The sequence below is a fragment of the Pelophylax lessonae genome (genome assembly GCF_965119305.1).
Source record: "Pelophylax lessonae genome assembly, chromosome: 7".
Classification (NCBI taxonomy): domain Eukaryota; kingdom Metazoa; phylum Chordata; class Amphibia; order Anura; family Ranidae; genus Pelophylax; species Pelophylax lessonae.
Genome location: NC_138774.1, coordinates 96,938,864 through 97,010,952, shown reverse-complemented (window position 1 = coordinate 97,010,952; position 72,089 = coordinate 96,938,864). Strand labels below are relative to the sequence as shown.

The 72,089-nt window shown below is 43.9% G+C and overlaps 1 protein-coding gene across 1 annotated transcript; it reads left to right on the top strand.

Annotated features, from left to right (window-relative positions):
• Positions 1-41,426: 41,426 nt before the first annotated feature.
• Positions 41,427-68,658, top strand: LOC309559596 (N-acetyllactosaminide beta-1,3-N-acetylglucosaminyltransferase 3-like). Its single transcript, XM_082262920.1, has 2 exons — positions 41,427-41,440; positions 67,275-68,658. The coding sequence occupies exon 2, from the start codon at positions 67,282-67,284 to the stop codon at positions 68,449-68,451; it is 1,170 nt and encodes a 389-aa protein (XP_082119046.1). The 5' UTR covers positions 41,427-41,440; positions 67,275-67,281; the 3' UTR covers positions 68,452-68,658.
• The last annotated feature ends 3,431 nt before the right edge of the window (positions 68,659-72,089 follow it).

Below are 72,089 nucleotides of genomic sequence, written 5' to 3'. Positions count from 1 at the left end.
CTGTACTATTATATAGGTGCAGGAAAATGTCAGAAGTGGCATGTGTCACGTTAACACAGCGACTAGATATTTTTCAGATCTATCTGTGCCACCTGTGCCAGTTTCTATTTCAGTGTAAAATAGAAATCAGCACCAGGCTGCACCTGTTTAACAGAGGGAATATGGCATTTTTCCATATAAAATCTGTTGCAGATTCCAGCCAGATGTGACCTGTCATATGGCATTTAAGATGTCAGCAAACAGCTCAAATCCCTCCTCCTTCTGCTTGTGCAGTGATGACACTGCATGAGCAGAGCTTGCAGGGCTAACAACCCTCCTCCTCCCTCCTACTATGAGATGAACTGGGGTGGGGATGGGCAGAGAGATGAAGCTTGCAGCTCCAGCTTTTCGTTTTCTTTGCTGTGCCTGCTTACACAACTCTTTGTTAATCCCCCAGTATTTATAAACAATGTTAAAGGATAAGTCCACCCAAGACTAAAATCCCTGCATCTATAGATCTCCACGTTCTAATACCAACCGATCTAGCTTCTTTTTTAAGCCGATCTGACCCGATCCCACACTGAGCTGTCAGCCATGGTTTCAATGTGGAGGCGGGTGCAGGGGACACATTCGACAACGGAAGCTCCATAGTAACTATGGGTGACATAATTTCCCAAATATTTCACATCCGTTGTTGGCCGTTTCCTCTGGAGAGATTCCCCCCGCTGGAGACCAGGTCGGATTGGCTTCATAAAAGCTGCTGTTTTTGGCTTCAGATGTTTCCTTCTGCAGCCAGTAAACTCCCCAGCATGTTATCCTATGTGCCTATGCACACACAGGCTGTTATCAGCAGTTTTTGACAGGGGCGTTTTCTGGCTGGAAAAAACCCCCAGAACCAGTGGGTGGCCTCATGCACACTGGATGTTATCAAAATGCCAGTTAACGCCAGTTGTAGCTGTAGTGTGAGTTTTTCAGCTTTTTTGCCGTAGCGTTTTTTAACGTTTTTCAGCTGTAACGTTTTTTTAGCTTTTTTTTTTAGCACAACTATATTCCCACAAAAGGTTATGGCTCAAAAACACTGATAAATGCTGAATAGCCGTGTTTTTCTGCGTTTTTCTGCGTTTTTAGGCATCATGCACACTGGACGTTATAGTAGAAAGCTGTAGCTGTACAAGAGTTTTTCAACTTTTTTTGCAGTAGCGTTTTTTAGCTTTTTTTCAGTTGTACCATTTTTTTTACTTTTTTTTAGCAAAGCTATACTCCAACAAAAGCTTATGGCTCTAAAACGTCGATAAACGCTGAATAGCTGCATTTTTCAGGGTTTTTGGCGTTTTTCAGCTTTTTTCAGCTTTGATCAGAGTTAGAGCGTATTTACAGCTGAAAAACTCCTGTTAAAACGCACAAGTTCTGTTTTTTTTTTTCCAGCCAGAAAACGCCCCTGCCAAAAACTGCTGATAAAAACAGCCTATGTGTGCATGGACACATAGGATAACATGCTTTAACATGAAATTTTCTTTTTATTTTGACAAATAGAAGAAATACATCTCTTCTTTATTTTATATGGGCTTGTTTAAAGAGGAACTGCAGTCTGCTCACATAATTTGTAATAAAAACATCTTTGCTATTCTAAAGCTTCCCTCCAACCACATTGCATATTATTTTATCTGTACTGTGATTCTGTAATTGCCAAATATGGTGCAGAAATCTAACTCCATTGAGTCTGGCTGCAGCCATTTTAACAGTGGGCAGCTGAAGCTGCTGTCTGTTCACTTCCTGGATTTACACAGACACACAGATGCACACAGATGCACACAAACACACACATACACAGACACACACACATACACATACAGTATATACAGACAGACACACTTACACCACTGCTTGCCTGCACATTTCTCCTCTCTTGATAAATACTCATGGATCTCTGTAGTCTCCTCTCTTTGGCTCTCCTATGACTCACCCCTCCTCCCTTGCTAGCAAACTCTCACAAGAGTTAAGCCTCGTACACACGATCAGATTATTGGACAAATTTTCTTTAGTTTTTTGTTGCATGCTAGTCTCATTTGGAAAATAAAAAGTTACTTTCATACGAAAATTCTCATACGACAGAATTCAACTTCAGAAGTGATGTCATGTGTTGAGTTGTTTTGTATGTATTCTTTCGTTTCCGAGCATGCCTAGTCTTGCTCTTATGATTTTTTTTGGACGAAAACTGTACTAATTAAAACGAAAATCGGACGTTGTGTTCACGAACCATAAAAATTTTATAGCCTGCACATCCAGTTTTTGTCGTACGAAAATTCGTAATCGGCTGTCGAAAACACCATCCTAACAATCCGAAAATCGGCAGATCGTTCATTGGACAAAATTATACTTCCGATTTTCTTATCGTGTGTACGGGCCTTAAGAGTGAGAGCTGCGCATATCATTAGCCAAGGCTTTTTATCAGACAAGAAAGAGGGAGTGGGCTGTATAAGGTAATTACTGGCAGAAAAAAAAATTTTATTATCCAAAGGTAAAACAACAAGGGCAGAGGATTTAATAGATGGAAAGATGAAAAAATTACTGAAGAGGCACTTTAAAGAGTAATGGCACGCTAATTGAAAAACAAAAACTTTGACCTCTGGGTGATCCATAAAGTTAGCGGTTTTGCCAATAATAGATGGGAAAGTAAGGGCAGAAATTATGGTATAAAAGGAGCCTCCTGGATAGACAGTCACATCCTCTTGAAAAAGTCATCACTGTTGAAACGCATCAAAGAAGTGATGTCATACACACTGCAAGAACCAGGAATGTCCCAGAAAGCAAGGATAACGTGCCACAATATTAGCTAGTGTTGAATTGTAAGTCTGGTTACCTTGCTGCCCATTTTCACTGGCATATTGTACACTTGCAGACTTGCAGAGCACTTCAATTTCTAGTTGACACTTTTCCAAATTCAGCCACAGTGACCCCTGTGGTGAGATGACTATTGCACAACATAAGTGAACCAGAACTTGCAGCAGACTTGCAGAATGTTTGCAAAGAAAGTTGACCTGGAGTCATGCAATGCGGACTTGCTGCAATTGCACAGCAAACTTGTGAAGCCTGGCAAGTCTAGCAATAGCTTAGCAAGTCATTTTTAAACTTGCAGCTCATTTGCTTGCTATCTGGGGTTGTATCAGCCACTTTTGTTTAAACCAAATAGAACATGCATTGAGGCTGTTGGCATTTTATTCTTGTAGGCATAATTTTTTAACCACTTTAAGACCGGAAGGATTTGCCCCCTTAATGACCAGGCCCTATTTTGCGATTTGGCACTGCGTTACTTTAAAGGACAATTGCGTGGTCGTGCGACGCTGTACCCAAATAAAATTGTCCTTTTTTCCCACTAATAGAGCTTTCTTTTGGTGGTATTTGATCACCTGTGCGATTTTTATTTTTTGTGCTATAAACAAAAAAATAGCGTCAATTTTGAAAAAAAAAAGAAACATTATTTTTCGCATTCTGCTATATGACATTCTCAAAAAAAATGTAAAAATCAAAATTTTTTAACATTTTAGGCCAATTTGTTTTCTGCTAAATATTTTTGGTAAAAAAAAATTGCAATAAGCATATTTTGAATGGTTTGCGCAAAAGTTATCGCGTCTACTAACTACCGGAAAGATTTATGTCATTTTTATTGGGGTTTTTTTTTTTTTTTTACTAGTAATGGCATCGATCTGCGATTTTTTGTGGGACTGCGACATTGCGGCGGACAGATCGGACTCCTAACTGACATTTTTGACACTTTTGGGGGTACCAGTGACATTACTACAGTAATCAGTGCTAAAAATATGCACTGTTACTGTAATAATGACACTGGCAGGGAAGGGGTTAACCCTGTGGGTGATCAAGGGGTTAAATGTAAGCCTAGGGGAGTGATTCTAACTGTGTTGGGGGGGGGGGGCGTGACTTGTTAAATGACCATAGAGACATGTGATCCTATATAGAAGGATCACATGGGCTCTATGGTCATTGCAGGGAGAAGGACGGTCGGCTGTGTTTACAACAGCCGACCGTCCTTCTCTTTCAGCGGGGAACGATCGCGGGTGTCGGAGCCGCCTGACCCGTGCATCAGCTTCCCTGCTGCCGAGTGGGGGCGGGAGCGCACCACTGGCGGCGCGCGCGCGCCCCTTAGCTTCCTGCGCAGGAGAGCCACCCTGCCGCGGGTGGTCGGGAAGTGTTTGAAGAATAAAGCATGTGTGTGTTTTCTTTTAATCATGCTACACTATTCTTTTCACGGGTGATTTGAATTTAAACATTATAATATTTATGTAAGCCTAACTTGCATTTTTTTTTATTTGAGTGTATAAATACTACACTACGGTTGTAGTTTTCCCCTTAAGGCTCCATGCACACTGGCTTAAAAATCTCTGCTTATCTTTGGATAAAAAAAATTGTAAAAAAATCGTTGCTTCTACAGGAGTTTTGTTTTCTGCCTTAGGGCTCTTTCACACGGCCACTCCGCTTGTCCGCAAATCATCCTATTTTTTTGCGGATGATTTGCGGACATAATGTAAGTCAATGGCACTGCGGATGTCAGCGGAATACCATCCGCTGACATCCGATTTTCCTCCTTTCAGTTCTGTTCCGTTTTTTGGAACGGAACAGAACCCTATTTTTTCATGCGTTCAAAAAACGGAAAGGAAGGAAAATCGGATGTCAGCGGTGTCATCCGCTGACATCCGCAATGCCATAGACTTACATTATGTCCGCATATCATCCGCAAACGGATGGGATGATATGCGGGCATACGGAGCGGATGACACAAATGTCATCCGCTCCGTGAAAAAAAAAAAAAGTCCCGCAGCGGAGCGGCCGTCTGAAAGAGCCCTTAGAAACAGCTCAATGTTATACTATGTGTCCATGCACATTAGGACGATTAGATACATATTTTGAGTGCAAACCTCTACTAAACTTGTCCAAACTTTGTACAAATAATGGTATATGAGCATTTTTTTCTGCCAAGGGAACTGGCATTTTTTTAAGCCCAGTGTGTATGCAGCCTAATACTCTTTGGATGACTTATGGCATGCATGTACATCTAGAAAAGTGATGTGGAAGAACTAGAGAGACACCTGGAGGCCATTCTTGTTTTTACATAATGCTTGAGGTCATTTGTAAAAAGGGTTAAAAAAAATTAGTTAGAAGCCAACATACGTACTGTATTATGAACTTTTGAGTTTTTATTATACCTTTATGGACACAAGGATTGTTTGAAATGTTCAATTTTGGAGATTTATGTTTTTCTCGGTTGGTCTTTCTATTGTTTGAGTACCCTTTAAAGAGTAACTCCACTTTTGTTGAAAAAAAAACATTCCATTTGTGTGATCACTGTACATTGCAGGGATTTTACCAACCTTTGCTGCAGATTCCTACATTTTGTTATATTGAAGAAATACTGTAGTTGTTTGTCAATGTCCTTGTGCAAAGTGGATGTGAATGGGAGTGATTTTATAATTATCATTCAGCTGCTGCACTTGCAGGGTTCAAATGAGGAAAGTGCCAGGGTCTGCATTCCTTTAGACTTCACTTCTCTTTGGGAGTATCTCACCAAAAATTACATTTTGTTACAAGGGATAGCCGTATTCTGATTTGTATCTTAGAGCAGACTTCTGGGAAAATCAGTAAGCCAATCACACAAGCAGGAAATTACATTTCTGGGGTGTGGTCAGTACACATTCTGTGTACAGAACGCTTCCAGGATTCCATATTGCATTTCATTTTACAGAAAATTACAGCGCTGCAGATTGAAAAAGAAAGGTAATTTATTATATCAATAATTCCTATTAAAGAGTTTGTTTTTACATAAACAATATAAGAAACAAAATGTCTTGCATTGCTTAATTTCAGTAGTACAAAGTATGAAAATATTGGGGAAAGGCAAAGAAAGGGTACAGAATTTGTTTTGGGAATTTTATAGATAGGCAACTCCTATCCTCATATTGATTAGTGGTTCCAAATAATAATAACTACTGCAGCAGGGAACAGACACAAGAAGATACACTCAGCATCTTTCCAAGATAACTGTTCCGTTAATTCAATGCAACTGAAGTTTTTTACACACGATTTACACATGATTACATAGGTATCACATTAATACTACAATTGTACTTTTATAGTAACAAGGGGTGTAACATAAGCAGGCTAAATTCTAAAAAGGACTTGAAAGAATGCAAACATTATTAGCGCTGTGTGCACAATGAGTGCAGTGTATAGCACATAGGCAAAGCATACAAAATAGAATTACATTTTATACAGAATTTACAAACTTCCTTTACAGAATTGAACTAGGGAATAGGGAGGTTACAGATGTAGCACCCTCCTAGGTAGGTTCTAGAGAGAGAGTGTAGTTTTTGGGTCTTTCTGCTTACCAGAGAGATTGCCAGGTACATTTATGTTGCTCTCTGCCTACCAATGAGCAGGATCCATTAGTGAGGTCTGCTCATGGTGCTCAGGTGTAGCTTAGCTTGTCTCAGTTGTTTCACACTGGTCCAATAGGAAGGCATAGTGGACAGTGGGAGGAAACCTGACAAGTGAGTGCATAGGCATTTGTTACAGCCTTGGTGATTGGCAGAAGAAAGTGCCTTGGTGCATGCTGGGTGACTGTATTAATGCCAAGGGCACATGTGCTCAGGGTCTTTCAGCTGGAGAGCGGGGTCCCCAAGGGAGGGGGTGGCTGCCCTACAAGCTGGCATGTGGCCTCAGGGGGTCGACCTGAGGGCCTGAGAATCAAAGAAAACTGAACTCAGAGGTCCTGCAGAACTGTCTGAAAGGGAGACACTGGAGAGGATCTGATTCTGGATACAGTGAGTACAGATCTGGGTCATGGGGCCTGTTCTGAGAGGGCCAGTGGACAGGTGTCAGTCAAGGGGATGCTAGAGGGTATCCTGAAGATAATGTAGTTACATCAAGTCCACTGCTATAGAGAGCAAGAGGACTTAATTCTTCTATACAAGTGGCAGTATAATATATAGTCTGCTTCCACAAATAACCTCATGTGGCCAAGTGAGAGTTGTCCTCATCTACTGTGAATTGTTCAAGTTGGAGTATCCCATTATTCCCTTCTCCCATCCATGTTCCACAATAAATATAAAACATAATCCCCCCGGACTATTTATTGAGTAACGAGCAACTGGGAGTATTAATGGATGTGTGAAATGTCCCTTAGTGACTGTCTGCAGGTAATCAGAGGGACACTCAAGAAGTCATCACATAGCCCTATGGGGACAGTGCTACATTTGGGGGCGTTGTCTTAGATTTCCCTCTGAGTTACAGCAGTGGTTACTACCGGCAACGACCTGATATTTACCCAAGAAACGCCATGTCTTCTCAAGTTAAGTGCTAGAGTGTCAGTGGAGAAAGTAATGTCTGCGTTACAGTGATCAGTGCAAGTGTGCTTTCAAGTTATGGTCAAGAAAGCAGTGACCTGGGAAGCAGGGATTGGTACTTTAGATGTTGTGTCAGTACATGTGCTATAGAAGAAAATGTCTGCAATGCAGTCGGAAACAGCAGGACAGTTTTCAGCAGCAGTGGGGGAGTTTGGTTGGCATGTGAACAGAAAAGTGCAATCGGAGCTCAAGTCAAGACAGAAGAGGCAAATGTATGTGTGTCTGTGACAGGGAACACAGTCTTCATTGCAGTACCATTCGTGCAGGCTGAGCAGTGTTATGGCAGCAGCGAAGGGGTTACTGCACTGCAAGGTAGAGAGCGCAACAAGGATATCTGCCTAGCAGGAGGAGCAACCGCTGGAGAGTCAGCTAGTCTGGGGACGGGGGCGGAATTGCAATCCGTGGGCTGCCAATCCGAACAGAGGAAGGGAGCTGAAACGTCACTTCCGCCGATGGGTGTAGCTGAGGAGCAGACACGTGTGTGGAGCAAGATAGCGGATGGCAGAGTGAGCAGAAAGCAGGGGCTATCCCCTGTGTTGACAGAGTGCCTGCAGAGCAGACTGAATAGCAGAATCCAACCCTGTTGGACACAGGGGTCTGTTTGATGCCCATGGGAAGTCTGGTAGGCATTGTGCCGCAGAGGGGACACGGAGCATCTTGGACTTGTATGTGGCAAATGCCTGAATGTGTTCGTGCGACTGGAAACGTGGGGCCAGTGTGGGAACTGCGGTGACATGTTGCTGAAGTTGGAGTAGAGTAATTGCCAGCCCAGAAGACTGTATGTGAACTGGGAGGTAGGAACCACCTCTGAACTGCTAACACCAGTAGTGGCTATTCCCTTTGGGAGAGGATGGAGAGTGCCAAGAACACCGCTGGGTCTGGGACCAGTGGTGCAGACCTGCAAAATCATCTGTCAAACCAGAGAAACCCACATTTCAGAGGTGCAATGCACACAAGTCGTGAGGGCCGAGCAGCGGCCACAGTGTGCATTGGTTGCGGCTGCAGCAACAAACAGTCCAGCTCCTTTAAGAGGCAAAGGGGCGTCAATTAATTCAGGAGTTTAAGTCCTCCAGTTTATCAAGTGAAGGGGAGGCAGGGATCATTGATGTGGAGTCGCCCAGCTTCGAATGCCTATATGGATCCCTGGAAGAGGGAATCGGTAACTGGGGAACAGAAGTGGAGGCTGAGTGGGACTAGGGACGTTCGGATGAGGTGTGCAAGGAATCTTGGGTTCTGTGAGCATGGGCGTAGGAACCGGGGGGGACGGCGGGGACACATCCCCCCCAGGAAATAATGCGGGGGGGACAGGTATGGTGAAATCCCCCCCAGTTTAGTGGGGTTTACGACCCAGAAAGGCGGCGATTGGCTGCCTTCTGGGGGCGTAACCTGGGCCGGCACAGGAAAGAGCGCTTGGCCACCCCCACCTTCGTGATGTCCTGGCTGTGATTGGTCCAGTCTCCAGCCTGGACCAATCATCATCCGATCGCTGACGTGGCAATGGGGGCGGTGCCGGTGCGTGCGTCAGTCACTCACCGTCACCGCCGTTCACCTTCCCGCCGGTTCCCGCCGCAGAGAAGAGGAGAGGCCGCCCGCCGGTTCCCGCCACAGAAGAGGATGAGGGAGAAGCCGCTCACCTTCCCGCCGCCGCCGATAGCCGAGCCGCCGCCGCCAGGTAAGTGCATTAGGTTGAAGGGAGCACGCACGCTGGTCTCTGCATTGATTGGGGGACAATGCTGTGGCACTCTGCAATCATTGGGGTACAATGCTGACTGTGGCACTCTGCAATCATTGGGGTACAATGCTGTGGGCACTCTGCAATCATTGGGGTACAATGCTGTGGCACTCTGCAATCATTGGGGTATAATGCTGTGGCACTCTGCAATCATTGGGGTACAATGCTGTGGGCACTCTGCAGTGATTGGGGACAATGCTGTGGCGCTCTGCAGTGATTGGGTACAATGCTGTGGTGCTCTGCAGTGATTGGGGACAATGCTGTGGCGCTCTGCATTGAAAGGGGCTCGCGTGCTGAACTCTGCATTGTTGGGGGCACGGAAAAGCATATACCTGGCGAGTAATAATGCTGTCCCCCCCAGATTTGTGTGGGTTCCTACACCCTTGTCTGTGAGGTCTATGCCCCAATGGTCCCAGACCTGTCCCCACCTCGCAGCTATGTTTCGTGCCTGGTTCTATCGTTGTCAATGACTTGTCCAGAGGAGGGTTGCTATGGAATACGGATACGATTATTCATATGCTCCATGGGAGGTAATAGAGGAAATCAAGAGCAAGAGGGAGGCTTGGTTTGAAGAAGCTGTTTGGGACTTCCTATAAGTCCCCAAGCCGCATCAGGACCCATCCAGGCCTTAGTTGTGGGACACTTTCCTGTCCATCAAGGAGAATTGGAATCTAGGGCAATCGATCTACATTGAACGAGTGGAGGTCAACTGTCCTGACAAGTAAGGCCAAGCTTGGGGCATCAGTATCCTGAGTCCTGAAGGCAAGATATATCTCTGTATACCTCATCTTGGCCACTACTACTGAGGTATGCCGAGTTCTTGATTCAATTACAAGAGTTTGAGTTAACCGCTTGCCGACTGCGCACAGTATATTTACTGCGGCAGTCAGCCGCGGCCAGGCAGAGTGACGTATATATACGTCACTAGCCTGTGACCGGCTTGTGAGCCAATAGCGGGCGAGCCCGCCCCGCCTCGTTCACTGAGGAGTCCGCGCGTGTGACCGGCGGACCCGATGTCCGCCGGTCACACTACGATCGTCGGTAGAGAGGGAGAAAGGCGGGCGGCTTATGTAAACAAGCCGCCTGTCATTCTCCCCTGTGTAAAAATGGAGATCAGACGGTTCTACTATGTAGGACCGTTGATCTCTGTTTTTACAGTAGTAGCCATGTCCCCCCACAGTTAGAAACACGTCCCTAGGACACACTTAACCCCTCCCTCTCCAATACAGTTAACCCCTTCCCTGCCAGTGTCATTTTTACAGTAACAATGCATATGTATAGCACTGATTACTGCAGTAATGTCACTGGTACCCCCAAAAGTGTCAAAAATGTCAGTCAAGGATCCGATCTGTGCGCCGCAATGTCGCAGTCCCGCAAAAAAAAATCGCAGATCGCCGCCATTACTCGTTAAAAAAAAAAAACACCAAAAATGACAAAAATCTTTCCCTTTGTTAGTAAACGCGATAACTTTTGCGCAAACCAATCAAAATACACTTTTTGCGATTTTTTTTTTACCAAACATATGTAGCACAAAACATATTGGCCGAAAATGTTAAAAAATGTTGATTTTTACTTTTTTTTTGGGGAATTTCATATAAAAAAATTTGAAAAATATTGTTATTTTTGCAAAATTTACTCTCTTTTTTTGCTTATAGCGCATGATCAAAAAATCGCACAGGTGATCAAATACCACCAAAAGAAAGCTCTGTTTGTGGGGAAAAAAGGACGTGAAATTCGTTTAGGTACAGCGTTGCACGACCGCGCAATTGTCCGTTAAAGTCACGCAGTAAAAAATCACAAAAAAAACCCTGGTCAGGAAGGGGATAAAATCTTCCGGGGCTTAAGTGGTGAAAAAGGGGCTAGTGAGCCTGAAGAGTTCTATTGCTGAAATGTTGCTGTTAGGGCTATGAGCCTTTTTCCAAAATCCCCTTTCCCTTCTATCCATGCAAAAGAAGAGAAGGATCATTGAAGTTCTTCCACAGAGGACTTCTCCTGTTAAAGCCACTTGGATGATGTAGCACCCTCCTAGGTAGGTGCTAGAGAGAGAGTATAGTTTTTGGGACTTTCTGCTTAGCAGAGAGATTGGCAGGTAAATTGATGTTGCTCTCTGCCTACCAAGGAGCAGGATTCATTAGTGAGGCCATTTTTCTCACCTCCCTCTTTCTCTCTCTAACCACCTCTCTCTTTCTGATCCCCCTCTCTCTCTTACCCCTTTCTTACTCTCTCTCAACCACCTCTCTCTCTCTCTTACCCCTCTATCTCTCACCCCACCTCTCTATTTCTCACCATTCTTTCTCTATCACCCCTTTCTCTCTCTCACCCCCTCTCTCTTTTTCATCTCCTCTATCTCATCCCCTTTCTCTCTCCCTCTCCCACCTCTTTCTCACCGCCTCTCTTTCTCATCCCCTCTCTTTCTCACCCCCTCTTTCTCTGACCTCCTCTCTCATTCCCTTTCTTCCTTTCTCTCTCTCTCATCCCGCTCTTTTTCTCACCTCTTTCTATCTCCCCCCTTTCTCTCACCTCCCCCCTCTCTCTCTCACCCCTCTATCTATCACCTTTCTCTCTCTTACCCTCCCTCTCGCTCACCCCTCTCTCTTTCTCACCTCTTTCTCTCTCTCTCTCTCTCTCACTCCCTTCTCTCCCTTATCTCTTACCCCATCTCTTTCTCATTTCCATCTCTCTCACACTTCTCTTTCTTACAGAGAAAAACAGAGGCTCCAGCCAATCACAGCGCTGCAGCCCGCAAACACGGAAGAAAAACTGGGGAAGATGTCTGCTGTCTCAGCGGGGTGCAGGCACCCCGGAGGCGGGGAAAATGAGTAGCGCCATCTGAGTGTAGTAAAAACAATTTATTGGGACACACAGTATATGTGACTCACAGGATGTCAGTAAAGATGCACCGGGACGTAGTGGTTCTCATAAGCTCAGTGGAGTCTAGATGTGCAGCCTCTGGCCCCCGGCTGTGTCGTTGGTCTCCGGCACTTCCTGGATCTTTGACGCCTTCACTTCACTCGATGTCGTCACAGCCGGTTAGAGCAAGAGAATGCACGTGTTCGGAGCATGCATGCTCCTTCATCAGGCATAGTCGACGTCCACAGAATCCCCTGCCATCCTCCCCTCTCATCCTCTATGCCTGGATGATTTAAAAGCAGTAGCAGATGGTATCAAAGCCTCTTTTAATGCTGCCATTATGGAACTATGCAGAGACTTGCAGCATGTCACCAACAGGCTAGAGGATGTTGAGGATTTAACAGACAGACATGGCTCTGACATTGTGGATGCACAGAGGGCCCTCAACACACATTCCTCCCATATTAAAGACATGCAAAGGCACATCAAAGATATAGAAAACAGGAGACATGACATCAGGATCAGGGGGCTCCCTGAATCCATTGAGACCCCACTTCTGACCAACTCAGTCCTAAACATTTTCAACAATTTACTTGATAGACTCCCTGACACCATTATTGAAATAGAAAGACTTCACCGTGCACTGAGACCAAAAGGCAGGGATACTGATCCCCCACGAGATGTTATCGGTTGTACCGTTAATTTTCAACTAAAAGAGGATATATTGAATAGAGACTAGACTTGGGGGGGGGGGGGGGGGGGATTTTATTTCAAGGCTCTGAAATTCATTGTTTCAGGATCTGTCCCAAATCACATTGCAAAAAAGAAAGTCATTACGCCCCCTGCTGGACACTCTCAGACATAGAGAGATTCCATACAAATGGAAATTCCCCTCTTGCCTGTCAGCAAGAACAAGGGGGCGCTCTGCTCAACTTCGATATCCAGAAGATATTGTCTCCTTTTGTGACACTTTAGGCATTCCTCAAGTACCTATACCTGACTGGAATCAATTGCCCATACAACAAAGGCCACGTCGTGAAGAAGCTATGGAAGTCCCAGACGACAGATCACCAGAAGAAGGAGGATTTCACCACATGTCTCCCCACCACCTGCTAATCATTGCTCGCCAGGAGGGGGCAGTATCCCACCCTCACCCGCCCATAGGAAGACCAGAAGGGAATAGCGACGAATCCTGCTTCTTGATGCTGACCATCCCCACTTTTTTTGAGAGATGAACTGAGACTATTTACCAATACCAACCTCACTCAGGCAAAACCTGTCTTAGTTTTCACTCCCCTTTCCATGCACATTTTGGATCTCTACACATTATATCCCAAGATGTTAGAATGATGCATTTCCACAAGAGCAAGTTTGATATTTCGTTTATCCAAACAGGTCACATTTGACTGAGTTAAATGAACTATGCATTTGTCTCTTACATGAGTCTATATGAACCTGTGACATTTGTCACCTTGTGCTACCCTCTTTCAAATTACATAGACAACTTACAAACACTGTTTCTACCTGTTGTCCTGAGGTCTTTTTTATCTCCCACCTTTGCCATCAGAAGGCTGGGGGAATAACACACCCACATATACGCTGTTATCAGTAATGGCTCCGTCTTACACCCAGCAGTAACTTTTACTACTTTCCTTAACTTACTGAAAGGCGTAACACGAGTGCCTAATTTCCTTTTTTTTGTTTTTGACCTCCTTTCCTTAAAATGATTACCGTATTATTTTTCACTTGGTCATACTTGCAAATGTATTACCTTTTTGTTACTCAGATTGTTGACTACAATATCATTATCCGTTCCGGTGTAATGCCATCTTTTCCAACCACAATGTTACCCAGATTGAACACTAGATGGCGCTACCTCCCAACAAATCTACAGCTCACATCCCCTGGTTTCTTGGCATTGAGGTACAGTTTTCATTTTACAGTTTGTTATAGGATATACTCCTAATGGGAGCTTTAATCTCCCCTTACATTTATGTTGAGTACAAAAACTCTGGTATGCTTATGCGTATGCTTATTTTGTTGTCTGCATGAACTTCTTTACACTTGATTACGTATAGTAACCTTTCCACACTACCTACATGAGTTTGCGTTATGATTCAATGATATTTTTTCTGAAGGTACCTCGTTCAGTTATGTATGCCTTGACGAGATACCATTCTTAATACACTTGAATGTTTTACTTCCTTAAATGTTTTAATACATTATATACAGTGCCTTGCAAAAGTATTCAGCCCCCTTGAACTTTGCGACCTTTTGCCACATTTCAGGCTTCAAACATAAAGATATAAAACTGTAATTTTTTGTGAAGAATCAACAACAAGTGGGACACAATCATGAATTGGAACGAAATTTATTGGATATTACAAACTTTTTTAACAAATAAAAAACTGAAAAATTGGGCGTGCAAAATTATTCAGCCCCCTTAAGTTAATACTTTGTAGCACCACCTTTTGCTGCGATTACAGCTGTAAGTTGCTTGGGGTATGTCTCTATCAGTTTTGCACATCGAGAGACAGAAATTTTTGCCCATTCCTCCTTGCAAAAATGCTCAAGCTCAGTGAGGTTGGATGGCATTTGTGAACAGCAGTTTTCAGTTCTTTCCACAGATTCTCGATTGGATTCAGGTCTGAACTTTGACTTGGCCATTCTAACACCTGGATATGTTTATTTGTGAACCATTCCATTGTAGATTTTGCTTTATGTTTTGGATCATTGTCTTGTTGAAAGACAAATCTCCGTCCCAGTCTCAGGTCTTTTGCAGACTCCATCAGGTTTTCTTCCAGAATGGTCCTGTATTTGGCTCCATCCATCTTCCCATCAATTTTAACCATCTTCCCTGTCCCTGCTGAAGAAAAGCAGGCCCAAACCATGATGCTGCCACCATCGTGTTTAACAGTGGGGATGGTGTGTTCAGGGTGATGAGCTGTGTTGCTTTTACGCCAAACATAACCTTTTGCATTGTTGCCAAAAAAGTTTGATTTTGGTTTCATCTGACCAGAGCACCTTCTTCCACATGTTTGGTGTGTCTCCCAGGTGGCTTGTGGCAAACGTTAAACTACACATTTTATGGATATCTTTAAGAAATGGCTTTTTTCTTGCCACTCTTCCATAAAGGCCAGATTTGTGCAGTATACGACTGATTGTTGTCCTATGGACAGAGTCTCCCACCTCAGCTGTAGATCTTTGCAGTTCATCCAGAGTGATCATGGGCCTCTTGGCTGCATCTCTGATCAGTCTTCTCCTTGTATGAGCTGAAAGTTTAGAGGGACGGCCAGGTCTTCGTAGATTGCAGTGGTCTGATACTCCTTCCATTTCAATATTATCGCTTGCACAGTGCTCCTTGGGATGTTTAAAGCTTGGGAAATCTTTTTGTATCCAAATCCGGCTTTAAACTTCTCCACAACAGTATCTCGGACCTGCCTGGTGTGTTCCTTGTTCTTCATGATGCTCTCTGCGCTTTAAACAGACCTCTGAGACTATCACAGTGCAGGTGCATTTATACGGAGACTTGATTACACACAGGTGGATTCTATTTGTCATCATTAGTCATTTAGGTCAACATTGGATCATTCAGAGATCCTCACTGAACTTCTGGAGAGAGTTTGCTACACTGAAAGTAAAGGGGCTGAATAATTTTGCACGCCCAATTTTTCTGTTTTATATTTGTTAACAATGTTTGAAATATCCAATAAATTTCGTTCCACTTCATGATTGTGTCCCACTTGTTGTTGATTCTTCACAAAAAATTACAGTTTTATATCTTTATGTTTGAAGCCTGAAATGTGGCAAAAGGTTGCAAAGTTCAAGGGGGGCGAATACTTTCGCAAGGCACTGTATTTTCATTTATCTGCTACATGGGTGCTTCTTTTCAAACTGACCTCCCGCAACAATGTCCCACTTGTTTCCAAACCCTCCTCGTGAGACAACTTAGCCTTCACCACTTACATTTACTTGCAGGAGCAGTGTGTGTGGCATGCACACGTATTGTTATTGGTCATTTTTGGTAAATTACCTATCCATCTTTCCGAGTTCTTCCTCACCTCGACACAGCTCTGAAATTTTTTCTAGGCTACACCAGCCATAGTAAAAGTGACCTAGCTGGACTAGTGACACTATTGTAAATTTCTCCCCCCTATTCCCCTGCCCTCATTACTTCATCCCCTCTACATCCTACTATCCATTGTCCTTGTTAGTTTTACCCATCCTACTCTTGCTGAGTCTCATACTCTTAGAATGACACAGACATCTTTTTCCAACATCAATCCCCCCTTTATGAATGGCAACACGACTAAAAAAGCCTAGTTAAAATTCCTATCATTAAAAGGGCTCAACTTGCCAGAAAAGCATTCACAATTACTACAATATTTGAAAAAAACGAAATCAGATGTCGTATTCCTACAGGAAACGCATTTCCGTACTGATAATATCCCTAAATTTCCCTCTAAAGAATATCCTACAATGTTGCACTCTACCAACCCCTTGGCCAAAACTAAGGGAGTATCTATTCTAATCTCCAAAAATCTTCCTCAGACGATCATTGACACTCTCCTGGATCTGGAAGGCAGATTTGTTATTATCAAAGGTCACTTGTGGCACAAACCAATAACGCTAGCTACTGCCTGAATAAGGGTCAAGTCTCCTTCTTCAGAAATCTATCTGCCACTCTGGCTTCTGTCCAGGAGGGGACAACCATCTTAGGTGGAGATTTCAACATTGCCCTAAATCCATTAGAAGATACATCTACTGGAACCTCCTCAATTAAATACTCTGTACTACGACAGATAACGTTACAGCTACAAGACCTTACACTTCACAACACCTGGCGCATCACTTAGCCCAACTCTAAAGACTACACCTTCTTTCCTACACCTCACAACCGGTACTCCAGACTCGACTATTTCTTTCTTACACAAAAAGACATATCACTCATATCTGCTTTCTCTATTGAAACCATGTTTATTTCAGACCATCACCCAGTTACTCTTTCTCTGACCCTGCCGGACCATGTCCATTATACTAAAACCTGGCGTATAAACCCTACACTCTTAACTGAATCATCTAATGTGCAAACATTATCCGCGCATATCGATGAGTTCTTTAAACTCAATGATACCCCTGACTCTTCACACATCTCACAATGGGAGGCCCTCAAATGTTCCGTCAGAGACATCCTACTTAAAATGGCATCAACTAAGAAAAAAATTATGCAAAAAAACACATCCTCTCTCTTGGACAAAATCAAATCTCATGAGACACTTCATAAATGCTCAAAAGTGCAAAATACATACAGGGAACTAGAAGAAACCTGACAAAAATTGAGGGAAGCAATGAATAAAAAATTTAGGAAACGTTTTTCTCTTTCCCAAAAATTATTTTACGAATTTGGAAATAAAAGCAGTAAATATTTAGCTCGGGCTTTAGCATCAAAGAAAGCTAATACTACCATACATTCCCTACAATGATCGCCTGGAAACAAATTAACAGCAATTGCAGATATAGCAAATTAATTTGCAAACTACTACTCTCAACTCAACAATTTAAAATCTAACCCAGACAACCACACCTCCGACCAAGTCACACACAAAAAACTAACACAGTTTCTGAGCCAACACTGTTCCACACCACTGACCCTCCAACAAGCTAGAGACATTGACGGACCCCTCACAGCTGAGGAATTTATGAAAGCTATCACGCAAATGAAATTGGTAAAAGAGCCCGGGTACAGATGGTTTTGCCCTCGTATACTATAAAACGTTTGCACACGCCCTAGTATCACCCTTTCTAAAAGCATTTAATGCCTTACCTGAATCTCAAACTACGAATTCACTCCTCCTTGAAGCGCATATCACTGTTATTCCCAAGCCAGGCAAGGATTCTTCCTTGAGTCCCAATTATCGATCGATCTCTCTCCTAAATGTCGATTTAAAAATATACGCAAAAATTCTGGCTAACAGACTACTTCCCTTTATCCCGTCTCTGCTTTCTCCAGACCAAGTAGGTTTTGTCCCCGGTAGGAAGACGAGGGACAACACCATTAAAGCTATAAATATTCATTATTTCCTAACTAAAAACAAATTGCCTGGATTCTTTCTATCACTAGATGCTGAGAAGGCGTTCGACAGACTGGCCTGGGACTATTTCAGAGCAGTGCTAACGTCTTTAGGCCTTGGCAATAGACTACTCAACTTCATTATGGCACTATATAGCAATATATATAGCCAAGGTAAGAGTAATTTCTTTACCTTTTTCAAACCCTCCCCATCCACCTTCCATTTTCTCTTTTCCAAAAAATTTGCGAATTATGTAGATTCTTCATCTGGGCCCACAAACCACCCAAAATCAAATTTACGCAACTTACGAAACCGAAACTTAAAGGTGGGATAGGTCTCCCAGACATGTATAAGTACTACCAAGCTTGCCACCTACAATGTATAGTTGAATGGCATATGCACGTCAATTCCAAAGATTGGCTAATGCTCAAAAACTCCTTTTCTCAGATCCCCCTGGCTGTCACACCCTGGCCTAAATCTAAAGATATCCCTCAGGAGCTAACAACTCACCCACTGATTGACCCCACTCTTGAATGCTTTAGACATTCTTGTTCCACGCTCAATGTCTCTTTCATTCCAGGACCCCTATTCTAAATAACCCAGACTTCCCACTCGGTCTGAAAGATCAACACCTTTACCACTCTTTATCGAATAAAAAATTAAGAATCTCCCACTTTTTACTTCAAGATAATATGCTAAGCTACGAAGAGTAACAGCCAACATCTCCTTTTGGGACTATGTTCAAATGCGCCACTTTATCGCACGCACCTCCCGAGATTTTATCAAACCAATCTCTCTGACACTTTTTAATAAATTATGCCTTGACTCCATTCCTTGATCACACTTTATATCAAAACTACACTCTATCCTATGGGAAGATAGTAAAGCTGATGATAGTCTCTTTTGCAAAGCATGGTCATCCGATTTACATGTACCTCTTACTGAAAACCACTGGCAAACTATTTTCCATCAATCAATATATAATATAAATAAAACCAGACGGTGCTAATATACTATATCCTCTGCGCACAAATAAATAAATAAATATATCTCGTTCAGAGAAATATCGCAGCTACTTCAAAGATAAAAATGTAAACAATCACTCTGAATAAAAGTCCATAAATGGAGTCATACACAAAGCAATAGCAGCGCTGATATTAAGTATCAATCAAAGCATGCAAGGAATTGCTAAAGTACACTAGTCCTTTCTCATTAAATGTCCATCATTATATCCAGCTTTTTCACCAATTTGGGGTCACCAGTGAATTTTTATGGGGTCACCCGACATTCAATCCTCCACCGTTGTGATACAGGTACAAGATGGCAACTCACCAGACCAACTGGCCTTCCTATTCTCATAGAGAAGGCAAACAAGCATGAACTCTTGTGGTCTTTACTCGATCGGCTGCAGCTGTTAGAAACACACCTCTCTCCACAGAAAACTGCGTTCCCTTTGCTCACGAGTCGCTCACCAACCGGTTAAGGAAAACATGAAAGAAAGGACCGCACTAGTGTGATATTGTAAAACATCACTCCATACTTTATTAACCAATCCCCAATAAATGCACTCACAAACGCAATCAAATAGTATGCCTTCTAATAAATCATATAAGGAAGTCACAGGGATGCATCGGTAGGCGAAGTCGGAAATGACGAAACGCGTCAGGCGTGAACCTCGCGGCGACCGGAAGTTCTCAGGTGACACATTCGGAGGCACTGGAGGCTAGGAACATCAGCGTGGAGAGGGTGAGCCGGCCAACATCGCCTACCGATGCATCCCTGTGACTTCCTTATATGATTTATTAGAAGGCATACTATTTGATTGCGTTTGTGAGTGCATTTATTGGGGATTGGTTAATAAAGTATGGAGTGATGTTTTACAATATCACACTAGTGCGGTCCTTTCTTTCATGTTTTCCTTAACCGGTTGGTGAGCGACTCGTGAGCAAAGGGAACGCAGTTTTCTGTGGAGAGAGGTGTGTTTCTAACAGCTGCAGCCGATCGAGTAAAGACCACAAGAGTTCATGCTTGTTTGCCTTCTCTATGAGAATAGGAAGGCCAGTTGGTCTGGTGAGTTGCCATCTTGTACCTGTATCACAACGGTGGAGGATTGAATGTCGGGTGACCCCATAAAAATTCACTGGTGACCCCAAATTGGTGAAAAAGCTGGATATAATGATGGACATTTAATGAGAAAGGACTAGTGTACTTTAGCAATTCCTTGCATGCTTTGATTGATACTTAATATCAGCGCTGCTATTGCTTTGTGTATGACTCCATTTATGGACTTTTATTCAGAGTGATTGTTTACAAACTATTTTCCATGCAGCACACAAAGGGTCCATGTCTCTACACAGGAGAATAACTACAAACTCTTATCTCATTGGAAGCGCACACCCCCTATGCTAAACAAAGCAAACCTTTCAACTACCAATCAATGCTGGCGCTGTCACATTTTTTTTTTTTTTAAAGCCCGTAGCGTGTGAAACACACTCAAAAGACTTCACCCGGTGCATAAAAAAGTGCACACACACAAACGTGAGGAACACAAAAAGTGCACAGGGTGTGCGAACAAATGGTCTTCCCTCCGAAGAGGTAGGACCCGAACCTCGATCCCCCGGGGCGCAAGACTCCTGACAGGGATTTAAGGTACTCATGGTCTGTCTGGCCGGAACCAGACTGACCCCGTTCTTCAGGGGGACTGCCGAAACAGCCCCCACGAGTACTAAGTGGGGCTCCCCCGAAGGGAGACCCCATGAGAGAGGGCAGACCAAGCCAAAAGGCCATATCCACCCCCTCCCAAGACTCAAGGTAGGGCCCGAGGACCCACACCCTACAAGTCGTGCAGGTGAAAAAAAGGTGATAGAAAAGTGACAAACTACAAAGAAAAAGCACACACAAACAAAAAGGTGGGGAAGGGGAAGTGGAGAGGTGAATTAGTGCCTAAGTGAAAAACAAAGGCAGGCCTTCCGGCCGGAATAAAAATTCCTCTGGTCGAAGCCAAAAGGCCTTGCCCAAGAGGCAGGTGCTTAAAAAAGTGTGCGTAGGTGCAGTGACCATGGTGCCGAAAAACTCAAGGCGAGCTGCCCCTCACCAGTGAGAATTAAGGCACCCCTGGGCTGCCACCCCAGGGGCACATACACTACGGGCTTTCTCTACCCCGGCCCAAAGGCCAGACCGAGTGTAGCCCTATCCTACCAGGAGGCATCAGAACTTTAGACAGCTTAGGGTGAGCCTGCCTTCAACTGGGGACAAGCCTTTTGCAAGGCCAGATTCAACCCAGGAGGAAAGGCCCTCCCACCACCATCCGCCGTTCCTTACCAATCACATCCAGGAGCAGTACTAACTGGCTGCAGATCCAGTTTTCTCGCTCCCTTCAAACTGGTAGGGGCGGACCCATTCAAATCAGGAAGGCATTGGAACCATCCGGCTTTCTCTGGTTTGGCCTACTCCGGTTCTCCAGTTACGCCCAGAGCGCCCCGGTTAACTTCGGCCACCACCGATACTAACCTTCAGGTTCCACTCCAACACTGATAAGAACAGATACTACACTTGATCTTAGCCAAAAGGCCGAGAAGCTGGCGCTGTCACATGGGACAGGGTGACCTATACCACATCCGGTGGTCCTGTCCCCTGATCGAAAATTTCTGGAAGCAGATTCACCCCTTGATCCTTACTATTACTGAGAAAGCTGTTGACTTGTTTCCTACTACATTACTAATTCACCTACACCTTAACAACGGACGCACACACTATAAATCATGGACAATGTTTTTGATTAATGTGGCTAGACTCTGTATCCCCAGGCATTGGGGATCCACCTCTTCTCCCACCATCGGAGGATGGTTCAAACAAATCGAAAAATTTTCCGAGATGGAAGAATTGCGATATCACATGACACTCCTACCAAGTATGTGCAAACATGGAACCCTTGGATTTCTTTTAAGACTACTGCCTCATATTCCAATTTATTGGAATCAATAAACCCATAATAAGTCTCAACCTTATCATCTCTAGAGCAATCACTAATACCCCACATGGACCATGCCATTAATGTAATCAACACTATCGTTCCCTATTCCTCCCCACCTCCTTCCTTTCTCCCTCTTCTCCCCCACAGGAGAGCACATGCTGGACATATGCTCCCCTTCACGTTACTGGATATATTTTCATAACTGAAAAGAAAAACCTCCCACACAACACGTCTTAGACGCAAAACATGATGACAGATTAGTTACATCCACTTTTTGAGCTTTTTTTTTTTTTTATTACAAATCCTTATTTTCTCCTTGTTCATGCTCACTACATTCAAGTCTCACTATACATTGGTACTTAAGGCAAAGAATCCTCTCACCTTATTTTGCTGGATTAATGTTGTTCTAAGTTTGTATCTGCTTTATACCTTATTTCTAAACCACCGAGAATGTTGATCGGCCTGGTTTTACTGTTATACTTTGTAATATACCCATGCTCACTTTTAAATAAAGCTTTTTGGAAAATAAATAAATAAATAAAAGACTGCAAAGTTTTTACTTTGCAAATACCCTCACCCTGACACCTTCTTAATGTTATCCAGGATCCTATACCCAAAGCATCAGTTTTGCTAAATTTCAGAGAAATCCTCAAATCTTCTTCACATAATATAACATCCAATAACAGAATACCTGCTGTACTGGCCTTTGATGGTGGCAACGTTTTTGAAATTCTAAAAGCCGCAAAAAATGCCATTGAAAAAACAGCAAAAAAAGGATGGCTTTAGGCTTAGATGAGCACATCAGAGATGTGGCAAAAGAGAGCTGCACCAAAATGCTACGGGTAATAGGTGACCTATTGTCCTTCCTGAAGTTGAGCTTCCTATAACCCTTTAGAGCCTGTCTTACTGGGAAAAAACTTTGACATGCAGGCAGGCTATAAAGGCGTAAGAAAAAGGAAACACCCAATAGAATTTTACTGATATGTTACCATGAATATTTCCTTTCCATTAAATAATGAAGAAATAAGAGCACCAGTTGCTCTGAATATAAAGAAACATTAGTTTGAGAAGCAGACAGAAAGGTTGACCACAATAACCATGCATAAGTGTAGTTTATCCAAGGAGATTCTGCCACTGATTGCTTAATGTTTCTAGCAATTAGATCAGATCCCATAAATGGGAAGGGCAAGGTGCCCCCACGAGATCCATCTCTGGCCTTAGTGAGAAAAACGGGTCCATATGCAGGCGAGAGAGAGCATCAGCTATTATGTTAATCTTACCTGGGATATACTTAGCCTTTATCCAGTTATTCCACTTCAGACAAAGGAAAACCAAATGACCTAAATAAGAAACCACCTGAGGAGACTTGGATGAAAGACAATTGACTGCAAATGCCACACCTTTATTGCCTGAACTAATTAATAATAATTATTAGAAAAATAAAAACCCCATATCTCTATTTAAACAATAACAGGGAACAGCTCCAACAGTACTATATTCTTACAAAAACCACTGGTGATTCACGCCAGGTTCATGCGCACTGAGCCATCTGCATCTGTTGCCAGGCAGAATTTGCTCTCGGTCACAAAGTCCTGCTGCCATAAGGTTTTACCATTAAAATGCTTCTAAAATTTAAAAAATTTAACCAAACCAGCAGATCCTCCCGGTAGAACTGACAATTTTTGTCTAAAAGCCTCATCATATGCTAATTCCGACATAACACTAAAACTCCTGTAAGCTTCAAGGATTATATCAATGTGTTGAAATAGAGATGAACTTTTCACTGGAAATCTTTCACACAATACACTTGCATAAATGCAAAATGTTTGCAACCCGTTGTAAAAGATTTTATAGCACCGGTCTCCTCTTGAATTGAATTATCAAACTTAAATCTATATAACCTCCATTCCATATCTTCTCTTTCAAAACAGAATTAAAATGAAAACCAAGAGGAGAAAGTACGCATGGCATGCATTCTCTAGCACCCTTATCTTGAACATTTATAACTTGAAGTTATTCTGAAGGTTGTAAGCTAACTGCAGGACTCTAAGGGCTCTTTCACACGTATGTCTGTATATCACCCCATCCGTTTGCGGGTGATATGCGGACATAATGCATGTCAATGATTTGCGTCCTTTCAGTTCTGTTCCGTTTTTTGGAAGGGAACAGAACCCTATTTTTCCTCCGTTAAAAAAACGGAACTGATGCAAAATCGGATGTCAGCGGTGTCATCCGCTGACATCCGCAATCCCCATAGACTAACATTATGTCCGTATATCATCCGCAGTGTCATCCGTGTCCGTAAAAAAAAAAAAGTGCCGCAGCGGACAAAAAAAAAACGGAGCGGCCGTGTGAAAGAGCCCCAAGTAATATTTTTAGAATCTGATAAAACTGTTGACCAGATCCCTACAGCACCACTCTCTAATCCACTCAAAGAGTTATATTTTACTACAGATTGCTAACCCACGCATAGCACAGATAAGCTGCTCCAAAGAAGAGGATAAAGCAGAGAGTTTTGACAATGTGTTAAACTCACCTAAATCTACTGGCTTATTGCTGACCACAGGAGGAGGCATATGAGCTCCTTGCGCTGTCTCTTGTCTAAACACCTTCCAGAAGGTTCTTAAAGGTCATCTGACCCTAAATGACCAATCCCTACCTGATCTCACTGACCTTCCATAATCTTCTTGTCACATTACCCTAACTGACCAATTAAATTGAGCCCCATTAAAATTAACTATAAAAAAAGTTAATATTGCTAACGCCGCGATCTCATGAGGTAAAGGGGGGCCTAAAAAGGCTATCCCCTTTTTTTCCCCATTCACTGAGTCTCTCCAGTGGGGACCTTATGCCCGCCACTATAGGCAGACCCTGAAAAGGAGATTGTTGCTTGTGAACCTTTGGAAGATCATGGAATATGGGTATTATTGGTTTGTCCACAAACAAAAAATCAGTCATCCTTTTGTTCTAGTACTCCCATATTCCTACCATCATCGAAAAGTTGTGATAATTTGTCCTGCATAGTATCTGTGGGGTTGGAGCTCAGCAGTCTGAATTTGCTAATGTCATTTAACTGTGTGAGGTAAAGTGCCTCTGTCCTATAACTTTCCGTGTCCTGAATCACTATTGTTCCACCTTTATCTGCCTGGCGGATTATAATATCTTTCCTGTTTTTTAAACCTTGTAAGGCCAGATGTTCAAATTAAATTTGGCAAAGTGTGTACGTGACTCAGGTGACTCTTTCAGTTTGCTAAGCTCTTTTTCGACAATATTCTGAAAAGAGTGGAACACTTCATTTCTAGCCTGAATTGGGTAAAAATATTTATCCCCAGTGGGAATGGGACTTAACCCCTTACGTTCCATAGTGAATATAACAAATATGCTTTACTGCATATATAGATTGATTTCACTGTTGTGGGTTTAGTAACACTTTAAGCTTTTAAAAAAACATTATGTAACACTGTGCAGTTACTGTAATGCAGATTTTTATTAGACCACACAATGGCAGTGTTTAGCATTTCTGCTCATCATAGATCCAATGCATGAGTACTGAGACTGCTGGGTTTTACATGCTAAAAGTAGATCTTTTTCCCCACAGTTAGGCTGCAACTAAACTACACAGTCCATCAGCACTCACCAGGGGTGGCACATATAAAAGTAAAAGCCCAGGAAGACAGGGGAGATTTGGAGAGAGAGACTTTATTGATGGAAGGAGTATGTGTGAACGCTGTGTGTCGCTCCATGTTGATCAGGTGAGGCTGAGAAGCCGCAGAGTAGATTGTTTCAGCCAAGCATCGAGTGGAAGAAACAGACTGGTAGAGACCTGATTGCTGGAGGATCTTTGAAGTCATCAAAAGGTGCATTTTCAAAGAACAAGGGGGCCCCCCAACCAGGCACTCGTCGCTTTGCTCTTCATTGCATGAGGACCGGATAAGAGGGTTCCTAAGCCACCTAATGGTACTGGTGTTGCAGACTTCATGTTCAAGTTAGTTCAAGTTCAAGGACATTCTACAGTACAGGCATTTGCAAACAGCACATGTGCCAGTGCCCATCCATTGCTGCAGTATATAATGGTATCTTAATGTAGGGTAATCAGTGGGTTCGGGGGACTTGATGTCCACCGGTACCCACTGATCATTCTGTACACAGGCAGACTTACTGTTCTGTCAGTATGGAAGACATTGATCCTGTGTTTGTGCAAAGCAGGGACAGGGATCTATGCCTTCCCTTAGTAAAAGCACCTCCCCACAGTGAGAAAACAGTTGTTAGGCACAAATTTAACCTTTTGATTGCCCTAAATGTTAAGTGTCAGCCAGTGACATTAGTACGGTGACAATGAATATTTTTAGCACGTATTAGTGTTGCTGATTACCGCAAAGTGTCACTTAGTGTACGATTTGTCCGCTGCAATATCGCAGTCCTGCTAAAAGTCCCCCGGTTTCATTTTAAAAATCTGGTCACCTTATCTTAATGGTTTTCACAAATATTGCCTGTAGGTTATCTAACTGAGTTAACCCCACCATTCCCTGCTAGGCAAAACACTATAGTTACTTTGCTCAAGTTCAAGCTGTCTAAGAAAGAAGTGTGCCACTCAAGTTCAACTTATCTGTTTAAAGGGCAATAAACCGTACATCCCCCTCTCTTCTTAGAGAATCTTACTTTGATTCTATTACTGTAAGTGAACCTTTCTCACTGATTGATCACATATTAACCTCTTCCGGTCCGCACGCCGCAGATATACTGTGGCAGGCAGCCCCTCTGCGCAAACAGACATAGCCCTACGTCAGTCGTGCGCCTGCAGCTATGGGGCAACTGCACCCTGCTGGCGGCACGCTCCCGCCCCCACTCGGCAGCGGGAACTCCGATGCATGGGGCCGGTTGCTCCGATTGCCGCCAGGCTACCGCGATCTTTCTCCGCTGAGAGAGAAGGACGGTTAGCTATTGTAAACTCAGCTGACTGTTCTTCTCTCTGGAATGATCACAGGGCACCTGTGATCCTTCTATATAGGATCACAGGTCTCTGTGATCATTTCAAAAGCCCAACCCCCATACAGGTAAAAACACTCCCCTAGGCTTACATTTATCCCCTTGATCACCCACTGTGTTAATCCCTTCCCTGACAGTTTCATTATTACAGTAACAGTGCATCAATTTTATTTAGGTACATTGTCGCACGACCGCGCAATTGTCTGTTAAAATAACGCAGTGCCAAATTGCAAAAAATGGCCTGGTCATTAAGGGGGCAAATCCTTCCGGTCCAGAAGTGGTTAAGGAGAATTCTGCAAGCCACTTTACTGCACATAGGGTTTTTTCTTCACATCCCAAAGGGACAACATCCTTCACAGGGCACCAACCTAAGGGCCTCAACTGAGCTGGCAGAAGAACTTGATATATAGTTGAATTGTGAATGGTGTATTTGACAAATTTTCTAGCACATAAAGTTCTGACTGAGGGCCTACAAGTGAGTTAGCCTTGTGTTCTTGTTATTTTTATTTTGCTCACTTGAGGGAAAATCTCCCAGTCTGAGAGTTATCATTTACATCCTCAGTCCTGCAGGATGGGTGGGCGTGATTTAAAGGGGTACTGTACTGTGTTGCATTGTTCTTTTGGCTAAACTACCTCGCTTGTTAATAGCTCTTGTTACTGTTACTTTGACTGTCATTCTTTTCACTGACCTTAATACAACCCCATCATTTATTTTATAAGAGTGTGTGCATATTTTCTTTCTTTGTATAATAGCCTGGAAACCCCCTGGCCAAGGTACTTTTGTACTTTTAGTAGGGTTGGTGCTTTGTCCAGGGCTCCGTGACGAACAGAGGACCCAAATATACAAGCCGTTCCTGCGGGATTAGCACTACAAATAAAAAGACTACCCCCTTTGTAAGGTAATTCACTTGTGGAGCTCTCCATGGTACCTAACACATCTAAAAACAGTAGCTGCCCTGATTTCCTGAATTTGAGGATACCGCCTTTAAAAGCTAAAATCAGCAATATACTTTACATATGAAACAAATGATGTTCATTTGTTATCACAGTTATAATGACAACACCATAACTACCTGTATTGAAGACAAATAATACTTTCCTAGCCCCTGTTCTAATTTACAGTCAGCAATAAGCAGTTGTGGTTACTGCTGTCTCAGGTTGCAGTCTGCTGTGGTTACTGGCATCCACAATGCATATAAAAACACTTACAATATATCCTCCAGCATTCACCCATAATTATATAAACTAAATTGTATATTGCACAACTGCAATAGCACATCTAGGTACTAACTTGTCAATTATAGTAGAGCTAAAGGCAAAACCTTGGGGAGATTTATCTTCACCTTCTGTTCCATTGCAAAAACAGAAAGTGAGAGAAAGTCCTTACAAAGTGAGAGAATTACTTGCTGTCACCAGGGTGTCCCCATTGGAAGATTTCCCCTCTATTACTGTTCTGGGCAGGGCTGGCCCAAGGCATTGTGCTGCCTGGGTCCAAGAATGAAATGCTGCCCCCCCCACCCCCCCCCCAAAAAAAAAACACGCCCACCAAAAGGCCCCCACATCCATTATTTTATATAAATATAAAATTTTGAAAATATTATATATACTGTTATCTTCTTCCATAAATCACCACCGGACCGGTCCACCAAACACCCACTGTCTGTCCTCACTCCTCCTATCACTCCTGTGTCTGCGGCGGCCACCAACCTAGAAGATACAGTCTGCCTTGCATGTCTGATGTCATTGCACACACCACGATCACGTGAGGAAGGTTCTACGGAGTGCACTCTCTGCCTCCTCATACTCATCAGTTTGTACTACAGGCGGCATTACGAGATGAGGAAATGCCACCCATAAGGGGCCGCAAACTGATGACACACAAAACAGCTGAACAAAAAAAATCTTGGGAGTCAATTTGCTACCCCTCTCTAAGTTCCGCCTAGGTCCAATGGACCCAGTGGGACCCATGGTAGGGCCGGCCCTGGTTCTGGGGACAACTTAAAATGTGTGATTTCTTTTACATTCACTTTTGATGATAATGGTAAACAAGACAAATAGAGAGGGTGAATCTAAAGTTTTACCTTTAGTTGTACGATAATTCTGCAATGTGTAGAATTCTGCTATTTATATGTGACTGTGAAGTTTTACATTTCTAGGTGTAGTTATTTCTACGATGTGACATCACAGGATAACAACACCACAGCTTGTAACCAAATGAGTGTAAGTGGAATTGTGGTGCCACAAGGGGTCTAGCTAAAAAGATTATGTAGATAAGAAATATAATCAGAAACCTGAATTCCACATGATTAAATAAAAGAACTGAATCTTCTTTTTTTTTTTTGACTAAACATTTTCACCTTCTTTAATAAATCAGCCTCACTGTTTTTTTTAGAATAGGTAACATGAAAGAAATCTGCAGACTTCCATTGCAAACCTCCTGCTAGTTGCTTGGCTGTCAATTGCTTCAATACTTTTAGGGGCACACTCCATAAAACTGCAGAGCAGCGGGAGTGATTCACTGCTTCGCCCACTCTGCGTTGCTGACTGGTTAGAGGGCAGTGTGGTGTGGTGCACGATTCAGCGCACCACACTGTCCCTTTTTAAAAAAAAAATGTTATTTGTGGTATACAAAACATACACTTCATACAGTGCAATGTCGGTGCCACGGTGGTGTGATACTCTGAGCTGCCTGACATTGCAGTGTGATTCAGGCCAGTGTACTGCGATAAAATGCAGCATGTCTGCATGTTAGCGCAGCGCTATGCTGCATTTCCGTGTGAATGGGACACACGGGAAACCATGGTTTCCTGTGTGTCACTGCGGTAACAGACTTATTACACTGCAGTAAAACGTCTCGGTCAGCGGCCGCACATAGTGTGAATTGGCTCTTAAAGTCTCTGAACCAGAGCAAGCAAGTGATATCAACCAATGATCTTCATACTCACTTTAGGTTAGTGAATTAGAAATTGAGGCTACTGAACCACCATAATAGCCAGGCAACTAAAATTCTCAGAGGGACCGGTCAGTTTTGCAATGGTAACCAACATATCTTTATATCTATGTTCTACCTTAAAATAATTCCTAACTCTACAAAAAAAAAAAAAAAAAAAAAAAATCATGTCATGGGTCCTTCTTCTTCTCCCTGGGAGGCTTTCCTACTGCTGCCTTTATTGGTAGTCAGTAGTACAGTGAGCCCAGTTTGCTAAACAGGATCGAGTTCATGTCAGACCAAGTTTAGAGAAAATGAGGTTTATTTACCAAAGGCAAATTATCCTTCCATTATCCAATCATGTTCAAAAACGCTGTTTTTTTTTTTTTTTTTTTTAATATTCCTTGCATGTGAATTCTGCGTATTCCTTTTGCAAGTGAATTTTCACCACATTCATTACACTCTGGGAAAAATTCACACGAAAAGCAAAACTTTCCTTTCAAAGTAAACAGCCTATTTGCCTTTAGAAAATAAACCCCAATGGGCTGAAAGAAGCTGCTTCTGAACCAACAAGACTGACGACATCTAATGCCCCATACACACGTGCAGATTATCTGCAGACTTTTGTCTGCAGACTTACCAAAACCATATAATATGAGGTCAAACCTAAACACTTTCAATTTGTATGCAATCCGACAGGCCCTTGCACTACATAGAAAAGGTAAGTCTGCAGATAATCTGCACGTGTGTACGGGGCATTAGTGTGGAAAGAAAGTACTGCACAGGACAGCACCGGATTGAAGGGAGGCATTGTTGCATACGCTGCATTTAATATTTTAAAATTCCTGGACTAATAGTCTTTATTTTATAATATGGGGGAGTTTCGGCTTTAAAGTGAGTAGTAAAATTGCTAAAGATAACCAATTACCGTAACCAAATCTGTGCTGAGTCAAATTCTACTTAAAAACTCTCTCTGTCGTGGTCTAGAATCAAGCTCGGAGGCAGTAGCAGTAGAGAAGTTCACAAGTAGTCAGCTGGAAATATACAAGCAGATCCCCTTTGCGCATGATACAGGCTCACCCGAGGTGCGTGGTTTAAGCACTAGACAGTCTTCACCAGAGCTCCTGACGGTGGAGATGAGTTTTGCTTGGTGCTAATGCCAGGTTGCAGCCCTCTGGAATGGCTGCATGGGAAAAGAGCAAGCAGGGTTCAGGTAAGGGATGAAGCAGACAAGGAACAAGCAGAAGCTTAGTCGATGAACAAGCCAAAAGGTCATTAATAAGTAGTAGCTTGATGGTATCAGTTGGAAACAAAGTTGATGAACAATCCAAGGGTCAATAATGAGTGGTAGCGAAAATAAGTGTAGAACCCTCCTAGGTAGGTACTAGGAAAATACATTTGGTGGCTCTGTTCTGCTTATCAGGAGAGTCAGATCTGCTAGTTTGACCTGTCTCATGTTTCCAGGTGTGATTTATTGGGTCTAGGGGAGTCTCCCCACTGTATCCAATAAGGGAGCTTGTTGGACAGTGGAGGAAACCTAATCAATAGTGCACCAGGATTTATGGCTGTCTCAGTGGGTGGGCATTGCTGCAATGCATCCTCTGATTGGCTATAAACCCGGAGGGAGCATGTGGCGGGTGTCTTTTGGAGGGAGCAAAGTTCCATGAGGAGGTGGACGGCTGTCTCTCCTCCTGCAGAGTGAGAAAAGGTGGTCCAGGCGGTCGGCCTAGGGACCAGGAGTGGAGCTGGGCGGCAGAGGATCCAGTGTGCTGACCAGTGGAGCTGTTGGACAGAGGACTTCGGGAAAAACAGCACCGTGAGTACTGTAGGATCTGCCTAAGGGTCTGCCTAAGAGATGGAACCACTCCTGAGAAGTCAGGGGATCAAGGAACCAGCTCACTCAGAGTGTTACAGTATAAGGGGTGCCAAGTAGTTGTAGCACCCTCCTAGGTGGGTGCTAGGAAAAGCATATTGTGGCCTTGTCTGCTTATTAGAGGGCCTGATCATTCAGCTAGGCTGTCATGTGTTTCCAGGTGTGTCTGTTGAGTCTGGGGAGTCTCCCCACTGTGTCCAATGAGGGCTCTTATTGGACAGAGGAGGAAACCTAGCCAATAGTACACCAGGGCTTATATCTATCCCAGAGGGCGGAGTCTGCTGCAATGCACCCTGAGATGGGGTATAAGTCTGAGGGGAGCACATGACAGAGCGTCTTTGGCGGGAAGCAGAGTCCCAGGAGGAGGATGACGGCTGTCACTCCTCCTGTCAGAGGAAGCAAGTCTGTCTTGGGCGGTCGGCCTAGAGGACCAGAGGTTGAGCTGGGCTGCAGGAAGGGATCCAGAGTGCTGTGGACCGAGTGGAGCTGCTGGGCAGAAGTTTCCAGGAAAAACAATGTTGTGAGTACTCAAAACTGCCCAGGGGTCTGCCTAGGATAGGGGACCACTCCAGAAGGTCAAAGGGATCCGGGAGCCAGCTAACCAGTAGAGAGGTTTAGAGAAAGGGGGTAACACAACAAATTGATGGGATTGTGAACGCTCCCCAAAACAATAGCAGGTGGGCACAGGGGTCACAGATAAAAACTCATGATGAATAGTCACAAATGATAAGTGTCACATTTATTAAAAACTGGTGAAAATACTGTTGAGCAGGATACATCCAAGAAGTGAGGAAATACCTGTTGTAGGAGCCAGGGAGGTGGATGGAAACTTCTCTCAAGCCTCTCAGATGGTGGAGAAGCCTAGGGGGCAGCCGCACAAGAGGTGTAGCGGAGAGGGAGATCCATGGCCTGGAGGGGGTGGGGGGGGGGGGGTTGTGGGGGAGAAAGGCACAATATTTTTTCTGGAGGAGAACATTTTTTTTGGGAGGGGTGTTGGTAGGGGTAATTGAGGGTATTTGTGCAAGCAGGGGAATTTGATTCAATGATTTGTGCTGGCGTAGCCACCTGGCTACATGACAGACTGGTGCATGCTGGACATGTGACATCAGGAGGAGCGGTGCAACCGGGTGACGTGGCCAGGTGGCCCGCCCCTTACCCATATAAGAAATGTCAAAGAGCAGAGCAGGCATTCAGCAGGAGGCGTTCCAGGAGTCGGGAGCATTTTTTATTTCTTTTATTTTTTGGGTCGGCGGGTGGCGTGATTGATGATGGATCGATCACAGCGAGGGACGCTATTTTTTTTTATTTTTTAACCACTTTACCACTGCCCACAGTAATATTACTGCAGCAGAGTGGCTCGTTATCGTCTGACGACGTAGTACTACGTCGTCAGACACTCCCCCTTCTGGGCGGCGCTTGCGCGCCGCTGGAGGCTCGCTCCCGCTGTTTTCAGTCACATCGGGAGTCGGGCCAGGGGAGGAGCAGCGGCGATCGCCGCCGCTCTTCCCCCGATCGTCGGGGATCTAGTGTGGAAACACAAGCGGGCGGATCTCCATAGTGACAGGGAGTGACAGATCGGACTGTTCAGCATAGCTGGACATCCGATCTGTCCATGACTCACTCAGTCCCCTCCCCCCCCCACACCTCAGTAAGCACCAGGCATACATTAACCCCTCCCTCTCCAATAAAATTAACCCCTTCCCTGCCAGTGTCATTTTTACAGTAACAGTGCATATATATAGCACTGATTACTGCAGTAATGTCACTGGTACCCCCAAAAGTGTCAAAAATGTCAGTCAAGGGTCCGATCTGTCCGCCGCAATGTCGCAGTCCCGCAAAAAAAAAATCGCAGATCGCCGCCATTACGCGTTAAAAAAAAAAACACCAAAAATGACAGAAATCTTTCCCTTTGTTAGTAAACGCAATAACTTTTGCGCAAACCAATCAAAATACGCTTATTGTGATTTTTTTTACCAAACATAGGTAGCAGAAAACAAATTGGCCAAAAATTTTTTAAAAAATTGGTTTTTCCATTTTTTTGGGGGGGAATTTCATATAAAAAAAATGTTAAAAATATTGTTATTTTTTCAAAATAAACGCTCTTTTTTTGTTTGCAAAAAGTAAAAATCGCACAGGTGATCAAATACCACCAAAAGAAAGCTCTGTTTGTGGGAAAAAAAGAACGTAAATTTCGTTTGGGTACGGCGTCGCACGACCGCGCAATTGTCAGTTAAAGTCGCACAGCGCCGAATCGCAAAAAGTGGCCTGGACGGAAGACAGCAAAATCCTCCGGTGGTAAAGTGGTTAATAAAGGAATTGTCAAAAAACTTGCCTCTTGTGTTTATTACTTTTTGACACTTTTTTGGTAAATAGGTAGGGGTACTATGTAACCGATACTCATTCACATGGGGGGGGGCGGTATCTGGGGGGCCCCCTTGTTAAAGGGTAATTTCAGATTTCGATAAGCCCCCACCCGCAGACTCCCACAACTACCGGCCACAGCTGTGGGAATGAGGCCCTTGTCAAAACAAAGCACCCACCCCCCACTCATGTTGAGGGCATGTGGTCTGGTCTGGTTCAGGAGGGGGGGGACCCCACACCATTTTTTCTTTATTTTTTTAAAGGCACTTTTTTTTTTTTATTGTTCAGCTGCTGACTCATCAGTTGTTAAGGATGCCGCGGCCCTGCTCCTTAACAACCAGTTTACACCATGCCCTGATTGGACAAAGCTTTGTGCAGCGCTCAGTGCATTGCAAGGTGTTCGTTAGGGCACACCCAGTGAACACCCTTCAAATTTGGGTGTTCGGCGAATAGCTGAACAGGCAAATGTTCATTCCGAACTCATGCTTGGACCGAACTGTTCACCCATCCTTAGAATCAAGGAGCCACCAGCACAACTGAAACTTCTCATTCAATGTAAGTACAATCCCTTGTACTGATAAAAAAAAAAAAAAAAACGAAAAACTCAAGCTTTATATCAAATTAACTATAAAAATAAACATTTTCTAAATATCTGCCTATAACATTTTTGAAGAGAGCCAAAAGAACACATACAAAGGAGCCATAGCATGATTTGAAAAAAGGAATGGGAAAAGATCTGCATGTACCCTAGACAACAATAAGTCTAGCCTTCTATTACCATACTATATACTGTAGTCCCATATTTATATTCTGGGGTGCATTTATTAAACTAGAAAAAAATATGAGCATTAAATTATGTTTTTGCCTATAGTGATCTATGACATGCCAACTAATTTATCAGCTGGATAACCAGAATCACTGTTTATAGGCTGAAAAAAACCTCCTGCTTTAATGGGACATCGTTGTTTTTTATGTTATTCATCGTAACAACATTCAAGTTGGACATAGTATGCTCTACTATCTATAACTTTATGACCACTGACAGGTCAAGTAAATAACATTGATTACCTCGCATTTAAAAGTGGGTGGCATATATTAGACAGCAAGTGAACATGTTGTCCCTGAAATGTATGAGTTGAAGGCAGAAAAAATAGTCAAGAGTAAGGATTGACATCTAAAAGTTGGTGGGATATATTAGGGAGCAAATAAACATGTTGTCCCTAAAGTTGGTGTGTTGAAGGCAGAAAAAAAGGGAATCGCAGTTTGTTGTGTATGGGGCTGCGTAGCTGCAGACCAATGCTGACCCATGTCCACAGCTAAAAGCACCTACAATGGGGACATGTACATCAGGACTGGACCATAGAGCACTGGAAGAAGGTGGCCTGGTCTGATAAACCACAATTTCTTTTATATCATATGGATGGCCACGTCACTTTCCTGGGAAGGAAATGGCACCAGGATGCATTATGGAAAAAATGCAAGTCAGTGGAGGCAGCGTGATGCTTTGGGCAATTTTCTGCTGGGAAACTTTGGGTCCTGCTAGTTATGTGAATGTTACTTGACATGTACCGCCTGTTGCCAATTAAGTACACCCCTTCATGGAAACTGTATTCCCTGATAGCAGTGACATGTTTCAGCAGAATAAAGTGGCCTTCAAAATCTCCAGATATCAGTCCAATTGAGCATATGTGGGATGTGCTGGAAAAACAAGCCTGATCCATGGAGGCCCCACCACACAGCTTACAGAAATGAAAAGATCTGCTACTGACAGCTTGGTGCCAGATACCACATCATACCTTTAGAGGTCTAGTGGAGTCAATGCCTTGATGCGTCAAGGCTGTTTTGGCAGCAAAAGCAGCTGTTTTGGTGACCAAAGGGGGGCCTACTCAATATTAGGTGGGTGGTAATAATGTTATGGCTTACTGGTGTATATTGATAGTATTAATGAAAAGGAAGATACTCAGCAGATAGAAAAGATGTTTTGAACATTTGGGAATTCCCTCCAACTATCTCCTTTCCATCTTCTTTGGAAGACTTTGTCTCACCTCCAATGAGAAGCTAACAATGATTCCATGTTTAATGGCCCTCAATAGTGGCAGTGGAATCTTTTCACGCATCAGCAAAGTAGTAATGGCATTGTTTTGTTCTGACACCCCCTCCTAAAAGAGCAGCTGATCCCTATATAGGCTCCAGCAATACATTTAAAACACTCCCTGGAGATGGATGGAGAAGGTGGAAGGTCGACAGATGGCTGAAGGATTTTTCCTGGTTTCCGGGTTTGCTGTGATTTATTTGTGCTTTTTTTTTTTTCCAATGTGCTTTATTTGAAGCAGGTGTGTCCAACCTTTTGACCTTCCTGGGCCACATCGTAAGAAGAGGAATTGTCTTGGGCCACACATAAAATACACTAAAGATGGCCAAACATTATACAATTTTATTATTCGTTTTCTTTTAGATTTACATTCAACTATGTAAATCAAGGGCCTGCCTGATTGCATACAAATCGAAAGTGTTTAGGTTTGACCTCATATTATGTGGTTTTGGTAAATCTTTTTTTTTCATACTCTTTATTGCCTATCAAAAACATACATAATAATAAAAATTACATTTACAGATTTCTACGTTAATCATTCTTTTCATCAACTCTATCTCTCACTAGTCCCTTCCATACTTCACCATTTCCTCCAAATTTTCTGATATTTCTGTAGGTTTCCCCTACTTTCATACATACCTTTTTTTGTATGCTATGATATGATTATTTGCATTCATCCATTCTCTGATAGAAGGAGATATATCTTGCATCCATCTCTTAGCAATTTGCTTTCGAGCCTGAAAAGTGTTTTTTTGCAAAAAAGATCTTCACATGTCCTGCCCATTCTTCATCTTTCAACACCCCTAAGAAACATACTTCAGGGGTACAAGGCACCAGTCTTTTAATAATTTCAGATATTTTATTTATTTTTTATTTCAGGTACTTATATAGCGCTGTCAATTTACGCAGCGCTTTACATATACATTGCATCACATCTGTCCCTGCCCTCAAGGAGCTTACAATCTAACTCACATTTATACATACATAGTAGGGCCAATTTTTTTTTTTTTACCTACCAGCATGTCTTTGGAGTGTAGGAGGAAACCGGAGCACCCCAGAGGAAACCCACACAGGCACAGGGAGAACAAGCAAACTCCAGGCAGGTAGTGTCGTGGTTGGGATTCGAACCAGCAACCCTCTTGCTGCTAGGTGAAAGTGCTAACCACTACACCACTGTGTACTTGACTTCAATATCCCATTACCTCTCTACATGAACAAATTAAATGGCAGACATCAGCTTCATCTTGATGACACCGCAAATTTTCTGGTTTTGGTAAATATAAAGAAAAATTTAATAATGTATGGCCAGCCTAACAATAAGGATAGATGATGAGCGGAAAAAGTTGGGCAGATCACAAGTTAACAATCACTGGTATAGATAACGTACTTATCTGAGTAATAAACAGTGTTACTTTTGGTATCGAATTTTGATTTCGTTTTAGTTATAGTCTTTTGACTAAAATGCCATTTTAGTTTTAGTCCCATTTTAGTCATCTACAATTGATTTAGTTTTAGTCATAGTCTTTGACTAAAATGCCATGTTAGTTTTAGTCCAATTTTAGTCATCGTATTTCGTCATAGTTTTCGTCATTGGATGAAAATTAGCTGTACTTTTCATTTCGTTTTCTTCGCTGTAAAAATGCAGCTGATGAAAACGTTTTCATTGATGAAATCAACACTGGAAATAAAACCTCATTTTTTTTTTTTGTAATATTTTTTATTATAAAAGTAAAAATAGGGAAACATAAAAATCATGTGATATCTGACACTGTTTTTGATAAGCTAACACATCAATATCTGGTTGGATAGATGTAGTAGCAATTCTCAATGAATTCTCAAGATGCTCATCAGATAAGTTGGTTCTAATTTTATCCCTTCGTGTGCTTCATCCTGGAAAATAGTTGCTCACAAATATAGGTTTTGCCGAAAAAACTGATGACCTGATTAAGGTGAGGAGTGGGAGATTTTTCTCTGGCAAGATAAAACTTATAAAAGTCCTGTAAATTTTTCAGCTGCATGTGTTTGCTAAGTGTAAATGCATTTTTTTTAAAAAATAAAAAAAATAAAAATGTTTAAGTAAGTTTACTATTTTGTGTAGGGACGCATTCATATCCATCTGTGGCTGCATGCGGCCCTTGGGCCACAGGTTGGACACCCCTGCTGAAGAGCTTAATATAGTGGACTGGTTACAATGCTTGTAAGATTTCAAAGAATGATTGTTCCTCTGATACATTTGTGGCTAGCTAGTTATATGTGAGATAAATTGTAATAGAAAACAAAATGTAACTTTTTTTTTTTTATACGGTTATATTTGTTAATACTTAGTAGTACTACTTATTACTGCATAGTAATAAGAAAGAGCTCTTGATATGTAGACTGGTGATGTAAGAGTTAACAATTGTTTTTATCCAATGTATAAGATGGGTTTGTATATATATATATATATATATATATATATATATATATATATATATATATATATACCGATCAGCCATAACATTATGACCACTGATGGGAAAAGTGAATAACACTCAATATCTCATTACAATGGCACCTGAAAGTGGGTGGGATATGTTAGGCAGCAGGTGAACATGTTGTCTCTGAAGTTCATGTGTTATCTCTGAAGTTGAAAGAAGAAAAAATAGGTAAGCGTAAGGATTTAAGTGACTTTGACCAGGGTCAAATTGTAATGGCTAGATGACTGGGTCAGAGCAACTACAAAACTGCAGCTCTTGTGGGTTGTTCCTGGTCTGCAGTGGTCAGGACCTACCAAAAGTGGTCCAAGGAAGGAAAACTGGCAATGGGGTCATGGACAGATGCAGGTGGGGAGTAAAAGCTGGCTCATGGAGTCTCATCCAATAGAAGAGCTACTGTAGCTCAAATTGCTGCAAAAGTTAATTCTGGTTCTGATAGAAAGGTGTCAGAACACACAGTGCATTGCAGTTGGTTTAATAAGGAGCTGCTAAATCACAGAGTAGCAGTGGCGGCCCGTGCATAGGGGGCGCCAGGGCGCCGCCCCCCTAAAAAAAAGGAAAAAAAAAAAGACAAAAAGAACAATAAAGTTATATAAAAAAAAAAAATCAGTTCGCCGGAATCGCCGACCTATGTGGTGGCTAAAGGGGGGGGTGGGGTTTACGACCCAGAAGAGGCGCCGATTGGCTAGGATAGGAGCGCTTGGCCACCCCCACCTTCGTGATATCCTGGCTGTGATTGGTCCAGTCTCAAGCCTGGACCAATCACAGTGGGACATCAGCTGGCGACGTGACGCGTGGGGCAGTGCACCCCCCCGGCGTCACGATCCCCGCTTCCGCCTTCAGTTCCAGCCGAGCAGCATGCGGAGAGAGAAGATGACGCGACCGCTCTGCTCAGTTCTTCAGGAGGAGATGGAAGCAAGTCAGGACTCGGATCAGGCGGCCGGCCTTCGGATCCAGGCAGGCCGCAAGGCACGCAGCGTGAGGTGAGGAGATGATGGACTGTCACGCCGGTCGGGTCGGAAGGGAGGAGTCCAGCCCTGTGCAGCAGCAGCCCGGTAAGTGAGTCCTCAGTCCTCCTCCTCCTCCTAAGGCCTCCGTCCAGTGTCATGCCAGCCAGCAGCCATTGCCATGCCAGCCAGCCAGCAGCCATTGCCAGCCAGCCAGCAGCCATTGCCATGCCAGCCAGCAGCCATTGCCATGCCAGCCAGCAGCCATTGCCATGCCAGCCAGCAGCCATTGCCATCCCCGCTTGCGCCTTTAGTTCCAGCCGAGCAGCATGCGGAGCGAGAAGACGACGCGACCGCTCCGCTCAGTTCTTCAGGAGGAGACGGAAGCAAGTCAGGACTCGGATCAGGCGGCGGCGGGCCTTCGGATCCAGGCAGGCCGCAAGGCACGCAGCGTGAGGTGAGGAGGTGACGGACGGTCACGCCGGTCGGGTCGGAAGAGAGGAGTCCAGCCCTGTGCAGCAGCAGCCCGGTAAGTGAGTCCTCAGTCCTCCTCCTCCTCCTAAGGCCTCCGTCCAGTGTCATGCCAGCCAGCAGCCATTGCCATGCAAGCCAGCCAGCAGCCATTGCCATGCCAGCCAGCAGCCATTGCCATGCCAGCCAGTCAGCCAGCAGCCATTGCCATGCCAGCCAGCCAGCAGCCATTGCCATGCCAGCCAGCAGCCATTGCCATGCCAGCCAGCAGCCCAGCAGCCATTGCCATGCCAGCCAGCAGCCATTGCCATGCCAGCCAGCAGCCCAGCAGCCATTGCCATGCCAGCCAGCAGCCATTGCCATGCCAGCCATTGCCATGCCAGCCAGCAGCCATTGCCATGCCAAATTGCCAATGCCATTGCCGCCATCCATGATGAAGCACAGCACTAGTCTGGTCTGGGCCCGGCCTGGGTAACTTGATAAATATTGCACCATGACCTGCCTGTACCTACCTGTTCTGGCCTGGCCTGGGTCCATCCATCCATGATGGATGGATGGATGGACCCAGGCCAGAACAGGTAGGTACAGGCAGGTCATGGTGCAAGAATAATATCAAGTTACCCAGGCCGGGCCCAGACCAGAGTCTGCAGATATCATTGTATATATCATCATGGATGGATGAAAGGGTCATGTACGCTGGTCACTACATTGAAAGGGGGCATGCACGCTTGTCACTACATTGAAAGGGGGCATGTACGCTGGTCACTACATTGAAAGGGGGCATGTACGCTGGTCACTACATTGAAAGGGGGCATGTACGCTGGTCACTACATTGAAAGGGGGCATGTACGCTTGTCACTGCATTGAAAGGGTCACAAAACATATGATAGGTGATCCCTGTTACTCTTCAATAACTAAGAAAACCTGCTGCAACCCCCTGACTGCGATGTCTCGTTTCCTTTTCTGACCGATTTTCTGAGATGCAATGAACCAAAACCAGCACCCAGGGATTTCTCAGCGGAATCTGTGATGAGCCATTTGCCTTGAAGAGCATACGTATCATTTTGTAAAGATTGCATATAGTGTGCTGCTTTTATGCTTGTTTTTTTTTTTTTAATTAAACTTGAAGGACCAGGGACTCAGGGAGGGAGGACAATGACTTCTTTTAGGATCAATCCCACTCATTTCACCTTCCCCCAGTCCCACCTCCTTGTTTTCATGTAATGACGCTTGCCTTCTAATAGACACTTACCCAGTGCAGGAATTAGAGTCAACAGCCTCTAGCAGGTAGGTGTTTCTTTCTGTTCTACAGCATAGACTGATGGAATAACTGTACCTAACCTACATATAATGGTGAAAGCAAAGCAGTTCATGATTCATGGACCATTAAAAAGCTTTGAATGAGCCAGAAAACAAGATCTGGAAGTACTAGGAATTTAATCTATGATGTATATAGTGCTACATTAAAAGGATGATTTAGGATCCTAATTAGAAAGGTTTAAAATGATAAAAATGGCTATTTTTTTTTCCCAATTTCTTTTTAATGTTTTTTTTTTTTTTTTTTTACCATTGCATGGATTGAATGATTTTGAAGTGTATTCATGGTTTTCCATCTATTCATTTAGAATGAACCATTTATTGCTATCCTTCATTAAAATGTATAGCTTTTAAGACTTCTTTTAAGACCAGACTCCTGCTGCCTTGCATCAATACTTTGCCTACTCTGCTTATAGAATTCACCTGCAGTAATTGTATGGCAAATGTCACATTCACTGCTTTATAATTATGGTTTCTCTAATGACATATGCGTGCGTTTTGATGCGTTCCAGATGAAAAAATTGCAGCAGATTGTACTTAAAAGCACTGAAACTGACCACAATGGTGTGAACTAGGGCTATTGGAATACATTGTGCATGCAGTCTGAATGCCATTTAAAGGAGCTGGGAAGCATGGGGTGTGAAACTGCCCCCAAAATGACAACTGGGAGTTGCTGTGTAAATGTTTGACTATTCCAGCAGCTTCTGTAAAAAACAAAAAAAAACAAAAAAAAAAAACTAAGATCTGTCTGAAATAGTGTTTATAAACAATGTTCAAAAAAAGGATAGAGAAATACAAAGTAACATAGTTATTTGTGCATTTAAAGTCAATTCACACTTGTGCGATTTGTCATGCCACTTTGGACATCAAAGCCACATGACAAATCATACACCATTCTTTTCAATGGCACCCCTTCAAATCACTGCAACTTAAGTTGCAGAGACTTTGAAACGGTGCCTGCACTACTTTGGTGCGACTTTTGATTCGATTTTGATCCATACAGTGTAAAGTTGAATCAAAATCGCATCAAAAGGCACATCAAAGTCGCACTTTAAATCGTGCTAAGGTAAAAGGAGCCTTATTACTGTTTCATTCTCCTACAGGTCTTCATCTGCATGTGATATCGATTACAGCAAACTGGTAAATAAAAAACGTTTTTTAACATTTTTTTTTAATAAACTACTTTTTTACTCTTAGTTTACCCCAATCAGCCCTAATTAGCTCCTTCTTCCCCTTCTCCCCTTTGTATTATTTCCTGCAATTTTTTTACTTCTATTTTTTCTAATCATTCATATTTAAACTTTTTTTTTTCATTTGTTTATTATTGTTTTCCTTAGCTTTTAAATATCTTTGTAATACCTTTGTCTGCATTAGTATTATTTTTACCTAACACTGATCAAGGTATAAAAAAAAATTGTTTTTAATGTGCAGGCCAGTGATAGAAATGTAAAAATGGCTGTAGTCTAGTACAGGGAGTACAGGCGTTAAAGCTGAAGGGGTTAATGTACGTTTTCCCCCAAAAAATGATTAAGTAGCACTGACATTCACTCAATAGATTCAAATGAAATCTAATAGGTTATTTTAATTCATGTCTACCAGTCAAGACTGGCTGAGTAAAAACAATGCTTTCTCTAGGTAGCTATGATTTTATCTAGGCAGATAATAATGGGAAGACAACTGATTGTAAATAATGCAAATTACAGGTAAAAGGAGAAGCTTTAAAAAAGGTGTATGGGAAAAAATGTACTTATGGTACAGAAAGGATGTGAATGTCACACTGACAATAAATATAAACATTACAATCCTGCATAATAGTATAAAGCCTACAATTAAAGAGTTTTGCCCATTGGGACTTTAGATGAAGCCCCACACAACCAGTAATAAAAACATAATACAAGTTTATTGAGTATATGCCACCAATAAAACTGGGAAAAGGTGTCATAATTCCAAACAGTTGGCCAAAGTATACAAATCCATTACATAGGTACATACAGTAATCAAATAGTACATAGTAAATGTGTCATGGCATCTGTGGTGGTGATCCGATGCGTTTCGTGAGTTCAGTCTCACTCTTCAGGGTTTGATGCATAGACATAATCTATAAAGTAAAATGATTAAAAAAATATAACATAGTAATGGACATGGAAATGTATCAGGTTGATTGGAATGTGGGAATCAGATTAAGGGATCCATACCCACAAAAATGCAGGATGCTGCATGCCAAAATGGTATCGGCAGCCACCAGAGACATCTGACCAGGGAGCTGTGGGTAAAGGGTCCAAAATGGGCAGGTAGCGAAAAAACAGGACAGATGGAAAAGGGGAAAACAGAACCGTCCAACATAACCTGCCAGGATGGTGGCTAGATTGTAAATGGATGATGATGTGCACAATAAAAATAAATAAAATGAAAAATGATAGAAAGGTAAAAAATCTGTAAGAAAACAAAAATCAAAACTTTTTTTTCTCTTACTGATTTTCTACCTTTCTATAATTTTTCATTTTATTTATTCTTATTGTGCACATCATCACCCATTTACACTCCCTTTTTTTTCTAGCCACCATCCTGACAGGTTATATTGTATGGTTATGTTTGCCTGTTTTTCCATCCGTCCTGTTTTGCGCTGCTGGCCCATTTTGGAACCTTTACCCACAGCTCCCAGGTCAGACGTCTCCAGTGGCTGCTGGTGCGAATTTGGCATGCAGCATCCTGCATTTTTGTAAGTGTGAATTCCTTAGTTTGATTCCCACCTTCCAATCCATCTGATACATTTCCATGTTCATTACTATGTTATATTTTTTACATCATTTTACTTTATAGATTATGTCTATGCATCAACCCCTGAAGAGTAAGACTGAACTCACGAAACGCATCGGATCACCACCACAGATGCCATGGCACATGTTACATTCTATGCAATGAATTTGTATACTTTGGCCAACTGTTTGGCATTATGACACCTTTTCCCAGAGAAAAGAGAGCCTTGCGACGCAGGGGGTGGAACCGGCGGCAATTTAAAAAAATGTAAGTACACTAAATGACATGATACAAATTTGTGATCCTAACGGATTACACTGTATCATGCCATTTCACCAAAGGATTGCACTTGGTGATTTTCCCAGTGCTCTGCCAGTGCTTTTCCAGTTCTTTGTGCCTGGAAAATTGAGAATGACCATGGCGTCCAAAAAGCGTTCTTTTTGCGCAAAAGCACTTTTAGACGAACTGGAAAACAGCGACAGCGAAACGGAGTTACTAAAAGAACTGAGCGATAGTGATTCGTGGGAAAATTCGTCATCAGGTACGGAAAGTTACGACAGTGACGATTCTGATGTCTCTTTCTGGCACATCGCTCCGTTGGAAATTCTGAAGAATCATTTGATATACTTCCCAAATTCCACAAGCTATGTGCCAGAAAGAGACATCAGAATCGTCGCTGTCATCACTTTCCGTACCTGATGACGAATTTTCCCACGAATCGCTATCGCTCAGTTCTTCAACCCATGGTCATTCAAAATTTTCCAGGCACAAAGCACTGGAAAAGCACAGGCAGGGCACTGGAAAAGTCACCAGGTGCAATACTGTGGTGAAATGGCATGATACAGTGTAATCCGTTAGGATCACAGCTTAGTATCATGTCATTTGTGTTTTTACACTTTTGAATTCCACCCCCCTGCGTCGCAACGCTCGCAGGAGGGAAATGGAAGGCAAGTGCGGGCAATCGGCCGTGCACAGAGCGGGGAGAGACTGTCAGGATACCGGGGAGGATGGCGGGGGAGCGTAGGGAAGGTGAGTAACATTGCGGGGTAATCCCGAGTGTGGCTCGGGGTTACCGCTTTTGGTACTGAAAGTTAACCCAGAGCCACACTCAAGAATACCGCTAGGGGGGATTAAAATGACACTAGATGCTAGTTAAAAAAAAATAAAAAATCTACAAATACATATTCATTAGTAAGTGTACTAAGCGTACTAAGCTTAAAAAAAAAAAAGTAATGTAGCTCTGTCCCTGTAGGGCTTTCTGTATAATGACTTCTCAGGCCTCCTCTGATTACCAGCACACAGTCACCTAGGGAACAGTTCACACATCCCTCCTTACTCCCGATGGCTTGTCACACAGTCCAGGGGTATTGGTTTTTAGTGTTTATTTTGGAAATTGGATGGGAGAAGAGAATAGTGGGATACTCCAACTGTAACTATTCACAATGGATAAGGACAACTCTCACTTGGCCTCACCAGATTGCTTGTGGTAGCAGCTGCACTGCTTAATCCATACTGCCACATGTATGGAAAGAGTTAAGTCTCCTTGCTCTTTTCTCTCCAGCAATAGACTAGCGGAAGGGGTGGCCCCCCTCAGGTCAGGCCCCTTGACACAGATCTATACTCACTTTATTGCAGAATCTGATCCTCCAGTGTCTCCCCTTTCAGTCAGCATCACCAGACCTCTGGGTTCAGTTCCTCACTAGCACTCTCCAGGCCCTCAGGTCGACTACCTGAGGCCGCATGGCACCTCTACAGAGGAGGAAGCACCTGCCCCCTCCCTCCGGGACAAAGCTATCCAGAAGAAGACCCTGAGCACATGTGCTTCTGGCATTTATACAGTATCCCAGCATGCAACGAGGCACTTTCCTCTGCCAAATCACCAGGGCTGCACTCATTTTTCAGGTTTCCTCCCACTGTCCAACATGCCTTCCTGTTGGACCAGTGTGAAACACTCTGCAGACAGAATGAGTTGCACCTGAGCATATTGAGCAGAGCTCACTAACAGATCCTGCCCTCTGGTAGGCAGAGAACAATATAGATTTACCTGCAATCCCTCTGGTAAGCAGACAGGACTCAAAACAATTTTTTCTCTCCCTAGCACCTACCTAGGAGGGGGCCACCAAAATGAGCCATGTCCTCAATGGCTCTGGGCATCCGCCCCTACAAAAACACCTGTACAAAAAAATTACAAGGAGTATCCCACAAACTCGGAAAGGGGGAAAAGGGAAATAACATATGTACAAGCCATGGGGCATACCCCATATGTTGCCAGTGAATACAATAAATTAAGTAAAAAAAAAAAAAATTTCTCTGCTGTACAATAATTACACATAGAAAGGTACTGGTGCATTTGAACCAATGCACCCCCCGCCAAACAAAAATCTGCTTGACAGGTAAAGGTAAACATCCTAACTGACTAAACTACACATGACGATTCTAAATATGTACAATGAGGACAAAGAATGGCCTCTCCAAGGCTTGAAGGTCCTCTGCAAGCCTGCAAAGGAAATGGTGAGTACACAGCAATTTGTACAGCCTATATACTCACGGTGAAACTGCCCTCTCTGTAGAGGCGACCTTCTCACCAGCATCATCTCTAGCTCTAACATTCTCGTAGAGATCTCCAATACCGCTGGCCCCCTAAGGGCACGCTTGACTCCTCTCTCTGTTGTGCACCTGTAATAGACAAAACAGAACAAATTCTGCAAGCTAACTAACACAATATCACCGATTCCATCTGGGAACCATGTTTGACTAGTAATAGGCACAGTCCCTCTCAGACACCAGGGCACTGATTCTTTCCTATTCTAGTCAGACCCATAAGTTAGGATGAACAAATGTGGAGTCCCCCCGACTGGTGTGTACAGTGTACTTTCCTTCTGTAATACCGAGGCAACATATCTTCTCCTGGCGGCAAGCTATTCTTGCTGGAGCCTGAGCAAAGCTTGCCCTACTTGTGAGTCTCTGTAATAACTCTTCAAGGGATCCTTCATTTTGGCATTCCTTTCTCTGAAGAGGCAATGAGCCGCTACCCTTCTCTCACAAAGTCGCAACTCACACAAAGTTTCTTTCAGCATTTCTCTGGCCCACTGGCCCAAGGGATCTTTGCAAAATGTCTTTTAAATAAAGTATCTTCACAAAGTGTCCCTTCTCAACACATAGTTATCCTGGCCCGTTGGCCCAAAAGATCTTCGCAAAGAGTCCTTTGTCAACACTCCTTCTTGCGACAACAGTGGCCCAAAGGCCAAGAAGATCTTCACAAGTCCTCTAAACAGGAAATCTCTGTGAAATAGGAGGTTTGCCCCCTCCAGGTAGCACCCCCTGGCTTTAATAGGGGAAGGTCTTTGTGGCAAAAGTTCTTCTCCCAAGTGAAGAAACTAGCAGTTTCGCTGAATCCCATCTTCTTTTGCAAGGATAGAAGAGAAGGGCCTCCAGCCTTAATAGCAACTTTAGTATCAAAGGAACTCTTCAGGCACACTAGACCCTTTGTAACTCTCTCCACTTAACATATCACACTTTCCAGGCCAATTAGCCTCTTTGTAATTCAACTTTTTTGACAGGAACAAGAACCCTGCACACCTCAGTAGTAATGATCAGGATGCGGTATGCGGATGATCTTTCCCTCAGAGTTTCGAATGCTGATTGCTCAGGCTTGGCCTTTTCCATCCAGGCGGTTAACTTCCACTCCATCAATGTAAATGGACTGCCCAAGATTCCAATTTGCATTGACAGATTGAAAGGTGTCTCATAGCTGGGGCTTGGACTTGTTCTGGTATGGTTTGGGGACATAGAGAAAGTTCCAGACGGCTTCATCACACCAATGTCAAGGTCTTACCTTGCCCTCCTGTTGGCAGCCGTCTAAGACATGTACAGACTGCTGCCTCATAAAGACTCTGATTGCATCATTACTTCCTGCTGCCTAGGCATCGCACATAATGATGCTGCACACCTGACTATATCTATAACCTGTTGGGTTGCAATCCTTGCCCTTGTGTTTGTGCTCCAAGGTGCACCTCTCCTAGCAGTCTTCTGTTCTCTATGTTCCTCTGTGTATGACCTGGTTTGGCTGACGACTCTCTTGGCTCTTGACCCAGCCTTGGCTGGTGATCTAGCATTGGAAGACGATCCGGCATTGGCAGACTACCCACTTCTGGACCAGCCCCCGGCTTGGATGACTGACTGCTCCTGGACTTGACCCCAGCTTGTTCCTGCTCTCTCTTTCTCACTGTTGCTGTGCGATTATTGTTGTTTTCTCCAATAAACTGTTTTATTTTACCTGCATCCCCATGTGGTCTGGTTTCCTGGCACCCTGACAACCAAGCCACTCTCTTTTCTTTGATTCCTCCATTTTCTCCCGGGGACTATACGGATAGTCATATACATATTCCAAGGCCACCTTCCTCTGAACAAGGTGTTGAAAGCGAGATAACCTGGGAAGTTTCTGCTTGTCTCCTCTCCCAGGTGGGGTGTATAGGGTCTCCACTCTCTTGATTAGACAGGCATAGGCGTAGTTCTGAACCTTGGCCAGGGCATAGTTGCGAGGTGGGGACAGGTCTGGGACCCTAGTGGCATAGGCCTCACAGAACCCCAAATTCCTTGCGCACTGCATGCGGACGATGGCTACCTCAGGCTCTTCACTGAGTGAACTGGGAGTCATAGGGCTTCTTCTATCCTCAGTTCCCCAGTCCCACTCAGTGTCCACTTCATCAATTCCCTCTTCCGGGGATCCCCACCGATGCTGGAAACGGGGTGACCCTGCATCCTCACTGAACAAACTGGAATCCTTCCACTTCTGGGCCCATTGTTCCCCCTCCTCCTCTATAAGAGCTGGACTGTGGGTTGTTGCGACTGTTGTATCTTGCGGCCACTGCTCAGCCCACACAAGTTGCGTGCACTGCACCTCTGAAACATAGGTCTCCCTGGTCTGACAGTGGTGTGGGTTTGTATCACTGGTCCGGCCCCAGCGGTACTTTCGGCACCCTTCATCCTCTTCCAATAGGGGTCGCCACTCTGGGTGTCAGCAGCTACTGAGTGGTTCCTGTCTCCCAGCCTACATACAGTCTTCTGGGCTGGAAATCACTCCTTTCCATCTGCAACAACATGTCACCGCAGTGCCCACACTGACCCCATATCCGCAGCCGCATGGAAACATTCAGGCATCTTGTACATACCAGTCCTAGATGCTCTGTGTCCCCTCCGCTGCACAGGACCAGGCTTCCTTTGGGCACTAGTTGCACCCCGGTGTCCCACAGGGTCAACTCAGTTTGCTCATCAGGTACTCCACCAACATGTGGGATAGCCCCTACGCACCGGCTCAGTCCGGCATCCGCCATCTTGCTCCTCTACACACCTGTCTGCTCCTCAGCTACACCTGATGGCGGAAGTGACATCTCAGCTGCCTTCCTCTATTCGGATTTGCAGCCGGAAGTCAGCCCACCACCCCAAACTAGCTGGCTCTCTGGCAATGGCTCCTCCTGCAAGGCAGGTCTCTTTAGCGTGTGCTTTTCCGCACAGTGCAGTAACCCCTTCGCCGCTGCCATAACTCTGCCCAGCCTGCATGAATGATACTGCGATGCAGATTGTATTCTCTGCCATAGATACACATATATCTGCCTCTTCTATCTGTAGCAGAGCTTCAGTTGCACTTCTCCATTCACAAGCCAACCAAACTCCCTTACCGTGGTTAGAAATTGTCCCGCTGTAACCGGCTGCACGGCAAACATTTTCTTTCACAGTACATGTACAGACACAACCCCTGATGTGCCGATCCCTGCGTCCCGGGTCACTGCTTTCTTGACCACCACTTGAAAGCACACTTACACTGATCAGTGTCAAGCAGACACGATTTTCTCTCACAATACAGCACCTCTTCCCCTCATCGACACTCCATCACTTTACTTGAGAAGAAATATTTTTTCTTTGGTAAATGTCCAGTCATTGCCAATAGCAACCACTGCTGTGACCATGACTTAAAAGCACACTTTCAATGATCACTGTAGAGCAGACATTACTTTCTCCACTGACACTCCAGCACTTTACTTGAGAAGATCTATTGTTTCCTAGGTAAATGTCCGGTCATTGCCGATAACAACCATTGCCGTGACTGTGACTTAGCAGCAAACTTTCTCTGGTCGCTGTAGAACAGACATTACAGTGAATCCGAAAAGTATTCACAGCGCTTCACTTTTTCCACATCGTGTTATGTTACAGCCTTATTCCAAAATGGATTCAATTCATTATTTTTCTCAAAATTCTACTGACCATACCCCATAATAACAACATAAAACAACATAACAACAAATAACAACATAAAAAAAAGTTTGTTTGAAATCTTTGCAAATTTATTAAAAATAAAAGTGAAAAAAAAATCACATTTATATAAGTATTCACAGCCTTTGCCATAACACTCAAAATTGAGCTCAGGTCTATCCTGTTTCCACTGATCATCCTTGAGATGTTTCTACAAATTGATTGGAGTCTACCTGTGGTAAATTCAGTTGACTGGACATGATTTGGAAAGGCGCACACCTGTCCATATAAGGTCCCACAGTAATAGCGCATGTTGGAAAACAAACCAAGCCATGGAGTCTAAGGAATTGTCTGTAGACCTCAGAGACAGGATTTTATTGAGGCACAGATCTTTGGAAGGGTACAGAAAAATTTCTGCAGCATTGAAGGTCCCAATGAGCACAGTGGCCTCCGTCATCCGTAAATGGAAGAAGTTTGGAACCACCAGGACTCTTCCTAGAGCAGGCCACCCGGCCAAACTGAGCGCTCGGGAGAGAAGGACCTTATTCAGGGAGGTGACCAAAAACTCGATGGTCACTCTGACAGAGCTCTAGCATTTCTCTGTGGAGAGAGGAGAACCATCCAGAACAACAACCATCTCTTCAGCACTCCACCAATCAGGCCTGTATAGTGGAGTGGCCAGACGAAAGCCTCTCCTCTGTAAAAGGCACATGACAGCCCGCCTGGAGTTTGCTAAAAGGCACCTACAGGACTCTCAGACCATGAGAAACAAAATTCTCTGGTCTGATGAAACAAAGATTGAACTCTTTAGCCTAAATGGAAGCGTCATACCATCCCTTCAGTGAAGCATGGTGGTGGCAGCATCATGCTATGGGGATGTTTTTCAGGGGCAGGAACAGGGGGACTATTCAGGATTGAGGGAAAGATGAATGCAGCAATGTACAGAGACATCCTTGATGAAAATCTGCTCGAGAGCGCTCTGGACCTCAGACTGGGGGAAAGGTTCATCTTCCAAAAGGACAACAACCCTAAGCACACAGCCAAAATAACAAAGGAGCAGCTATGGGACAACTCTGTGAATGTCCTTGAGTGGCCCAGCCAGCCAGAGCCCAGATTTTAACCCAATTGAACATCTCTGGAGAGATCTGAAAATGGCTGCGCACCGACGCTCCCCATCCAACCTGATGGAGTTTGAGAGGTCCTGCAAAGAAGAATAGGAGAAACTGCCCACAAATACAGTATCTCACAAAAGTGAGTACACCCCTCACATTTTTGTAAATATTTTATTATATCTTTTCATGTGACAACACTGAAGAAATTACACTTTGCTACAATGTAAAGTAGTGAGTGTACAGCTTGTATAACAGTGTAAATTTGCTGTCCCCTCAAAATAACCTAACACACAGCCATTAATGTCTAAACCGCTGGCAACAAAAGTGAGTACACCCCTAAGTCAAAATGTCCAAATTGGGCCCAAAGTGTCAATATTTTGTATGGCCACCATTATTTTCCAGCACAGCCTTAACCCTCTTGGGCATGGAGTTCACCAGAGCTTTGCAGGTTGCCACTGTAGTCTTCTTCCACTCCTCCATGATGACATCATGGAGCTGGTGGATGTTAGAGACCTTGCGCTCCTCCACCTTCTGTTTGAGGATATGCCCCACAGATGCTCAATAGGGTTTAAGTCTGTAGACATGCTTGGCCAGTCCATCACCATTACCCTCAGCTTCTTTAGCAAGGCAGTGGTCATCTTGGAGGTGTGTTTTGGGTCGTTATCATGTTGGAATACTGCCCTGCGGCCCAGTATCTGCAGGGAGGGGATCATGCTCTGCTTCAGTATGTCACAGTACATTTTGGCATTCATGGTTCCCTTAATGAACTGTAGCTCCCCAGTGCTGGCAACACTTATGCAGCCCCCAGACCATGACAAGCCCACCACCATGCTTGACTGTAAGACACATTTGTCTTTGTACTCCTCACATGGTTACCACCACATGCGCTTGACACCATTTGAACCAAATACGTTTATCTTGGTCTCATCAGACCACAGGACACGGCTCCAGTAATCCATGTCCTTAGTCTGCTTTTCTTCAGCAAACTGTTTGTGGGCTTTCTTGTGCATCATCTTTAGAAGAGGCTTCCTTCTGGGACGACAGCCATGCAGACCAATTTGATGTAGTGTGCGGCGTATGGTCTGAGCACTGACAGGCTGACCCCCCACTCCTTCAACCTCTGAAGCAATGCTGGCAGCACTTGTATGTCTATTTCCCGAAGACAACGCTGATGACGCTGAGCACGTGCACTCAACTTCTTTGGTTGACCATGGCGAGGCCTGTTCTGAGTGGAACCTGGCCTGTTAAACTGTTGTATGGTTTTGGCCACCGAACTGCAGCTCAGTTTCAGGGTCTTGGCGATCTTCTTATTGCCTAGGCTATCTTTATGTAGAGCAACAATTCTTTTTTTCAGATCCCCAGAGAGTTCTTCGCCATGAGGTGCCATGTTGAACTTCCAGTGACCAGTATGAGAGAGTGAGAGTGATAAAACCAAATTTAACACACCTGCTTCCCACACTGTTATACAAGCTGTACACTCACTACTTTACATTGTAGTAAAGTGTCATTTCTTCAGTGTTGTCACATGAAAAGATATATAAAATATTTACAAAAATGTGAGGTGTGTATTTACTTTTGTGAGATACTGTAGGGGTGCCAAGTTTGTAGCATTATACTCAAAAAGACTTGAGGCTGTATTTGGTGCCAAAGGTGATTCAACAAAGTATTGAGCAAAGGCTGTGACTACATATGTACATGTGAGTTTTTCCTTCTTTTATTTTTAATAAATTTGCAAAGATTTCAAACAAAATTCTTTCAGGATGTCATTATAGGACATGGTTTGTAGAATTTTGAGTAAAATAATGAATTTAATCAATTTTGGAATAAGACTGTAACATAACAAAATATGGAAAAAGTGAAGCGCTGTGAATACTTTCCGGATGTACTGTACTTTCTATGCTAACACACCATTACTTTGCTTGAGAAGACATAGCGTTACTTGGGCAAATATTTGGCCTTTGCCGGTAGCAATGGCCGGACAAGCCCCCACATGTAGCACTGTCCCCTTAGGGCTTGCTGTATAATGACTTCTTAGATCTCATCTGATTACCAGCACACAGTCACTTAGGGAACAGTTCACACATCCCTCCTTACTTCCGATGGCATGTCAAACAATAAGCAGTCCAGGGGTATTGGTTTTTAGTGTTTATTTTGGAACTTGGATGGGAGAAGGGAATAGTGGGATTCTCCAACTTTAACTATTCACAATGGATAAGGACAACTCTCACTTGGCCTCCCCAGATTGCTTGTGGAAGCAGCTTCACTGCTAAATCCATACTGCCATACGTATGGAAAGGGTTAAGTCTCCTTGCTCTTTTCTCTCCAGCAATAGACTTGGTGAATCTACATTATCTTCGGGACACTCATTAGCATCCCCTTTACTGACACCTGTCCACTGACTCTTCTATCTGTGGGGATAGGCCCCCCTGAGGTCAGGCCTCTTGACACAGATCTGTACTCACTGTACTGCAGAATCAGATCCTACAGTGTCTCCCCTTTCAGTCAGCTTCACTGGACTTCTGGGTTCATTTCCTCACTAGCACTCTCCAGGCCCTCAGATTGACTCCCTGAGGCTGCATGGCACCTCTAGGAGTAGGCAGCCGCCCTCTCCCTCCAGGACTCCGCTATCCAGCCGAAGACCCCGAGCAGATGGGCTCCTGGCATTGAGGCACTTTCCTCTGCCAAATCACCAGAGCTGTATCAAACACCTGTGCATTCATTTGTCAGGTTTGCTTGTACTGTCCAACGTGCCTCCCTATTGGGCGAGCATGAAACACTCTGCAGACAGAATGAGTTGCACCTGAGCACATTGAGCAGAGCTCCCTAACAGATTCTGCTCTCTGGAAGGCAGAGAACAATATAGATGTACTTGCAATCCCTCTGGTAAGCATACAGGATTCAAAACTATGCTCTGTCTCTCTCTAGCACCTAGAGAGCCCAGGCGAGCAGGGGAAGGCGTGGGGAGGAGGGGATGTTCTCTGCCGCTGCTTTAAATAACAGCCGAGCGCCTGCTTAGCCGCATCGGTTATTATTACAAGAGAGCTGACCATTGGCTCCAAAAAACGGTACCGGGGTGATGCAAGCAGCTGCTCCAGTACAACCACTTGAAGTCAAATGACTTACAGGCGTGTGATTTGACGGAAAGTGGTTAAAGTGCATAGAATGTGTGAATGAATAATTCCTGTGATTTTTGTAGCTGAGGATTAAAACAAGTGCTTCATAATCAAAACGCTATGTGCAAAAGATAATGTAATAGATAAACTGCGCTGCTCTAAATCTTCATAGACAAAATATGAAGCATGACCATAATAGACATGCTATAGCAATACAAAATAACATTAAAGTGGTTGTAAAGGCTGAAGGCTGTAAAAACTTCCATGTGCAGCCTCCCCCTCAGCCCCTCCTAATACTTACCTAACCCCAATCTCGACCCAGTGATGTGCATGAGACTCAAGGCTCTCCCAGGACTCTCCCTCTTGATTGGCTGAGATGCAGGAGCCATTGGCTCCCACTGCTGTCAATTACACCCAATGAGACGTTGGGCTGAACTACTCTCTCTATGTCTTCTGAATGCAAACAGCTGGCTCAGAAGCAAGCATGCATGAGTGCCCCCACAGCACTCGAAAAGAGGGGCCCAAAAAGAGGAGGTTTGGGGCTGCTCTGTGCAAAACTTCTGCACAGAGCAGGTAAGTTTGACATGTTTGTTATTTTTTTTAAATAAAAAAATTTCCATTACAATTGCTTTAAGGTTCAGTGTCTGAGTTCGTCGCTGCAATATTGCAGTCTAGCTATAATTCGCTGATTGCCTCCATTACTAGTAAATAAATAAATAAATTAATTAAAACATCCCTTCATTTCCGCAGGGCGTACGTCGGGTGATTTTCTCCTGGTCGCTCTGTGGAACTCTCTCTGCTGTGTGACGTATTCTGTTTTTCATGTTTATTACTCTATTTAGCGGTATAGTTTTGATAAATGTTTACATGCCGAGGGAGCTCTGGCCTTAGAGCTCAGCTCCTTTGTCGTGTCTGGTTCTACCCCCCACTTAGGCCCACACCCCAGAGGGTTTTGCTCTCTTGGACGGGTGTCTTTTCTTTCTTTTATCTCTTCTTCTTTCCCTTCCCTCCTGTGCTTTTATATCCCTTTCCCCTCCTCCCGGTTGTAGCACATTCCGCTCCGCGGTACCTTTATCCCTCCTTACCTCTTTCACCCTCTCCCTCCTCACCTCCCCCCTCCTCTCCCCCACTCCTCCCCCCCTCTGCTTCCTCCCTCCCCACCCTCCCCTCCCTTCTTCTTCCGACATGGATCCCGTGTGGGTGACCACCTGGAATGCCAGGGGCCTCAATGTACCGGAGAAACGGCGTATGCTTCTGGTGATCTACGTCGATCTCACTCAGACATTGGCTTTATCCAGGAGACCAATTTTAGATCCGATAGCCTGCCGTTCCTCCAAAACCGTTTCTTCCCTACTGCATACCATGCCACTAATGTCACTGCTAAATCTAAAGGTGTCTCCATCCTGCTCTCGAATAATATCCCTTGGTCCCTATTAGCTCAAAGTGTAGACCCCCATGTTCATTTTATATTTCTTAAGGGGCGTATTGGGGGACAGTTGGTTACATTGGCCAACATTTATGTACCCAATGCCCATCAGGATACCTTCCTGAAGAAAACCCTGGCGGCCCTGGTGGAGTTCGCGGAGGGCCGTTTACTCCTGGGGGGTGACTTGAATCTTCCCCTGGACCCATCTACTGACACATCCACTGGGGTGTCCTCGGTACCGTGGGGGGCCCGGGGACAAATTATCAAACTTCTCAAAGAGCTTCAACTGGTAGGTGTATGGCGTATTCTACACGCTGGCGAAAGGGATTACACTTTCTTTTCCCATCAACACAACACGTACTCAAGTATTGACCTTTTCATGGTTCCTCACCGTCTTCTCTGCTCCATAGTTGACTTTGACATTGGCTCTATAACATGGTCGGACCATGCTCCTGTCACTATGGAGGTAAATCTAGGGGGCGCAGATCGCGAATCGGACTGGCACTGGAGGCTCAATGAGAGCTTGCTTCAGAACCCATTGGTGTTGGTGGACGTATCCCAGCAGCTCCAAGCATATTTTCAGCTGAACGATACCCGGACAGCGACCCCGGAGTTGTTTGGGAGGCCCACAAGGCCGTAATTCGGGGTGTACTGATTGCCCACGGGGAGAGAATTAAGAGGGACAGGGAGAAGTAGCTGACTAAGCTCCTGGAGGACATAGCCCAACTGAAGGGACAACACAAGCGGCACTTGGACGTCTCCGTTGGTGCTGAGCTGACCTAACTCCGGAACCAGGTGACGGACCTGTTGAAATACCGGGCGAAGGCAGCCATCCAGCGCTGTAAGCGTATACACTATGAATCCGGTGACAAGTGTGGACAGGTGTTAGCTAAAGCCCTAGGAGACCAGCAAGCCTCTTCTTATGTTCCCTTCGTAACGGATGTTGGTGGCCGTAAACTACATCTCCCCAGAGAGATATCCCAACAGTTTGGGGATTTCTATTCGGATCTCTACCACATTCCTCATGAACCCTCCCACATGGAAGCCGCCCGGTCCTTCCTCGACTCAGTCCCTCTTATGAGATTCCCGTCACCAGTGAGGGACGCCCTTGAGGAGGCGTTTACCCCAGAGGAACTGTCCTTGGCCATTAAGTCGGTGAAAAGATGGAAGGCCCCCGGCCCCGATGGCTTTACTGTCATGTACTACCAACAGCTCCAGCACTAGCTTCTCCCCCATATGCTAAAACTGTTCAACGAGATTGGCCAATCTTCCACATTCCATATTGATTCTCTGCTGGCACACATATCGGTTATACCTAAGGAGGGGAAGGACCCCTCGGCGTGCGGGAGCTACCGACCAATTTAGTTGTTGAACGCTGATCTGAAACTCTTTACGAAACTACTCGCTTCCAGACTCCAGCCCCTTTTACTAGACCTGGTCCATCTAGACCAGGTGGGCTTCATCTCCACCAGGGATACAAGTATTTATTCTTGCCCCCGCGCTATGGTTAAGGCGAATGAGGTCTTCTCTAAGCCTTTTAAGATTTATAATGGTACCAGACAGGGATGTCCCCTTTCTCCCCTTCTTTTTGCCCTCTCCTTGGAACCTTTCTTAATCAAGGTGCGCCTGAACCCTGACATCTCCGGGGTGCCTGTGGACCCGACCTTCCTACAAGATTTCAGCATATGCTCATGACTTTCTCTTCTCCCTGACTAATCCCTTGATTTCCTTGCCAAGTCTCCTCCGCGAATTCGAGCTATACGGGGTGGTCTCCCACCTCAAAATCAATTACCACAAATCGGAGGCAATGGGCGTCAATCTACCTGCCCAGACTCTAGACTCCCTCAGTCACAGCTTTCCCTTCCGGTGGACTGATTTGGCCCTGAAGTACTTAGGTACGCTGCTGCCGCCAAACCCTGGGGATGTTTACCGTCTGAACTTCCCTCCTCTTCCCCGTGCCTTGATGGAAAAGTGGTCATCGGGACTCCATTCCTGGTTTGGTCGCTGCAACATCCTCAAGATGTCTATCCTGCCGAAATATCTCTATCTGTTTCAGACCCTGCCTGTGGCAATCCCTGCCGCCTTTTCTAAACATGTAGATGCCGCCTTTACCAAATTTATATGGGCTGGTCACCGCCCTAGGCTAGGTAGACGCATTCTCACGATGCCAAAGGCACACGGAGGAATGGCATTCCCAGATGTCAGGAGATACTATCAGGTGGCCCATTTATACAGACTTGTGGACTGGTGCAGACATGCGAAGCTGAAGCTGTGGACGACACTGGAGATGTCCTTATTTCCACCCAATCTCCCGGGAGCTTCGTGGTATATTCGATCGGTACCTGCACTAGTCAAATGACACCCCTTTATTGGCCCGACCCTCCAGATCTGCTCCTCAGCCCTAGCCTCTGTGGCTACTCAGGCTACACGCTCACCCATGCTCCCGATCTTGGGCAACCCGGCCTTTCCATTGGGCTGTGAGGGGGGTAGGTCTAAGGCTCTCTTGGAGCTGGGATGCTTTAGAGTGTCCCATTTCGGGGATGCTGAGGCTTGGCCATCCCTCCTGCCGTTAACGGCGGCGGGTGGCCGGTTTGCGCTTACCCGTTGGCAGGCACTTCAATTGCTCCATTTCTTCCACGAACTGGGACCCCACTCGCTTTTCGAGAGACCACTGTCTCCACTCGAGGCCCTTATATTGGGGAACACCCCTTTGCCACAGGCTCTATCCCTGCTCTATGCCATACTTTCGGAGCCCCCGGGGGAGTTTGTCCTTCCGGGACTCTTGAAATGGGAGAGGGACCTACAGAGGACTTTTACGGTGACCCAACGTAGGAATATTCTCCGCTTCTCTCTGCGCTCCTCGATCTGCACACGTCTCCAAGAGACTAACTATAAAATACTGACGCATTGGTACTACACCCCGGTGCGAATCTCCAGCTTCTTTCCTGAGGTGTCCGACAGATGCTGGAGATGCCTGAGCGACCGAGGTTCCATGCTCCATATGTTCTGGAGCTGCCCACGGCTGAGCAGTTTCTGGAAAGAGGTGCGGAGGATCTCCCTACAGATGACTGACTTTGTCCTCTGGGATGACCCCACTCTCTTTCTTTTGCACTGTTCCTCTATCCCGCCAAGCCGCTATAAGAAATCAGTCCTATGCCATCTATTCAATGCAGCCAAGGTATGCATTGGCCTCTGTTTGAAGTCCGCGGCCCCTCCCTCAATTCCACTTTGGCTGTCCAGGGTCAAGCTCATTAATGATTTTGAGGATCTGATCCTAACTTCGCAGGGCAGGGGGGAACACTACATGGCGACTTGGGGATGCTGGAATATGTTCATCCTTTTGGATGAGGGCAGAGCTTTTCAGGGTGATACCTGAATCTTCTGAGATATGGGCCTGGGGGCCCCCACGGGATCTATTCGGCTTATCTCTGTTCTTTATCTTTTTCTCTGTCCTCTTTTCGCTCTCTGTTCCTCAGGGATTGCTAATACCTCAACTGCACCCTACTTACTATCTGCTCTCCCCCCCCTTTTTTCTCTCCTTCCCCTCCTGGCTCCCCCCTCCCCCCCTTCCCTCTTCCTCACTACCTTCACCAAACCCGCTATGCCCACCCTCCCCCCCCCTTCTTGTTTACTCAAACTGTCAACTTGGTACTACACTTACGTATGATACACCTAACTTCATCATCTTTTTGGGAAGAAAATATTTTTCTGTCTACCTCTCTCATGTATTAGACAACGATGAATGCTGCTCTTATCTTTTAACACATTGTGGTGTCGCTGATGTATGATTGTGTTTAATTGCTGATGTGCATTATATTTCCTTTCACCATGGACTTTATGTGGATCATTTCTACGCTACTATTTCTTCACCATGACTGTATGCACCATTTACTCCAAAATGCTTTTCTCACATGCCTGTTACAAGCTATGTTTACGTTGTAACTTATTTTTGTATTACTGAGTGTGAAACCTGTTCACGTTGTTACCTTTTAACTAAATAAAGAATTTGAAAAAAAAAAGTGAAAAAAAATAAATTAAAACATCCCATAGTTTGTAGACTTTATAACTTTTGCGCAAACCAATCAATATACGCTTTTTTTATTTATTTTTTTTACCAAAAATATGTACCAGAATACATAGTGGTCTAAACTGATAAAGAAATTCGATTTTTTCTAATTTTTTATTAGGATTGTTTTATAGCAGAAAATAAAATATACTGTATATATTTATTTTCAACATTGTTAGTATTTTTTTGTTTATAGTGATCAAATACCACCAAAAGAAAGCTATATTTGTGGGAAAAAGTGGACATATATTAATTTGGGTACAGCATCGCATGACCGCGCAGTTGTCAGTTAAAATAACGCAGTGCCGTATCGCAAAAAATAGCCTGATCATGAAAGGGGGTAAATCTTCCCAAGGTCAAGTGGTTAATGGATTTTTATCAAGCATTCTGTGTGTAGTATTTTGGAGCGTTTAACCGTATCTCCCATTGCAAACACCAGGGCTGTTAAGCATGTTGCCTATGTTTATATGGAGCTCTTCACATTCTCTCTGTAATGCTCAATCAATGTTTCTTTATATACTGTAACTTCATTTGTAAGAATCACTTTCCATAACAATGGAGTGCATTACATTACAATTTTGTATACACTTTTTCTTATGCCTGTACACTGATGTGTTTTCTTCAATAAAAATAAAAAAAAGGAACAAAATATTTCATATCAGGAATCAGAGATGCTGCTGATTTTTTGGCAACACCTTCAGTCTTACAGATCTTTATCAAATGTATAAACTTATTAGCTGTATAGTTTGGATTAATGCCCAGTAAAACAGATGTAGAATAATGGTTTAACAATGTGAAATTATAATTATATTAACAAAGCAATCCCTAAAAAAAAGTATCCATAGAAACTGAAGCAGCGTTCTCTTTGCAATGCGCAGGTTTACTGAGCCTAAAAAATAGGAGGAAGTTGAGCTCAATTCAGTCAAGCAATACTATGCTAGCAACTAACCCTGTTCTTTCTTTTTCTTTTTTTGTTGTTTTAACTATCCCTCACACAAGATTGGGTATTCAGAGAGATAAGTTTAACTTATTAACTTACACTAACTAAACATATATATTCCTTGCTAAGCAATCAGCCTCTACTCCCATTGTTAACCAACCCCATCGTAAATAAAGGAATTGGTCGCACAAAACCAGTAAGCTTGATAGAGAAGAAGTTCTTTATTCATGCATACACAGGTACAAGGTAAAGCGGAATGGAAATGGTAAACGCGTTTCACCCAAATTCAACATGCTTATAGTGAACAAGCACACTGAATTCGCGTGAAATGCATCTACCATTTCCATTCTGCTGTACCTTGTACCTGTGTATGCAAGAATAAAGAACTTCTTCTCTATCAAGCTTCCTAGTAGTGTGCGACAAATGCCTTAATTTACTTTGTTTGCGGTGGCGAGCCGGGGTTCAGCACCCACCATGGATTGTGGATACAGACACGCCTGGGTGGTGTTACTCCTTCTTAATAACCAACCCCCTTAGCACTGAGCAAATCTCATGTACAGCAACTGTTGATAACATAAGAAAAGAAAATCAAACAATACAACTAGTTAAAATTAGTTAAAGTTGTATTAAAAAGGGTTGTAAACCCCGGACAAAAAAATTAAAAAAAACCCTGTAAGACAAAGGCATAATGAGCTAGTATGCATTACATACTAGCTCATTATGAAATACTCACCTGAGAATGAAGCCTTCCGGCAGTGCCAGAACACCGCTGAGATGGCTTACATATTTTCCAGTGTTTCTTTCAGGTTTGCGGGCTCTGGCGCTGTGAGTGGCCAGAGCCGCAATTACATCCCTCCCGCGCATTCCATGCCATGCCATACCATGTCCGCACAGCCGACCACCTCCTGTACCATGTCCACACAGCCTATGATCACCTCCTATACCATGTCCACACAGCCTATAACCACCTCCTATTCATGTGTGCACTGCCTATGACCACCTCCTGTATCATGTCCACACAGCCTATGGCCATCGCCTGTACCATGCCTGCAAAGCCTATGACCACCTCCTGTACCATGTCCGCACAGGCTATGACCACCTTCTGTACAATGTCCGCATAGCTTTCATATGTGTCTTATCTATATATAATACACTCTTCAAATGTGCTTTAAAATGCATGTTTTTCCCTTTTATGAACAAGAAAATAATGATGTTATACTGTTGGGCTGGTATAGTAATGCTATGGGGCTGGTTTATTCCCAGCCAGGGATTGCACACAAAGGAAGCAATACAAAGAGAACAGGATACTTTCTCATACAAGTATATAATACAGCAGGCACATATCAAGAATATGAAGTGTTGGGGTGACAAACACTTTAGGTGGTTTGTATCATGCATGTAAACTGATCCATTCTACGGGAGAGTTTGTGCTTCTGAAAAACAACAGACTTGCTTCTAAATGAGAATAAAAGAAAGAAAGCATAAAAAAGGAAACAAATGCAGCCATCACATCTAAGAATTGGTACGCAGCATAATAATATATGTGTTCTTTTGGGTTTAATACCACTTAAATATTATATTAAATTTACACTATACAAATGAAACAGAACACACAATACAGTTGTCAGATTTACTGGAGCCACAATTCCAAATTAAAATCTGAACTCCAAAAAAATATAAAATAATTCAACCTCCAATTTATGCATTTATTAATGTCTTTGTATTTTAAAATCAGCTAGTATAAGTATTTGAATTTGTCTTGAGATCAGCCTCCTGTAGTTGCCTGCACCCCCCCCCCCCAGAGCATCCTGCCAAAACTGAAAAGCGTTTCTGCTCTGCTGCCTCTCACGGCGCCAGCGCTGCTACAACAGGCAGCACAGCAGTCAGTATGGTGAGTGGAGTGGATGCAGCAGGTCGGGACTGGTGTAAAATTAAAAGCGTCTCTACCCTGCTGCCTCTCATGGCGCCAGCACCACTACAACAGGCAGCACAGCAGCCAGTATGGCGAGTGGAGTGAATGCAGTAGGTCGGGACCGGTGTAAGGCACACTGGCACAGGCACTCACGTCACTCTGTTACGGCCAGGCTGTGCTGGGTTCCCGGCTGACAGATCTTAGGCACAGTAAGAGCGGGCAGTGCCTGTAGTCCTACCCACTATGACCGACTGCCTCTACACTTTGTAATTCCTGCCTTGGACTTGTCTTCAGAGGAGCATGGAGTAGGCAACACGCAAGGTAGCAATGCTGCTGCTGAGAAGCTGAGCCTCCTTCTTTCCCTTTCAGCTTGCTGCCTGAGAGACTGACATCACATACCACTTACCGCTGCTGTGCTGCCATAGGGGTAAGTGAGACTGTGGCAACTGGCAACGTTTTTCACTAAACACTGGGATAGTGGGCTACCATTTTCCACTGCTAGTTTAGTACTGACATTCCAGCCTGGCTCTGTCAGCCATGTTATGGTGCTGACTACAGAGCTAGAGGGCTGAGGGTTTACTAGGCACAACGTGGCTGCCAAAGCCAGGCTGGACTGTTTGCTAGCCTCAGTGCCCTGGCCCTTTTTTGATTGTGTTATACAGTAAAGGCATTAATAAGCCTCGGTTCACACTAGGATGTGATGCAGAAAACCTGAAACGTGTGTCCTGCACAAGGCTGCCTTTAACACAGGGCAAAAGGGATAGCTGCCCTGGACTCAGCTCCAGTCATTGTTGTGGGGCGCAAAGTAGCTGCCCTTTGAGCGTGCCTGTAAAAAAGATGCTAATGGAGCAGAGTTGGACTTGAGCTGTCTGGCGGCAGGGCAGGCGTGCCTGGCTCTCTCTAACCTCATCTTAAATCTCCCGGCTTGGTGCTCCGTCATCTCTCCCAAGTCCCAACCAACCACTGCCTGACATGTTCTCCATATCTGCCTAACAAAGGATTACTCCACCCCTAACAATCAGAGCTGTGATCAGTGGGGAGGAGAGGGAGGGACCGCTCCTCCCTCTTCTGTACAGCCCATGCTGAAAGTCTGGGACTTGTCCTCATTGTCCGTGTCACACAGTAAGTAAATTACGTGTGGTGTGGGAGCACTGACAGCACCTTTTATGGTGATCAGGAAGGATCATTGTGAGTGTTCAGCAGACAATGTACAGGTATAGGAGATCAGACAGTACATGGAGCAGTGCAGTCTCTGACCATCTCCTGTACTATGTCTGCAGTCTCTGACCATCTCCTGTAGTATGTCTGCAGTCTCTGACCATCTCCTGCAGTACGTCTGCAGTCTTTGACCCCCTCTTCCAGTATGTCTGCAGTCTCTGACCATCTCCTGTAGTACGTCTGCAGTCTCTGACCATCTCCTGTAGTATGTCTGCAGTCTCTGACCATCTCCTGTAGTATGTCTGCAGTCTCTGACTATCTCCTGCAGTACGTCTGCGGTCTCTGCCCATCTCCTGCAGTATGTCTGCAGTCTCTGACCCTCTCTTCCAATATGTCTGCAGTCTCTGACCATCTCCTGTAGTATGTCTGCAGTCTCTGACTATCTCCTGCAGTATGTCTGCAGTCTCTGTCCATCTCCTGCAGTACGTCTGCAGCCTTTGACCCTCTCTTCCAGTATGTCTGCTAGGGGTGTTGAAAATAATTGTTGCATCGATGCATCATGATGCAGCCTTAAACGATTTGAATACAATGCTGAGGAACGGCTGCATCGATGCATGGATGGCTTCATCCCGGCTCCCCCCCCCCCCCCCCACCTCTCCCAGGACAGCCCTGCTGGCTGCCAGTGCATTCAGAAGTTAAAACAAATTAATGTCAGTGACTCAGTTTCAGGGACCTTTCCTAGTAAGGATTAATCTAAACTGATGCTTGATTGATTACCTTATTATCTCCCAATCTTTTCATCGCTGTCAGTCTCAGAGCAGGAGCGCAGAATAAAGCAGTTCTGGCACTGTATGTAATGGCAAGGGATGCTGGGGTGTTCTACAGAGTCTATTGATGGTGGCTGCTGGGGGATCTATTCTAACAGGAGGGAATCTATTTTTGCAAGGAGGTCTATTGCTCCTGGTCTGGGCTCTATTGTTGCTGGGGGTGGGTCTTATATTGCTGCGGGGTCAGTTGTTGCTGGGAGAGACTATCTATTGATGCTGTTGCGTGGAGATCTGTTGTTTGTTGCTAGGGGGTCTAGTTTACTGCTTTTTTTGTTACCATTACAAAATTCCATACAAATACTTAGCACCACAAAATGATATGTGGTTCTGTATTCTCTAAAAGGGCAGTACTGGGAAGTGGGTAGGTGGTGGAACCAAGGAAGGGTGCTTGGAGGTCGGGGGGGGGGGGGGGTGGAGAAAAGGGGTGACTTGGAAAAGGAGAGTTCCTGCACCTATTCTCTGAGGAAAAAAGCCCTGCTTTTGGTGACTGCAATTGTTCATATTCGCTATCCACTAATGTGACGTGTAGGTGCAGCTTTTTGTATCACTCAGAATTTTCTGAAGTACAGTTTTAGGACTTAATGGGAAGGGGCATGGGAACATAGCTGTCATGTAACTGGTGGAGATCGAGCTTAAGAAGGGGTTTATCCTGCACCTCTTATTCAACACCTCTGGTAATGGTGACCGGGGATGTGAGGACACATCCCCCGAGTGGCATGAGGGCCAATGTTGTAGGCAGCACCAGCTGTCGGTGTGAGAAACTGACAACCGTGGACCACTGCGCAAGAGCCAGATGCATGAACACGGTAGCACCAGGTCGGAAGACAGGAACAGAGCCAGGACACAAGCCAAAGGTCAACAAATAGGCAGCGAGTTACCAAATCAGAAGGCAGGGACAGTGTCAGGATACAGGCCTAGGTCAGCAACAGTAAGACAGTAAGATACAGGAACATAAGGTAGCACCTATTCCCTGCGCTCTGAGTGGTGCAATCCTCTATCCAGCTCAATTTGTAGATGAGAACAGATAACTCGGCAGCCTTCTAATGCTTCAGCCCTGCAGCCCCTCACTAGACCAGGGTGGTCTGGGAACACTGGGAAACGACAAACAAACACAAGGGTGCACCGGCCTAGTGCATTATCCTTTAAGTAGGTTTATTAAAATAATGAATTAAAAATACTCACAGCTTTGGGGGACGATTCAACCCCGATCTTGATGCTGAGGATTTTATACTTTGTTTGATGTGCCTTTTTACCAAGAACTTGTTTGTGAGTATTTTTAATTCATTGTTTTAATAAACCTACTTAAAGGATAATGCACTAGGCCGGTGCGCCCTTGTGTTTGTTTGTCGTTTCACAGTGTCTGGATACAGGCTGAGATCAGTTCACAGCTGGGCAGAAAGATGCTGAATCAGAAGGCAGGATGCGGAGTCAGACGCACAGGCCAAAAATCCAGACACAGTGCAAAGGCAAGCTGGGTCATATACAGAAAGGCATAATATAGCAGGTTAGGTCACAGATAAATCAGGAAATAGCTGAAAACCACTTAGTAACCTATCCATGTCACACTTCAGCTTTAAGTCACAGTAAACCGGTGCAAAAAAAAAAAAACTTTCTCCTGCAAAATAATAGCATAATCTGCTTGAATGCATTGCATATTAGCACAATATGAAATACTTACTTTAAAAAGAAGCCCTCCAGTGGCAGGCTGTCACCCCTGAGAGGGCTTTCATCTTCTCCCGGTCTTCCTTCCAGGGTTCGGGGACTCCAGCTGTGTGAATGGCTGAAGCCGCGATGACGTCACTTCCGGCGGCATCCAGGGTGAATATCTCCTAAACGGTTTATGTTTAGGAGATATTCATTTTACCTAAAGGCTTACCTGTAGGTAAAAATCACAAAGTGGACATTACTACTGCTTTAAATATTGGTATAATTAACAGTGCCAAACATTCACGAGTGCCCAGATGCATGCTGTCTAGCATGCACGCTAATGCGTATATGCATGCTGGTTAATACACATCTGGTAGTGACCTTATGCACAGAAACATGGCATGCACTGTTCTTCTTGTACTGGAATGCACAGGACCTTCCTTACAGTAGCACTAAAAGGACTTAAGGCAAATTATTTTAATGAAAGGTGATATCTGAGTCTGGCTTCACCATTGGAGCTTGAGGTTTTAATTTAGATACAGTTTAACAGTGTTTTTTTTTTACTTTTTAAAAAACCTTTTATTTTTAATTTGACAGTGTCAACATGGGACGATTCTTTACTAAAGTGGAAAGCATGCTGCTGCTGTGCATGGGTTTTGTTGGACTCCTGTTCATTATGCATGGAAGGTTAGATAAAGTAGAAAAAAGGGAAGATCAAACTGTAATCCCATCTCGCTTTACATGTGTCCCAGATGAACCAAAAAAAATGGAATGGATCTCAGGCTGCAAGGAGAACTCATCAGTAGCAAGTATTAATGGTTTTTCCACACTGCCAGAACACATTCAGGACTTCTTGAGATATAAACACTGCAGAAACTTTTCACAGATTCTTAATGCACCTCAGAAATGCAATGGAAAAGCTGCATCTAAAGGGGTATTCCTGCTGTTTGCCATAAAGTCTTCTCCGGCAAACTATGACAGGAGATCTGTAATTCGTCAATCTTGGGGTAAGCAAGACAACTATAATGGTGTCCATGTCAAAAGGATTTTCCTGTCAGGGACATCCAAGAACCAGTGGGAGAATAGACATTTGCATGAGCTTCTAAGAATTGAGAGCGAGTCGTATGGAGATATCTTACAGTGGGACTTTCATGACACTTTTTTTAACCTGACTTTAAAACAGTTCCTCTTCTTCCGTTGGCTAGAAGAATATTGCCCAGGAGCTCATTTTATTTTCAATGGAGATGATGATGTATTTGTCAACACCTTCAACGTAATAACCTACCTACGTGAACTGAGAGCGGATAGTCACCTCTTTGTTGGGCAACTTATAGCCGAAGTTGGACCTATTCGTGATCCCGGCAGCAAATACTATATCCCTACACAGGTCACCAATTCCAATTCCTATCCAATGTATTGCGGGGGAGGAGGAATACTCATGTCCCGAAGTACTGCCCATGTCATTTACAATAAATCTCTGGAAATACCTCTGTTCCCGATTGATGATGTGTATCTAGGCATGTGTCTGAAAAAGGCTGGCCTAGTCCCAGGCTCTCACATGGGAATGAGGACAGTAGGTGTGCAAGTGCCATCAGCCAAACTAGATTCTTTCAACCCATGCTATTACAGAGAACTTTTAATGGTACATCGCTTTGTGCCATACCAGATGCTGGTCATGTGGAAAGCTGTACAAGATCCTCAACTTTACTGTGGACAGAAGCACTCTTTATATATAGACAAGCAAAGCGGTTCACATGATAAAGGAAATGTATAGCCTTCAATTTTTTAAAGATATAAACTGAAAAGAAGACAGTATGATCTAAAAAAAAATCTTGTTGGTGTGTGTTAGTGTTTTAAAAACCTTGTTTCTGTGTGATATTTGTAGTAACATGTACATGTACATGCCATGTATGTTTAAAGTATACTGAGGCTTTGCTTTATGCTTTGCAGTGCTACATAATGGTTGCACTTTACTGCTGCTTCTCACAATACAAGTCTATGAATCAGCCGATCTGCTAAAAACAATGCATTTTGTAAGTGGCCAATATCTGCAGTAAATGCAGAGCTCCCTCTTGTGGTTAGTCTACATATTTCTATATTTAATACATTAATACAAATATGGAAGAGAAAGCATATAAAAATGTGAATGTCACATTAAATAACAACTCGTCGAAATACATTTTCTCTTTAAAATAGGATGAAACCTTCCTTCTAACCTAGGCTTTGTTACAGCCATCATCCCACTAGTCCTACTATTAGCTGATATACTAAGCTTTCAAACATTTTAAAGCAGTAAACCCCAACAATGCACTGCTCTCAATCGCTATCCTTTGATCAGTCTACAGTTTTAGACATGTGCAATTCGTTTCATTAAGAATCAAAATTCAGATGGAATTTGTGTTATTTGGAGATTCAGATGTATTCGAATCTCAGAATCACAATAGTAGCAAATTTCAACTAATCCAAAGTAAATTATATCAAAAACAACAAAATAATTTCTATTCATTTGTTTGCGACTTCATAGGGATTTGTAAGTTAAATAATATGAATCGCACTTTGCATTGTTATGATTGGCCGAAGTCAAAGTTGCAAAACATCAAAGTCGCATTAAAGTCGCATTAAGCTGCAAGCAATTTGCGATGCAAAGTTGCATAACTTTGGGGTCGCAGCAGTGTGAACCGAGCCCTAATGTTTGAAGCATCCAAAATAACAACATAACAAATTATCCGAATTAATTCAGATCCTTTTGTTTTTCTTCTAGTGAGCATAGCGTAAAGTATAAAAAAAAATGCACTACATAATAGATATAAAATAGAAACATATTGCCATGAATAAAATGATTTCTGCTTATTGTGTTTGGGTTGGATGGAGGGTTGGTCCATCAGAATCTCTTAATAATAACAAAACGAATGAATCAGAATATAACTCCAGAAAATACTAATCGATTCAGAACAATGAATATACAAAAAAAATCTAGATATACAAAACAAATTGTAAAAAACAAATCATTCTAATATAACGAATATGACAAAACAAACGGATTAATTTAACAGATGAATCTAAAAAGAAACAAATAAAAAAAAAAAATAAAAAAAAAAAAAAAAAGAAACACATTTGTTCATTGAGCACATCTCTATACAATTCCATTAAATACATTTTATACATCTTCGATAAGTGCAACAAATATTGGTTGATCCTGCAGAAAACCAGAGCCAGAGGAGGGGCACAGTGCTGATAGGTATGTGTGTGTGGGGAGGGGGAGTGCGCTGGAAGCTTCAGCTGCTCTGTTCTGATGCACTTCAGTGACAGGAGTGACTGCACATTTTTGCAGGGACGTTTCTCCATCCAGTGACACCACCGATGCAAAGACATTTTTTCCTTCAAGTGACACTACCGACTCAGGGACATATTTTTGCCACTATTAGCCCCATATTTGTGCACAAATATTAAACTCTACATTTCTCTATGATGTACCGCAACCATTGGTACTATTTCAGCTCATGCCACAAACATTACATACATTTCAGCATGGCGCGCTCTTTGCGCTGCTGTTACCCCCATTCCCTCTTTGGTGCAGTTTGTGAGAAAAGAAGAAAGTGATCTGTTGTTCAAAAAAGAAAACTGATCCGGGCTGACACTATTTGTTACAATTTCAGATTAGAACAGGCACTGTGTTGTCAGCCCATAACAGGAAACTAGGAGCTGAGTACAATTCTTCCAGGATCAGTAGTATTTCTCTATATTTGCAGGGTCTTTAAAGGGATAAAACATGGAAAATGTATTCCAGAGATTGATTGCATTTGCTGATTTGAGTACACACTGTTCTGTCAAGTTTATAAGGGCATTAGGGGCAAATGGAGGTGTAAAGTTACCTTATGACATGGCTAGAATGGGGTTTATCTATATTGTTCTTCCTTTCTTTTTTTATTTCTCAATTTTAAGCAAAGAATGTTTTTGGTCAAATCAGTTTTTCCTCGTTTTTCTTTTTATGCTTTTTTTTCTTGTCTTTTAACCCTCTTGGTATTTGTTAGTGACGTTGTCCATTAAAGTGGAATTCCAGGCTCTAATTAAAATGTGGTTCCTGCCCACCCTTCTAACTCCTATTCTAACTACTCTGTGGAAAGAAGATGCTTATACTTACCCATTCTCAGGGCGCTCTGGTCTAGTCACGTAATTGGCTCCCAGCGGTCCTCTTCAGGAGGGACAGCCGACAACAGATGTCCTATGTATATTTAATAAATCAGTGCCAGCCAAAGATAGCCTAGGTACCACATCCAGAAGTCTATGAGCTAGAAAAATGTATTGTGAGGATTGGATTTCCTTGGTACGTCCAAGAAAAAACAATCCTTACAATACATTTTTCTAGTTCAATGGATGCCCCATAGTAAGCCTAGGCATACCTTCTAGGCATTCCATCTGTTGTCAGCGCTCCCTCCTCTCCCCTGAGAGGAGATCACATGACCAGACTGGAGCACTAAGACCGGTAAGTATAAGCATCTTCCTTCTACAGGGTAGTTAGAACAGGAGTTAGAAGTTGGTTGGAGCAGGAATTCCACTTTAAATACTGCCTATCCACTAAATGCTGCCACATGTTAAAATACATAACTTCCCCCCTGTATCTGAGTTCTTTACTGTGTGGCCCTGTTCGGTGCCACACAGCCTTTGCAAAAAACTTCCCTGTCTCATTGCACCTCCAGCCATCCAGCAGAACATGGCTCATCAATAAGAATGAATGTGGCCACGGTGTACAAGTGTAGTAGGTAGAAGACCTGGCTAGAACATTTGCTTGTGAAGGCTATGAGGTCCTGAGGACCACACAGTATAGATTATGGGTGTAGGGAGGAAAATAAACATTTCACCAGATGGGCTGCCATTAGGAGAATTACTTAAAGTGGTTCTAAAGCCAAAATATTTTTATTTTAAAGCATTCTATGCATTAAAGAGGAAGTAAACCCTCCTCTGACACTTTCACCTATAGGCTCACCTATAGGTACTGTAAATATCTCCTAAACATGTACCGTTTAGGAGATATTTACCTTTCATGCAGCCAGTGACGTCACTGGCGCATGCGCTCTGAAGGAACGGCCGATCGTGCCTTTACTTCAGAGCCCCGTGCCGTGACCGTCGGTTCCCGCGCGCGTGCGTGGGAGTGACGTCACCGCGGCTCCGGCCAATCAGATGGCCGGATGCCGCGATCCCGGAAGACGGGCGACTGGACATGTCGCCCCCGTCATAGAGGTAAGCGAGCGGCACGGCGGGGGCTTGTTCTAAAGTAAGTATTTGATAATGAGCTAGTATGCAATGCATACTAGCTCATTATGTCTTTCTCTTTCAGGATGGAAAGAAAAAAATAATTTTTTTTTCGGTTTACAACCTCTTTAAGGTAAAGAACCTTCTGTTCTACAGGATCCC

What these genes read in the sequence shown, in the direction of transcription:
- LOC309559596 (XM_082262920.1), top strand. Translation starts at nt 67,282, where the DNA reads ATGGGACGATTCTTTACTAAAGTGGAAAGCATGCTGCTGCTGTGCATG.